Source organism: Patagioenas fasciata, chromosome 1, assembly GCF_037038585.1.
Source record: "Patagioenas fasciata isolate bPatFas1 chromosome 1, bPatFas1.hap1, whole genome shotgun sequence".
Classification (NCBI taxonomy): Eukaryota; Metazoa; Chordata; class Aves; order Columbiformes; family Columbidae; genus Patagioenas; species Patagioenas fasciata.
The window spans coordinates 24,798,300-24,850,219 of NC_092520.1; the positions used below are offsets into that span (position 1 = coordinate 24,798,300).

Consider the following 51,920-nt stretch of genomic DNA (forward strand, 5'->3'; position numbering starts at 1 on the left):
GCCCTGGGCTTTTTTCCTGACTTTTGTTTTTCTTTATTGTTTAACAATAATTAAACCACTGTATCCAGATGATTAAACAGTAACCAAACAGGTTTTCATTTTATTAAATACTATAGCCAGGCTGCAACACATGTGCGATTTTAGCTCATTTATCATGGTTTGCTGGAGTCAGGTGACAGGATCGAGCCCAAGGTGTTAATGTGAAGCTAGATTTTCTCAGCTACTGGAATAATAATAATAATAATAATAATAATAATAATAATAATAATAATAATAATAATAATAATAACAACTCTTGCCACATTTAAGAAGATTGTTTGCATTTAGTAAAATCTGTAGGACTGTAGCATAACTCTGCAAACAAAACTGAACTATACTTAGGCCACATTCATTTTTGCTCAGTCATGACGCATTTGGCATTTTTATGTAAAATGAACCCATAAATGGAAAAAAAATGTTATTCCTGAACTTCTGATACTCATCTAGAAACCAGTATGAAAACAGAGACTGCAAAACCCTACTATTTCCAGCCGAGTTTAAATGTGTTATGAAAATAAAGCATATTCAGTTACTCTTCACATAACATGTTCGTCTCAAAGTTTGGTCATACATTCAGCCATGAGCAAGTTGAAAATCTTTTCATGAAAACAGATTCTGCTGCAACAGGAAGAATGCAGTGGGTAAGTGTGCATGGGGAGCAGTTTCGAGGTTTTTGGGTTTTTTTTCTCACTAGAAGAACAAGTCTTTTAGCCAAAAACAGGAGTAAGAACAGCAGCCTCAGAAATTCATCGATAGGGTTTAAGTCATGGTTTACAGTTAATTAAAGAGACGAAGTATTAAATGAGATTCAAATTTTCACATTAAAATTATTCTGGAAAATGCACTCTTTCATTCTGTTTTAGACAAAAATTTTCTTGCTACAGGATCCAAGCTTCCTTTTGGGTTTTGTACAAATTGAGCACGGAGTTAGGAAAACAACCCTAATACTGTGCAAACTGACTCAAAAGTACTTCCCACACCAGTGTCCTTGCTCCTCTCCATGCTCAGCAATAAGCACATGGTGGACTCTCCCCCAAAAACCACCCGAGCCTCACCATACCACTCCCAAATGTGGCCATATGTTGTGAAGACATGAGGTAAGGGTCAGCTCCACCAACAAAAAAGGGTATTGTAGAATAATTGATTTGCCGCTGTTATAGGAGACAAGCAAAGGGCTCGTCCTGGGAGGGACCTGATGGCTCTTCATTCTCCGTTACATTATATGTCACAGGGTGCAATCTACACTGCCCTCAGTCTAGTGGGGGTCACATAATATTTGCCTTTGATCTCTGCAAGGTGTCTGATGTTCCTTGGAGACACCGGGTGGCAACCACACACAGAGCCCAGACCTGATAGCACCACCTTGTCTTCTCATGAAGCGTGGGGTTGGTAACATCCTTGCTTGCTTTTTAGGAGAAGTTGATCAAGGAAAAGCCTAAGTGGGTGTTGAATTAATTTCATTGTCATGACACAGTACAACATGCTTCTCCTGGGGAAGTACTGTTGGATCTCTCTGGCCTTGACAGCAATTAGTCTCACATGATGTTTCTTCACAATGTCTTGTTGGATGTACAGAACTATATCATTAGATAGGTCACTTTGTCTTTCTTCATTATAATCTCAGTTTTATTACTCTACCCACATTATGCACTTGGGTGTTTATTCAGCTTAAAGTCAGACACAAATGATTGATAGTGTATGGGTGCATCCTGTCCTTGATGGTGAGTGAAGGTGAAATGTAGCTAATGCCTGCTGAGGACCTGGCTCCAAAATATTTGGCACTAAGAAACACTCTGTACAAATTGGAGATGACACTGATTGACAAAGCCATGCAGTCACCAGTTCAGCCAGTAACCCTAAAGCTTCCATGCTTCATGCCTAGCCATTCCCTGCTTTATACAGGGGATGGGGGAAATTGTGCTAGGTCTCCCACAGAAAGGCATTTTGCCCTCTGCTGCAGGAATTAGGGGCTGTTCGCCTGAGGAAAGTGTTCGGTGAACAAGTTTAATCCCGTTGCCTTTCAAGTGACAAAAAGCAGGGCTGGACCCAATGTGACAGAATGTCCCTGTTAACTACTGTGTAGCATAACAAGCAGCCTGCTGTTGCAATAAAATACTTACAACTAATCATTTTGTTGAGTGAAACAGGTACTTTAGAGTACCTTTTATAATTAACAAGCCACGTTTCAGTTAATTTTGCACAATGTTACACAGTTTATTACCAGGTACTACAATGATACATAATAAATATCTACAAACAACTACCCATATTAAGCAGTAGCATTGTAAACAAAAGCAATTAAGCTCCTGGGAAACTTAGTACGATTTGTTTGCAAACAAATATAACCGTAGGAGTTTTGCCAAACCAAAGGTTGGTTTAGTGGGATGATAAAGCAATAAATCTGGCAATGTATGAACGTGTCATTGTGGAGCTACGGTGGTGGAGTAATGAGGATGGTCTAGCAGAGACTTTGACAAAGGCAGATTTTGTTGACCCATGGTGTTTAAAGATACTGGGAGGGTCAAACTGGTGATGAGTTAGATGACCTGTGTGCTGGCATTAGCATTAAATAATGGTTCGTGATCTAAGGTATTCTAAGTGGACTATGGCTACATGAACATACCTAGCAATTACCATTAAGTTGTCTAATTTGTAGAACAAAGACTAAAAGAAGATGCTTCAGGGGTTTGTGCTGAAGTGAAACCTCCAACACCTGCCATTCATCCTGTTCTCAACTAGCCAGAGGTTCTGGATATAAGGAACTGTTAGAGATTTGTTCTGATCTCACCAGAGAGCCAAGATATCACATTCTTAGTTCACTGACTTGATCAAAGGAGTTGAATTACTACACAACTGACTCAAATCTTAAAGGGGTCAGATCCCAAAACTCTGGAGTGATGGTTCAAAATGTGCATCTTCCCACTCTGTCAAAGTGGGGACTCTCAAGGGTACCCAGATGATCACCTACCAGGTCGACAAGTTGTCTCAGTCCCTGGGCAATGTTCCTTAGATGGCCAACCTAAGGAGGAGAGTCTTCGACTACAACCCACTGCTCTGAGGAAGATCCACTCCTAGGGGGCTTCTGGCTGGCTCCATTTATATCCTGGTTGAATCTGAGCTGTGGTAATTTATGGTAGGTATCCAGAAACTTCTCTCACCCAAGGTGTCTCACTGGTCAAAGGTCCTACCTGTCGACTAAGGGGTATATGCATGACCATAGTGTCCATGAGCCTAGAATTGGGGGGAGAGCACATCTGCCACACCTGCCCTTCATCACTGCCTGGCAGAACAAGCGTGGTGAGCAGGGGAGGAGGAAGCCTGATCTGGTGCACCTGAGTAAGCCTCTCTCTGTCAGCTCCTCCTAATACAAAGCCCAGTGCTTCCTGGGGAAGGACAGAGTGGGAAATTCACCTCTGAAGCACACAGACACCCTTTGTCTCTGGAGTCACGAGTACTGGCGCGGACAGTCCATACAAACCCCGTGGCAGGGGCACAAGGTGCTGTGGACAGTGGAGACACTGATGCCATGGGAGTCAAGCCAAGGAAGGGCCAGGGACATGCCCAAGCGCTGGGTCCCAGCGCTGCTCACTGTGAATGTGGCATTTTCTGTCTTTGAATGCAAAAGGATGGGGCTGGCTCTGCTGGTTATTCAGAAACTGGCAATTCCTATGTATTCATTACTTCTGTTGGTGCTCTGTGTTCAATTTTTGTAAATTGCTGAGCAGCTTTGCCAATCCGATGTGTGTCTTCAGCTCTCACTGGCTTAATTGCTCATCCTTTGGTAACTAATATCTACAACATGAATTAGCCATCTGCAAAGTGCTGCCCTGCTGTATTTGTGCCAAACCCCCACACCCTTTTTTGAGATCAGGAACTGAGGGGGGAAAGCAAGTCTGTGCCTACAATTTTCTTAAAACCCATTTCTTGGCCATTTATTTTCTAAAGCTGTGTCAATATTTGGCTTGTGTCCTCTGCAGGAATACTCCTAAGGTAAGCATTTATTTTTTTAATATAATGCAAAACCAGGTGAGAAATGAAGGTCTTTAGTGATGCTCAGTTTGAACGCTGATGAAGTTATTGTGAATTTTGATGGCGTTTTACTTTCCTCTTTTTGCCCTATATTATCCTGGCCTGCCTGCAGGGTAGCCGATGTTCCCCAGACAGTCTAGCTCTGGTTAGGGTGCCCCAGACAGGTTGTTCCATTTTTATGTTGCATCAGTTTCTTTGTGTTTGCCCTAAAACCAGAGGCAGCACAGACAAAGAGATGTGCAATAGGATGAAAAATTCCTGTTTTCCCTTTGCATGCTGAAGCCAGCAGATGGTGCTTACTGCCTTTGCATGCTTCTCAGAGAAACCCTGCACTATCTGCTAGTTTATTTATGGTATTTACCAGTGAACACTATAAGGCTCACAGCTACTTGTCACTTTTCAGAGAGCTGAAGGATTGGGCTCTGAAAGCAAAACACATCCCACAGTGTTGAGAGCTTTAAGATTTCAAACCCCTACGAGTTTGGTTGTTTTCATGGAATGTTTTCTCAAAATGCTGGTTTTTTGCCATCATAATCATTTGGGTTTTTTTTTGTTTAAAATCGGAGGGTGGGAGGAGGTGAGCAAGTTTTACCATCTCCTTGGACAGGTTTCAAAGTGAAGTTTGCAGAAGTGATCTGTACAAATCAGCTTATGCTTCTGTTATGAGTTTGGTGAGGCCCGGGGAGCCTATGCAACTTGGGATCATTTGCAGGGAGTACTGAGTAGCACGCGCTTCCAGGAGGGATGCTCTGAGACCACTTCAGACCAGAGGAAAAGGGTGGTGAGCTCTCAGAAAAGCACCTTCCCAGTCCATTCCCAGCAAAGGTAAGGCAGCACTATCCACCCTCACTGCCGAGGGAAGGAAGCCGTCAGGTTCCCACATGTGCTTGGAGAGACCTTTACACCTTGAATTTTTTCCCAGCTGTTCTCTGTCCCAGTGTGACTTACTTACAATGCATCTGCTGCAAGATTCACAGAAACTGAGTTACACAGGTTAAAAACAATAAAACCAAAAAATATATCAGCCCTCCACTGTCATTTGGTGATGGAAAGTTGAGCAGCAGTGTGCTGAGGATAAAAGGTTCAGCCACACATTTACACCATTAACTTCCATGCAAAGACTTTACCTTGTTCTTATTTATTTACTTATGTGTTTCCTTTCTATAGACACAAAACCAGAACAGAAACTTGTCCACAGGTTGCACCTTCCTGTGAGCACATCTTTTATTCAGTATTATTCTTTCTCTCACTCTTGGTACCTGAATTATTATGACTTCATCAAAGCAGTGATTTCTTCCTTCAGCCATGAGTCTACATATTTAGTAATAATCATCAATTTTGCTTATCTTTAAAATCAGTAGGAATTTCTTTCAAGACAATGTGTGTCTGACCAGCTCTTCCTGCTTCCAGCCCCACCACAGTGTCGGTGCTGCCTGCATTTTTAGGAGTATCCTGAGATTTGAACTCGTCCTTTGATGATGGATGTAGAAGCAGCATTTCCTTTTTGTGTTCTTTTTGTAGGTTTATTTTTGATGGATTTCCTGTTGTGCAAGCATGGCTAGGCTTTCTACATGGGAGAGCAATTTCTAAATCCACTGAGGCTGGTTAGAGAAGGCAGCAGCCTTGCACTGGGCTGATTTCCTGGCCAATCTTACCAGTTTCGGCATCTAAGCCAGAGGAGCGAGAGTTGCAAGGAACCTGTGCTGCTTGGTACTCTACTCCTGAAGACTGGACCTACATCCTCAGGTTTTCTCCAAACAACCTTGTTTCCTCCTATCTGCATATTTACACTGGAAATTTGGTAAAATCTGAGAAATATCAGTGTTTTCTTGAGACTGCCAACTAGTTCTTTTTACCTCACTGGAAATAATGTAAGATAAAAATCTCTGATGATTAATATCTGTATGATTGGATCATATGTGGGTAGTGTGAATCTAAATGATACAGGAGAAGAGTGTGTCTAGGTTTGAGCAAAAGAACCAGCGGGGTGGGTCTGGCTCAGTCTGAGCCCTTACTGGGCAATTAGTGTATCTCAGCTGCCTGGAGATGATAGCCAAGACATTAACACTTTGCATTATAGAGGTAATAACACAAAAGTAGACGTATGGAATAACTTTTTAATTTTCAGCTGTGTTGAGGAGTGCTGAGCACCGGTCCTTTGATCTGTCTATCAATGACTTACTAAAAAGATATCAAAACAAAAAACTAAGTGGTTACTGAGGTATTATCAAGCTACTTAATTTTGGGTTTAAGTGATGTGCAGTCTGACTAACTTTGGTCCTTAAATAACCAGTTTACAAGAAGAAGACTCACATATTCTGTTCACTTTCTGTCCTATTTCTGGGACCACAATACAAGCACAGGTCTTGTTGGTCAAGGCAGAAAGTGCTGAGCAACTCCATGGCCCACATTGGCAAAGCGCATGCAGTTGCTAAACAGCGAGCTCCATGGGAGTTGTGCAAGTGTGCTTCCTTTCTTTGATGGATTGAAGACATAGGAATGTCTCTCAAATCTACTTTGCTCCCAAAGAACTGAATTGCAGAGCTCCTATTGATTTCAGTGAGAGAAAAAAACCTCCTTCAAGGGTAAGTAAATAACTGTATTTCACTGATATAGAGATCAGCACTCACACAGCTTTGAGATGTGAAATGCTGAGCATCCCTGGCATCGCGGTGAGCGCTGTGCTGCTTTGCTCCAGTGTGCGTTGTCATCCAGCCCAGACCTTCCCCCATCCACACTACCTTCTTCTGCCCACAGGAGCAGAGTGAGAGGAGTCACGTCTTCTCCAGGTCACCTTGGGTTTCCATAGTGACTATTTGAATGTGATTGTCTTATCAATCAGAACCTCCTTTACTCCTGTAAGCAACTATAAAGCCTTTTGTGGTTTCTATAGCAACCATCTTTAAATGCATGTATTTGTTTTCTCTAGGCTTAACTGAATTGTTGAAATAGTGCAAATTAACTGCTGGTGCAATATTTCTTATGTTTTTTCCCTTAAGCTATCCTTTACTGTCATCCAGAACAACAGCTATGATGAGGCTACTGTCCTTTTGTTGAGTTACTTAAGAGATCCTCTTTGCTGCCCAACCACGTGAGCAATGCCTCTTAAAAATCGTTGCTTTCATGAGGAACACTGAAAACCTGAAACCTCTGGAGTTCAGTCTTTCCCTTTCAAATTCAGGCCCCTATGTCATGCTGTCCCCAGGCACTTAGAAGAAAAAATGGTGCTGTTTTATTACCCTAAATCACTTCTTGTAGTATGCATGAACAGCACCTTCCCTCTGCTAACCTCAGCACAAAGTACAGTTGTTACTTAACAGTAGCACTATGAGTTATTCAAATGTGTTTATCAGTGTAGTATGAAGAATGTGCACAAGGTTAATGGCTCATCTACATTGCAGACCCAATAAATGTCAAGAAGGTTATTTTTCTTTCAGCCTAAATGTGGTAGCTGCAGACATGGCTGATATCACACTGTCCATGGTTTCCTTGCACCAGACAGCAGGCAGACAGAGCTATCTAAATGAGCTGAGACTGGCACAACCACAACTACACTTTTACTTCATGATCTGACTATAAACACGCCATGCTTTTCAGTGCCACAAAGTTCATTTCTCCTAGGTAGTTCATAAGCGGACAATGTGCCTAATTCAGGTTTATAAAATCAGGAATAGGTAATTATTCTGCTTTGAAATGCCATGGCAGCATTTTCTGGGATCCTCTCGGTAGAAGTAGATAGCAGCCATATAATCAAAAGGCTGGAACACCTCTCCTATGAGGATAGGCTGAGAGAGTTGGGGTTCTTCAGCCTGGAGAAGAGAAGGCTCTGGGGAGACAGTATTGTGGCCTTTCAGTACCTAAAAGGAGCCTATAAGAAAGATGGGGACAGACTTTTTAGCAGTGTGTGTTGTGACAGGACAGGGGGTAATGGTTTTAAACTAAAAGAGGGGAGATTCAGGCTAGGCATGAAGAAGAAATTTTTTACAATGAGGGTGGTGAAACACTGGAACGGGTTTCCCAGAGAGGTGATAGATGGCCCATCCCTGAAGACATTCAAGGCCAGGCTGGATGGGGCTCTGAGCAACCTGATCTAGTTGAAGATGTCCCTGCTCATCGCAGGGGGTTGGATTAGATAAACTTTGAAGGTCCCTTCCAAACCAAACTATTCTGTGATTCTACGATTCTGTGCAACTTCCAGTCTGCATGGAAAGGTAGATGGACTGTTGAAAGCAAAGAAAGGACCTGAACTCCATTTGCGGTGCTGGTCTTTTCCTGCATTAGGAAAACAATCTTGGGTTTAGAGCAAGATGACAGAACTGTTTGCATTTCTCTTAACTTCTGCCTTTTCTTAGAAACCAGCACTTGTTCACTCCAATGTTTTCATTTGCTCCTTCTCGCTCAGAGCTGGCTCAGGTACTGGCACAAGGCATGTTTGTGGCTGTGCGATGGGACGAGCAGCACAGGCAGTGACACTGGCAAAGCTGCAGTCAGTCCACCTTGCTCCTTAGGAAAAGAGTTGCTTACAGACTGGAATTGGTTCAAGGAAAGGTGAGAAAATAGCCAGGGGGCTGGGGTTTCGGTCACCTACTAGGGAAGAACCAAAGAGCTTTGTGTCCATTAATGGAAAACTCAGTAACTGTCATTGAGGGTTAGGAAATCTTATGGGTATGAGAGAAGGAATACATTGAGATTATAAAAAGGACAGGAGTTGACTACTTCTACAATTAAAAAAGATGGAAATGTAGTGACTCAGGATCATCATGCTGAATTCACAAAAGGTGGTTGGTGCTGCAGGGGCTTGGACCCCCCAGCTGCCTGGCTGTGGGAGATTTCCATGTTTTTCCAGGGTGCCCCATTGGTGCTGCTCGTGCTGAGCTGTCGGTGCAGGGGGAGAAGGGGCAGGGGAAGCCTCGAGGGGCAGGAGAGGCCAGCTGGCCATGGGAACTCCTCAAGGAGAGCCGGGGGACACCAGGCAGTGTTCAGAGCCCACAAGGGAGCAAAAGTGTTTGCATTAAATAAGAAGCATTTTTTAAAATAAATGCTTGGCAGGAACACAACAGGAGGTTGGCTGGAGCTGTTCCTTATCCCTAAGCTCCCAATCTCAGTTTCTGTCCAAACAGGTGCCCCCCCCCACCAAAAGAGTAGGGCTTTTCTCTCTGTGCAGGGTGCTGCCACATCGCTGTACACTCCCAATGCTCTTTCAAACCTGCTTAGAAACCTGCCAGGCACTGCTCAGATGGGATGTCAGGAGCCCAGCTGACTTACAGTCTGCAGGGCAGATGACAGCAGACAAGGAGAGGGCACAGGGAAGCAACGAAGCAATATGAACTAGCAGGAAAAGTTGCTTTCTTCAAGCAAATGCTTGCAATACCTCTGCCTTCCTTTCAGTGAAGGGTTGCTGTTGCTGGCTTAACCTTCCTCAGAAAACTTGCACGATTTTGCTGTCCAAAAAACAAGTGTTAGTAGATTTGGGCACATTACAGTTGACTTCCCTTAATAAGAAACTCGCAGATGGATACTGCTTAACATTGAGCTGTTCTTATCTAAATTTCAGTTGATGCACAGGCAAGCTCAGAAGCCATACAGCACCAATCATTTACCTCTAGACATCCAAAGAAGATGCTAAAATATTTTCTGTGTCCACTGATAACATTGTTGAGGTCCATAGAGGCTACTGCTAAAATACTCCATATTTCTATAACATTCTGATTCTTTCTATGTATATTTGCTGAAATTGTCTGACTTCTGAATGTGTAACTCCTACATAATCTGTACAAAGTAAACAGCATTGAAAGAACATTTACAAATCTGAAGTCAAATACTCAGTAACTGGGAAATGCCAGAGTTGATGCTCTCTCTGTAGTTTTACCTTGTGTCCTTTCAGTGAAACACTCAGAAGCAGCAGGTCACTTCTTGCTGCACTTCCCACTTCCATTCCCAGGCAGGCTAAGCTTTTCTTCCTTTTCTTTTCCTCATGTATTTGGGATGCTGAGGGCCAGAGCTGCTGGTTTTTGGCTTGCCCGAGGACAGTCAGGGGTGAGCTCTCTGAAGGAGGGCATTTTGCATACTGGTTTCCTCCCAAAGCCTGTGGTGGGGCAGGTGTGAGGCCTGTGAGAGCACAGCTCGGTAAGGATTGCAGGAGTACCATAGTGGGGGCAAATAGGGAGCACATTGCTTGCAAGAACAAAAAGTCTTATTCTCCTTATCTCAGTTTTCAGAGCCACTGAAGCCCCGTGTCTTTCTTTCCCCTGCATGGCTGGTGCACCAGGGAAGTGATGCAGAGAAGCTCCACATGCTCCTGCATCCCCTGGGGCTCCCTCCCTCGGCAGCACGATGGGGTATGAGCTGTGCCTGTTTGCCACCCCACTCTACACAGTGTGTAGCTGCTCATCCCAGTCATCTTCTCAGTAGCTGCCCCCAGGAACAGGATTTTGTTAGCTATGCTGCTCCCTCTCTTACTCCCATGCCCACCACACTGTGTGGGTCCAGAGCCTGTGGTGGGTTTTCCCTTGGGTGAATGACTCAAATAGCAATAAGCACCAGCAGCTGTGCTGGATACTGCCCTAGCAGAGTCCCTCAGGGTTAATCTGGTGGAACAGCAATCAGGCTGACTGGTGCCAGGGTTTGGCGCTGCACTCACTGGGCTCTTGTGTCCTGCAGGGTGGCCTTGGTCGTTCACCCTGGAACCACTTGATTTCCAGCCCTGAAGGCATCTGAGCATCTCCCACACAAATATGAGCAGCTTCTGTAGGAGGCACTGTAGGTAATGACTAGATATTGGGTGAAAACGCGGCTGCCAGCACTACTGTCTCTATCACTCGTTTGAAGACGGTGGGATGTGCTCTGAGCACAGTCACAGGGCAGGTCCTGCAAGTGACGTGGTAGTTGTCCCCTCCCGTGACTCCCATCACCATGTAGGGTGACACAGCCTGGACCTGGGATGCTGTGTGTATGCCCAGCAGTGGCTGCTCAAACACAGGTGCTGGGCATCCAGATCCAAGTTCATTCAAAGGGACTCTGAACTGAAGCACACTCAATCTTGTCCTCTGGCCTCCACTGTAGTGCTAGTGAGATATCTCAGATCTTGGTAAAAGGGAGTAGAGGACATGCCTTTGCCTTATTATTCAACAGAAAAGAAAGCTGGGGCATGAAAGTGGGGACAAAGGGTGGGAATTGAAGTGGAAAGTTTGAGCTACTTTTCCGAGTTCAAACATCCTTTGTCTTTTTTTCTTTTCCTTTAAAGACAGCTGAAGCGTGGGATCTTGAAACACAAAAGCAGTTATTTGAGTTCACCAATGCTCACGGAGAGGCAGGAACCACCTGTTTGACTTCTAATAGCAATGGAAGAAGCTGCATTTCTTTTTATGCTTGTTACCCTTCTGCAGGCATTATTGCTGGTGCATGCAGCAGAGAGCGCGGTGTTTGAACCCGGAGCCAGGCTGGTTACAGGATGCAGAGATGGGCACCTGAAGATATGGAGTTACAACAAGTGGTGTCTGCCTGCTCTGAAGAGGGGTAAGTGGTTCGCAAATTTCTGGAAGACTGGAAAATATTTAAAGGCCATAAATGAGAGTGGACTGGGCTTTTTTTTTTTTTTTTTTTTTTTTTAATTTTTATTTTTTCCCTGTAGAAGGAAAACATTATGAGATCTGCGACTGCTCCTATGTGGAGATGAACAGGAGCAAGTAAGGTCTCCCCCCGCATTGTGTGACCCTTGTTGCAGGGCCAGATGCATTGGGTGGGAGTTTATGCTGCAAGTAACCATGCTGTTCTGTGGGAAGTTCCTCCCCTGAGACGCTCCTCAGCGATTAGTCAGACTCATATGCTTCTGAAAGAAACGTGCTAACAGTTCTGGAGGGAAGAGAACAAAAATAAATCTGAGCAGATCTGCAGTGCAAGCAGATGGAGCTGCCCAGCCTGAGCAAGCAGAGTCGGGCTGTCCACGGCTGGGTCTGCACACCCGCAGAGTGTGTGCAAGTCAGATGGTGTTCTAAAAAAATAAGTTTTCTGTGCCATTGCTCTGCTACATCATAGACAACACACAGGTGCTGTTTGTTGTATAGTGTCACACGTTAGTCAGAGCCCATTGCACTAAGCATAGGACCGAGTACATTGACGAAATATTCTGTAGCTTCCATGAGGAAGAGTAATTCTAGAGTGGAAAATTATTACTATCCTATCCTTTTGGAGACAAGTGGGTAAATTTGCCCATGTTTGAATATTTGAACTAAACATGTGCAAATACCACATCTCTTTCTAATTTTGGAAAAGTATGTTGATAAATCAAAGAGTGCCCTGAATGTTCTTCAAGGTATATTGTGGCTATGGGGTGAGACAGCAGAATGAATGTGTGCTTTGCAAGTAACAAGACTGCATCTAAAATACATGATCTATTAACATAAAATAGTATGAAATTCTTTTAAATGAAACCTGAACTCAATGTTTACATCTTGGTAAAAAAGTAGAACAGCAAAAATCACTTTACCGTTACTAGAATCTGGTGTCTGGGCTTGTAACCAAAAATGTGCCCAAGATATACAAAGTCCTGGGGACCTTTTCACAGGGGAAGCCACTCACCCCCCTCCAGCCCCTTAGGGAAACACCCAATTTCTTGGCTGTGAGCTGACTTTGGGAGCCAGCAGTAATTTCACTGAGGTCAGATTGACTCACCAGCTGAAAGAACCAGGTGTGTCTGTACATCTTTGCAGAAGCACCACAATGTTTTATTGTTCTCTGAATGCAGTCTTGGATCATTCATTATAAAAAAAGAAATAAATAAAATTAAAAATATCTGTATAAAGCTGTGTTTGCCAGTGATCAGAGAAACATTCAGCTGTCTTTTTTGGAAAGCCAAATCAGGGTGGCAGTGGCAAAGGCTGGGTTTGAAATGCAGAGAGGAAGCTCTCTTGTTACTTCTGCTGACCTGAAGGGCCTGCTCTTTCCTTACAACATCCAGGATTCCCTTCAGAGTCCCACAAACCCCACGAAAGAGATTTTCATCATAAAATGATCACTTGTTGAAACCAAATGTATTGGCTTCAACAAACTGGGCAATGTTGGGATTGGGAGTGAATAGTAAAAGAGAAAGCTTGCAATTAGCTGCTGGCTGTTCTGGGACACTCCTCTGGCTTTCTCTCTCTTTAAAAGCAGTTATCCAAGCTGGGGGGAAAAGGTCAGAAATGTCTTTACCATGTGTGATGTGGATTTTCCATTTTCTGGTCAGCTCCTTTTGCCAGTGGAGCCACGTAACTTGCACAGTGAAGACATTCCCGTCCCATGAGCACAGAGTGTGTGTTGGGGGCCAAGGAAGACAAACCTCTTCTGGCAGTGGTCAAACCAGCCTCTCCCTTGCTGGTCTCTTCGGTCCAGGACTCAGCAGATGAGCTCCACCATGCTCAGAAACCTCAGCTCTTTGACAGGATGACATAGTAAGGAATACACCTCGGGTCTGTATTTCAAATACATTCTTTGATAAGAGCAGTAAGTTATGGCAGAGGGTAAGTCAGCATACACAACAGACAAATATGTGGTCTTGATTTAATTCAGGCAAACGAAATTTTCGTGTTAAGCTGTTAACTTAATCTTAGTATTGCATAGTCCTCAGTCACTAGTTTTCATAAGGTCTAGGAGGAGAAGAGACAGAAATAACCTAAAACTGGGGAGGGCTAGGCAGCTATAACTGCATGGTTGTGAACTGAGGTGAGAGGTGGAAGTCAGGTGCCACCAAGCTTGCAGCAAGGTCAGGCTCATGTGTATGGTCTGACCAAGCCCAAGAACCTGCTAAATGAAAGGAGAGGATGAACACTGTTTCTTTAACAGCTTTTCTCTGCTTCCATCCAGCCCCATAGCCACAAAAAGGTATCCTGTGTGATGGCCATCGTCCACTGGCTCTCCTCGCCTCAGCTGGTTACAGAGGTGACACTGTAGTTCGGATCACATCCTCCAGCTGCAACAACCACAAACTTCACATGCTGCTTCCCACCAACTGCACTGCAATTCTTAAATTCTTTTGAATTTAAGCAGGCTTAGAGTGAACATACATATTTTTTTTCCTTCTCTTTGCTTTCCCAACTGCAGCCGCAAGCGGTACCCACATGGTATTTCTTCTGGCTTGCGTGGCTGAGCGGGGATCTGGAGCAGCAACTCTCATTTCCAGAGGGCCTCAAGGTGGGAGTTAAAACCTCGATGTGGTGCATGTCCAAGCACATCACGGCTCTGTGGTGTAGGAGGTAGTTTTTAAATTTATTTTACAGTGATTTTTTTTTTTTAAGACTATGCTTGTGTTTTATTAATAAAACCATGAATTAGTTGTTTCCCAGTTTGCAGTTATAACTAATCTTCCCTCTCCCTCTACTTTTAATGTATAAGCATGTATATGGAGTTTATTGATTTTCAACATCTTAAAACACATCCCTTAAACTGGTGATGGCACAATATGCCTCTCTCCTGCGTACTAAAATCTGTGAGACCTCTGGCTCTGGCCTGACACAGTGACCCATCCTATGGGAGAACTCCAATTTCCCCTGATAACAGGACTTGCTCTAATCCCTTTTAACTGGTTTGGGGTGTTTTGGTTTTTGGTTTTGTTTTTTTCCTGAAATGTGGATATTTTATTGATCCCTCCCTTTCTTTATGTTAAAGTTTTGAATGAAAATGTTCATTTACTTAGAAGTCAAATACCCAGAGAATACTTGAGGTGAATAATAAAAATGACAAAGGCAGAACGTCACAGAGCACTAGTAAATGAACACCTCGTAGGCATGATGATCAGTGGAGGAAGGTGCGGGATCACTGCTTCTAACTCAAGTTTCATTCCCTGTGTGTTCCTCTCCCAATAAACTCACATTCCACCGTTACTGACAAATGGTTTTGCCACCACTTGTTTTTCTGCAGGTTACAGTCCCCACAAACATGGTGTATGTCCATTAGAATGGCCTATGCTATAGTATATTATCACAGACTGAAAGAGTAGCTAATCACACAACTGGCCTGGATGCCCATCTCTGTCTGGAGCACGGTGGCAGCTCCTCAGCACAGCTGTCACTGCCCACCAGCAGCTTCTCTGTGGGGCCCATGTGGATGGGTGTACATGCACAGACAGCAGCAAGGACAATGCTCTTGGGGAACCCAGAGCGGGAGCCACCAGAATGTACATGATATGGATTGTATGTGATATGGATTGTTTCCTACCTAGATAAACTGTTTGAGGGGTTGTATGTATGTATGTCTGAGCAAACATGATAAGCGAAAATAAGGATTTAAATGAGGAAAGTCCTGCCTGTGATTTCTAGTTATATTAAAAAACAAAACAATAAATCAAACAAATAAAAATCCCTTCTCCTCCCCCATGTTAATCTCTTTTCTCTTGTACATTCTTATAAATCTGTCCTTGGTATTGCAGTGCCTTGTTTTCAGCATGGCTAAGTTTGCCCCTGTGCTGCATTTCAAGCAAAACAATTTAATGGCCCATTGGCTACATGCTGACAAACCTACTTTGAAGTCAGTAGAAAGTAAGGACTGAGCAAAATCCCAGCAATGACTCTGGCAAACCATCCCGTGACACTCACATCCTTGCAGTTACTGGGAGCTGTTTACCCACACAGGTCTGTTTCACACTCCATGCGAAAACTGTTTTAACATTTTGTTGCATTAAAGCAGCATTACTGAGGCATTTAGTTTTCTTTTGTTGGGCTTTGTGTTTGGCCCTGCACAAAGCTTTTCCTCCTTGTAATGTAATTCGGTGACACATTCTTCTCTGTTGATCTGTATCCAAGTATTACCGTGATTCATACAGGATATTACAGATTTATTCTTTATTTTGCTGTATCATCAGTAAGCACACAGAAACACAGTTGTATTGTAAGTATGGTCTTATGTAGCTCAGCTCAGGCTATGGAAATATCCACAAAGTACACAGGTCTACAGCAGTTGCTTTTCAACAGCAATGTCATTAGGTTACTTAAAATAATTACTATCCCCACTGGCAACAAGGGAAACCTCAGCTCTTCCCTCTGCATGGTCCAGAAGTCACCAGCAGTGATCACTTCTCAAACCACGTGAAAGGCTGTTCACGGTCCCATTTCTACTTCAGCATCATTCGGATGTGTCTGACCCACCCTGGAGCCTCGGCCCCTCAACACAAGCAGCTGGGTCACAACATCAGCACTGGGCACAGTGCCACCACAGCTCCTCAGTCAGAGGCTGAGGTACCCTCAAGCCCCTTGGTGGTCTGATCTCTCAATTCCCTTTCTATATCTCTCTTTGGGGGATCCCTCTCCTCCCCATTCTCTGAAGCAGGATCCCAAGAGGAATGATCATCTGTATGTTGAAGTCAATCTTCAAAGCCACCTGCCATTGCTGACTGCAGAGTTAACAGGCAGCACAAGTCAGTGATGCTGTCACAGGTTTCCTGGCAGGTACCTGTGTGCTGACATGCTGTCCTGCCTCTGCTTTGAGAGATCAGAGGTGGTGGATGAGGACAGAGTCCTGCTGTACTCATCTAGAGCGGGCACAGCTTGTCTCTGTGGTCTGGCTGAAGAACACAGTTAAGCAACAGGAACAGATGAACACACAAATGGCACACAGCAGGTACACAGGGAAGAAACATCTGCAGGAAGCCAAGGTGGCCTTTCCTGATCACCCTACTGATGGAGCCAGGGGTGGGTGAGCCCCTAGGACATAGATTCAGGGACTGTGTTTAGACCTATACTCTTCCAACTTGCATCTTCTGTTATAGTCTGCATCTGTATTTTAAATCACTACAGGTTGCATTTAAGTGACAGGATGTGGTTTCTTCGTTCCACAGGGAATATCTTTAGGCTTTTTCTGTTTTCCCATATACATCCTACATTCCAAGGAGGAAGAGGATGGTCAAAGAATATTTAAAATTTGCTTCCTTCAGCTGGAAGAACAAGATGCCAGCTTTTAAGACACTTCAGAATCTAAAATTGCCAATGTCAAGAGGTTTGATTATACCTGTTATGCTTTCTTAAAAATTGAAAAAAAATCTGCCTAAATCCTGTTTCTTCTATGCAGTTCTGTCTCCTTCACCACTTTTGAAAGTCAACTGAAAATTATCTGAATTAACATCCATTAAAATCAATACCAGTTTAGGGTACCAATCAAAGTCCATGAAATAAATAACATCTGACTTTGGAAGATTACCTAATCACGTATCTATTTATTTTTGGAATATTTTTTCAAGAGCTGTGCTGTGGCTTAATCATGGGGAGATGTAAAATACAGAAATACACGTGTAGGACACCTACATTATCTGTACCTAAACAGCAGACAGCCTGGCAATGAGGTGCTCAGCTGTAAGAGAAAAGTTAAAACCTCCACTCAAATTTAGTAACTCACCTGGCAATCCCGTACCCACATCTACAGAGTTAAGAGAACCAGCAGCCCAAATTCACACCATAAAGAGCAAGGAACGAAAGATCAGTCACAGCATTGCTTCAAGTCTCTACTTCCTTTATAGCTCATTTAAAACAGTGACACTTTTTTCTGTCTGAGCTTTGTTACATGTGTGTTTGATCCTGCTTTCTGCTCCTCCTCTCCCCAGAAGCTGACAAGACTTCCTGCCACCTTTACAGCTGGTATGGCCCTGAGCTTAGAGGCGAGTCCTCCTTGTGCACCTCTTCACAGTTACCTTCCTTCCAACCAGGCTGAACATCAGGAGGTTTCCACCTCAGCCTCCTGGAAACACCCGTACGAAATACTGACAGAGCTGCAAAGCCTGCCCATTCCCCTAATGCTCAGAGGGGATCTTCTATCCTGCAGGTCCTCAGCTCACACCAGCACCTCAAAGCTTGAGGAAAACCTGTGCCTGAACAGCAGCAGCTTTTGTCTGTGCAATGGGCAACAGGTCTCCAGTGCCTGCACTTGGCCCCCTCCAGTGAAACAGGCGATGGAAACAAGGTGGGTTGCACCGAGGACATGGCTTTGCATTTCCTACAACAGGCTAAGGAACAAGAGTTTGAAATTCACCATGAGATGTATTAGACTATCATCTCATAAATGAAAACTTCATTACACATGCAGCAAGTGCATTTGGTATTCCAGAGAGATTATCTTATTTAGGCTCCATCATTTTAATCACATACATTCACAAAGTAAAACCTATTGCAAAAATGGGAAATGCAGTGAATAATAAAATGAACATTTCACTGAGGAGCAAGACACCTAACCAAGTGCTAAAATGCATAATTCGAACTTGAACAGTGGTCAGTCTATGCACTGTTTTTCCATCAAAACATTCTACATCAAACCTTTACAAGAGAGGTTACACAATAGATAAAAGTAAATTTAAGATTTTTACCTTTTAAAGTTATTTTGTCATTTTCCTTTCGTGGTTCTAAGCTCTTACTGGCTTAAAATACTTCATAAATTGATTTTTAAAATTATTCTCAGACTATGCATAATTTCACAATTTTTAGTTCAACTAAATCTTTCGAAAAGGTAATGGCAAGGTAAAATACAACAGTTCTAGTAACTAATGTATTTTATGCAAGTTTGAATCATCTTAGATTCAGAATTACAGAAAGACTGAATTTCAGGCAATTTGATGTGTGTTGTGAGCTTATAAACTCTATTTCACAAGCCTGTTATGCTGGTAAGATAATGGCACTTAAAGAGTATGGAACTAAGGTTCCAACATAAGGCAGTCTGAGTAAGTGCTTTTTGACCATTTTCCAGTCGCATCCTTAAGCATTTTTAGTGGGGATTTGACCTCCTTGTATACATCACACAGATTTCTGGATAGAAATAAATGTTTGTACTTGACACTTTCCTAGGATCTTTGAAAGGAGTCCAAAGAATATCAGAACACACCTTGGGAAAACCATAACTCAAAACAAAAATACATGGAAGACTGATGTAAGTTCTCCCTATTAGTAATGCCACTGAAGCAAAACAGTTGTAAAGACTTAAAGTTTGAAACTTGGAGAAGTGCACTCTAAGTAGATGTAAAGACTTAACACACACTATCCAGAAGAATTTCAAAAGCTTGTTTTAGAGGAATCAAGTTCTCTTCTTTCAGGAGAGGAAAAAAAATACAAGCCTTTGTGCAGTATTTAGTCAGTAACACAGTAAGGCCACTGCACCCCCACACCAGTAACATTACATGGTCCAGCAATCCATGCCTGGCACTGCTGAGTGTTGTTCTTCTGGTAGTCGCAGCATGAAGGAAACTGCCATCCTGAACATCCTCACCTCCCTACGATTGATGCCAAGATCAAAGTGGAAACACATGATTTTCACACGTGTCTGGTAAAAGGGAAATTAGAAAGCAAGAGATTCATTAAACTGGGGGGAGGGAAGAGGAGGAGAAGTTGAATCACCAATCTGTAGGTTTGTGCTTTCATTTCCCTGTACCCTAGCTTAAAGCACAAGCACTGTAGGAATTTAAGTAAGACATTTAATAGTAAGGAAATTAATCACCACACCATTAGCTGCTATGAAATAGTTAATGTTCTAGAAATATGAATTTTAAAAGATTGTCTGCTTTCAGTGCCGATTTCTTTTATTAGAGGAAAATTAGAGCAGTACCTTCTGTAGAGGTAACTGAACAATCCATCACTCCAGGGCCAGCAAAGCTTCTTTTTGGAGATCTAGGACTAGATGTTCAGACAGAACCCTACTTTAAATGCCTCTACAAAGTTTTACTCCAATCAGGCTAAGCTTCCTGCTATGGCATCCAACTGATCTTGCAATATAAGCTCCTATCTTTTATGGTGCTAGAACCAGAATTTCCATTTCAGCAATACTCTAAGCAAGCAATAGTCTGTCACAGAAACTTAACCCTTGGTGCTACCACTCTACCAGGACCAACACAGAGTACTCTTCCAAACCCCAAACACAGCTTTGAAGACTGGTCTGAATTCCTCTTCTATAGGTCTAGGAAAAGGATGGGGCACAATCAAAGTATTCTTTGTGTTGCCTACTGTATACAACTGTCTAATGTACCAGAGGTAAAGAACACACAGCTCAAAGCAGCCAATAACAAGGATCTCCATTTTGACAATCCAGTTTATTACAGTCAATGCAGAAAGTTGAACACTACTGTAGGAAACTGCACACACTGCAGTATTGTTCATGCCCCTGGCTGTAAGACTTATGGTGCTACTAAAAGCACCAGCTAGAAGAAACACACTTGCCAGGAGTAGGATTAGTTGGCCCTGGAAAGCACCAGTCTTCTCTCACACATATACTTCCTCTTCGGTAGCTCTAGTGGGACTAATTTCTCTTTTCTCCTTTTGGTTTTGTTGTTGCAGACAGAATACTGCAGAGTCACACCAACTCCTAGATTAAAACAACCAACTCCGCATTTAGCGACAACGATCTTACATATCTGGTATCACAACTTCATATACAGGGTCTATATGCTTCCAAGAAAAATCCTTCCCTCAGTATTTCAGGTGCCAATTCCCTACTGTAATTTGGTGTGTAAAGCAGAGGATATAAACACTCTTTCAGCATCCTTCAAGTACCTTAAAATAAGCTTCAACATACTACAGAGATTTGAGAGAAATTCTTAATTTTTAAAACTTCACCGTGGTCTAAGCAGAGATATGTGCTCAGCAGAATAGGCTGAAGTCCCAGTTTTACCATTCAGTTTAAGCAGTAACAAGAGGCTGCAAAGCCTGGCCTAAGCATTCAATCATGTTTAAACATCTTATTCTGAAATGCAGATTTGTCTCTAAGATACAGGGTTCTGTGCGCTATAAGTTTTGTCTTAAGCCTTAACATCTATGACGTTTCCAGGTTCTTTCAGGCATGTACAGCCCTTGGGGTAAAGGAAAGAAAGAGGCATAAACTTGTTAAGCTGCTCGGTTACTTCCAACTCACTGCAGAACCGTTCTAAGTGTGCAAGTTTTAAGCCTTTTTACAACTCTTCGCACAGGAACACAAAGCAACAGCCTGTCACAAACCATGAAAAAGGCAACACCAGAAATATTGAAAACAGCTACACCCAACAAGTCAGGAGATATCAGTAAAGTGAACTTTATTTTAAAGCTCATTAAAAAGCTTCACAATAACACTAACAGAATTAGCATTTCCTTCATTTTATGTACCCCACATGAAAAATGTATTGTTTAGCAAGAGATGAAACATAAGTGTTTCTGCATGCTACTAACACATTTCACCATCTTATTATCTGATAAGCACTTTGGACTGCAATAATCAAAAACCTTAGAAGGGTTTCTTCTGGAAAGTCCTTATGAATGGGACAGACACTGGCTTTTTATTGACATACCCAATTAGATGTCCAGACAAAAGAAAACTACCTTGGCATCTACAAATGCCTACGAAGGTTTTGATTACAATCTTTTGAAGGAGCAGTATATTTCAGATCAAAGCCTTCTTCTCATCTTTAGTGATGCAAAAGGTTAACATACTGCACAGAAGCTTAGTATGAACTCACAATTCCACAGGAATCTGAAAGTTACCAAGGCAATTTTCCTTTTAGGATAGTCAAGACCAACACTATTACTATTCTTCCTCCTGTAACACAACATATCCCAGACAAGTTTTAAGAAAAAAATATAAATAGCTTCCAAAACAATGCATTCCCACCCTCCGTCACATACGACACAAAAATATCTTCTGTCATGGGATGAAATAACTTGCTGCAAATGCAGTGGTTTAGTCCAAGTCCATGCTAATGGTGTTTTGATCACTTGGATGACACTCGCCATTTTGTTGAGGCATTTCAGAACTTTTGTCATCTTCTCCCATGTCTTCAGTTTTATAATCAGCCCTTTCATGTAGTGGGTTTTCCTCCTTAGGAGAGTCAACTTTTGGTTTTGGTTGTGTCACAACAGGCTCACAGACATTGATTAACTCCTAAAAGAAAGGGAAAAGATGTGGTCAGAATATATACATTACAGACCTATCAGCTTCATTAGTGTGAAGAGTCCCATGCCCAAAAGACAGTTTGAAACTTGCTTCTGTATTTGTTTCCCCAGTCCAGACTGACGAGTACTTACCGTACCCTGAAAGAGATTAACTGGTCTAGTTTCTGAAGTTCTGTGGCAAAGTTCTTCAACTCAATATTTTGGATCTCGCATAGGTGTTTTTCAAGACTATTCTGTGCCTACCAGTAACACTGAAAAACAACCCAAATTTTTAAGGTGACTGAAAGACAAAATGTCAATAAGCTCCACAGAATTACATATACTATCGTACAGCTCCTCTGCTTTCTACTGAATCTCCTTCTGTCCATGCTTCCTAACCACCCTTCAAGAACACTGAAGCAGCAAGATGAAACTGGAGGAGAGAGAAATGGACAGCTACCAGTCTAGCTTTAGCACCAGCCTCTAAAATTAGTTTATTATGGTGCTTACCTGTAGCTTTGCCTTAATTTCACTTGAATGCACAGCTGGATCTTGATCTAAGCTCTTCTTAGCCTGTGCACTCACAGCATTATTCATCCACTCTACCACTTCACCAACACACTTCTCTACTTTCATCATTTCCATTTCATCGATGTGGATGTATTTCTCATCCTGTCCAAATACAAACATTTTCTATTAGTTAATTATGTAAAGTTTACTGTCAAGTTATGTCAACAAGAGTATCCTGATTATTTACAGCTTACAATCTTTACTGACTTTCAAAATAAACAGAAGTTGGCAACAAGCCAGATCTGTTATAGCAAGAGACAAGAAACATGTCAAACTAAAGCTTCCTTTGCCCAATAATCAAACAAGAAACTTAGTTCACAGAGGAAACAGAGGCTTCACAAACAGGTCATGCAATATAATATAACATTATTAACACGGTTGATTAAAAACCCATCCCCTTCTTTCTGGAGGGTCTTACATGGGCCCAAAGTAGTTTAGACAGTGCCACGCCACATACACAGAAATGGGAAGGATCAGTTGTTAAACTATAGGAGCATCCCCTATAGTGCCGCAGTTACGCAATTAACTGATATCAGGAGAAGGATCTACCCAGCAACACAACCTATGATTTTAGTTAAGAATTCTAAATATGGATTCACATCTCAGATGTACTATTTTCAATTATGCTAGTTATTCCAAGACTCTCTAATAATACTGAAGGACAATGATAAATTTATAATCTATAGCTGTGAGGACATACTTGTTTTTGATGCAAGTTTCAATCTCAAACTGAACTAGCTTTAGTGTTGTGAGCTGATCTATGAAAACTCATTAAGTTGAAACCCAAGGATTAAATTTGCAGAAGGCAGAGATGCATATCAAAGTAATCTTCAAATATCAATGGCAAAAAACCCCACAAACAACAAAAACCAAAACAAAAACCACAATCAAGCAACAACCCCCCCCAACCAAAAAAGAAAAACACCACAAACACTGATACAGAATAAAAAAAACCTAGACGTTTATCCTGAGTAGCTTTTACACTAATGCTTCTCACCATGGCACACCTCCCGTTCCCAAAGAACTGGAAGAGCAGCACACTTAAGAAATGTCAGATTACTGTTTAAAAGACAACAGTCTAACCATCCTTCTTTATTAGAATGTACTTTTTGGCCTGAAAACCCCTAGAAGTATCAAGTATCAGAAGATATAACACACTAGGCAATACTGAGCACTGGGAAACATTTGTGGTGTTAAATTTGTGACCTATATAACATGCAGCTCATCTGAAAGTGAATTTGAGGCCTCTGACAGCCGGTGAGCCTCAGTGAAACACTATGTGGTAAAGGAAAGGAAAGGTACTTTGAGGCCACTTACTTTATTCCTGAATTCCCCAGCTATTGTACCATAATACTGGAGCCTGTGTCCCAGTTCTTCTAACAGCTTTGGTCGTTCTTCTGCTTCTTGATAGCGCATTTGAATTGGAGTACCTAGTTTCTAGAAAAAGCAATTCCTATGTGTTATGTGATTCATTAACATGGTTTTGTGTTATTTGGAAATTTTGAAATTTGAGCATACTAACAAACCTACCTTTAAATCCTCCAATTTGTCTACATACACTTGCTTAGCTTCATCCTCACCCTCTTCATACAGCCAGCCTTCTGTCTCTGTCAGGAGCGCAGAGAATCCTTGCAGATCCTATGTATAGGTATAATTCAACATGTCAAACATCAAAATATGCACCAATTGACTGTGTTTGTCTTGCAGTAACAGGACATTGCTAAATACCATTAATTCTTACCTTCCTAAATAAAAATTACATATTACATAGCTTTTGCCTAATCAAGTCAATAAAACCACACCAGCTTCTGAACCTGGAAACACACACATCTACAACATCACCCCTTATAGTCTTTTGTTGTTGAATAGGCTAATGCCTGGGGTGCAGCAACACAGCTTCTCCTATTTACCAACTCTATTTGAAATAAAAACTTTACTCCATTTACCAAAAAAATTATTTTCAGGGATACAAACTATTTGCTAAGCCTGAACCTAACTCTAGATCAGTCCAAGCCATCATTCAAATAAGTTACAATTCTCAGCTATTTCCAGGATGGCTGCAAGAAAACTTGACAAAGGAATACAGAATATTTGATATCAGTATTTTCAGAGAAGTTCCAGAAACCATTACCTACCTTTTCACAAACAAACTTTTCATATGGTCCTGATAACTTGTCTCTGAACTCATACACATATTCCTCCACTGCATTCTTTGCATCATTTCTTTCTTTCTCCAGTTTGTCCTGCATAATCATCTTTCCCTGCATAACCACAGAAAATATTTTAATTAAAAAATACTTATGTTCAAACACATTCTTCAAAGCACAGCTCCTGTAAAACACAGTCCACATTCCAGAGTTACAGTCAAAGATCAGAAAATGCCTTTAAAACCAAACAAATGGTTAATAACTGCAATTAAGAAAGTAGCCTAAACCACACTCTAACTTACCTCTGTTTCAATATACATATTGAGGAGATCTCTTCCTAACTGCCAAACCAAGTTAGCTTCAATAGGGAGTTCCACATTCTTCACTTTTATCTTGGGTTTTTTAGCTTCTGGGGGCTGATCGCTTTTCTTCTCATTTGTCTAAGTTGGAGAGAAGAAAAATAAGATTATTTTCCTGACCTCCTTCTGATGAAGTAGAACTACAATGAAAGAAACTTCCACAGGAGGAACAAGCAAAGATTTTCTGTGTCTTTTTCAGATTCTTCAAAATACACTTGTGAGGCACTTTCCCTTCAGGGATTCCACTTCCTATCCTAGTGTGCTTACAGTCTATTTCATGGACAACAATTACTGAGCTACAGGAAGGACTTTTCTCAGATATATGGTGTATTTGCAGGTTTTCCAGAAGTGCCCATCTGTAGCTTAGCACTTCACTGATGATGCTGACAATGTCAAGATCTTAACCCAAAACATTTTTCACCTTATACAGATGAAAGACTAAACTACTAGCAGTATCATGCAGGCATATATCTATCTGAAAAACATATTTTTCCTCTTAGGTTTATGAATTCCTGATCCCAGCTTCTCTCAGCAGGCCTAATAATCTTGGCCTCTAACAGCTCTTGAACAAAAGAAAATGTTTGCAACACAAGCAAATTAGCTGTACAATACAGCATAAAGACAGGGAAGCGGTAGAGAGAGACTTCTTGCAGAAATTCTGTTGCAGACTCTTTACAGAAATCATCATGAGATATACATGTTATTTTTCACAATAGAAAAGGTATCAAAGTGAAAAAGGTTCCGAGCACCAAGTTCCTTACTTTTTCCTGGAATATGTTACCATTTTAAATGTCACTATTATAGAGCATAACATTTTCAACAGAGTTAAAGGGTCACTCACTTTCTTGACATCTGGGATTTTGTTTTCTTCAGAGGGAGGTTCTGATGAAGGGGGAGACTGTGACGTTTGCTGACCATCAGTTTGTACCTGGGACTGTGTTCCAGCCTCACTGTTCTCTTGCTGGATATTTTTCTGAAATGAAAGCCCAGGCACAAAGGATGTAGAAGGCATGTGCACTTGTATTTAATAAAAGTTATAGGGCACTTCACTTCTGACGCACGTACTGTACAAAGTGCCCTACAAGGCATTCTGTGCACACGCAGAAACACACATGCTTTAACTAATGGAGATACACGCTAGGTGCAAGTTCAAAAGGATTTAGTAAAAATGCTACCAGTGCCAGGCTTGCAGCATAATACTCGTGTGTGTGCGCACTACCACTTTCTCTTACAAAAAGTGGCTCTTAATCTGAGTCATAGCTTTTAAGCTTTTTCCCCCCCCTCAGAAAACTATGAAAACATCAAGTCCACCATAACAATGCTGCACTATTTCCCAGTGATCTGCTCCCGTTCAATGATAGGGACTCCCCTTCCAGCTTTCCATTCCACAAAAAGTTTATAAATTTTACTAATGCAACAGACTACACACAAATCCTTTTCACAAAGAGCACAGATGACTAATAATCCAAACCAAGTTTTCCTATTTGGACCACTCGGATAACAATGGCAGCTGCACACAACCCCACCCTCACACAACCCACCTGCTGCCATTTGGAATTTTTCCCAACAATTGATTTTGAAGTCCACACACTTCCACAATAGTACTAATTTTCTCCTGTTCTTATAAAGACATTTCCTGACAGCTACACACATCTTGAAATTAACCTAATTTTGCTTCCTTAGAAGCAGCTATTTTTCTTCCAGAATATGTAACAGCAGAACACACTTTCATCAGTAAGGACATCCACACACAAGAAAAGTCAACTTACATCACTTGAGTTTTCAATAGGCCTCTGGTCCTGAGATTCCACTTCAGTCTCAACACTGACATCTTCACTCTCGTCACTTTTAACTGGTTCTACCATGGACGCAGTGGACACACTGAAAATGCCATGAGTATTGACACGGACTTTCACTTTGACTTTAGACTTCTCTCCATCTTTCTGGGCTGCCACATTCTGGATAACATACCTACCTAAACACAAAAGAATCAATATTCACACAGTGGAATTAAATAGATAATATTTCAGAACCAGGAAAACACCTCCCTCTTTCATAGGGGATACATTTTTTAAATATATGATGAAGCTTCCATGCTAATCTCATGGTGCCCAAAGTGAATGCTACAAAAAACGAAGAGCATGCTGCTTTTCAGCCAACTTTCCCTTACAAAAGGGGAGAACACTTATTCTCATCATCTTGGGTAGGTTCACCTGCCACTAGTAATATACAGCAAATGCAAGAAGTTCACTCCCCCTTACTTGTGCTGCTATTAGTGAGGTGAAAGAAAACCACACAAATATTTGTACTAATGCCAATGTTAGGTGGTATATCTTAATACAAGTTATTGCCCAACACAAAGTGTTTCTTGAAGTGTTCTTTTCAGCTTCTAATATCTATGTAAGTCTGCCACTGCCTTTTACTCTAGGGCAGAACATAATTGTTTTGTATTAATAAGTCCTATAACACTCGAAACAAGCTTTGTGAAACTGAGAAACAGAAGGACAACTAGTTAATATTATATGAAGAATCAGATCTCCTTGACAGTAAGAGCAGACATATTTTTCCTGCCTACTACATGGTTATATGTATATCACCAAAACAATGACGTATATCACCAAAACAATGACCTAGAGATTACTATGCTCATATAGCTACAAAGTACAAGTGCACTGATTTCATCACAGGCTGGATGTACACCTGCTCACACACACCATTCCCTCCTCAGTAGATCTAAACCACAGGCTTTTACCTGCTTACTTTACATGCTACAGAATGCAATCCCCCTCGCTTCTAAATCCACTAATACTGGAGTTGGGACCTATCCTTCCTTTTTCTAGTCTTACCAGAACCATTGCCTCACCTATTAGGACTTTTAACAATTCTGTCCTGAGCAAAGAGTTAATTGGTGAGCTGATAACAGTGTCATTTTCAGTTCAATTCTTACCAGTTTGCAGAACAGCATTTAAACACCTTCTTGTTTGCTAACACCATATAAATTGAACAGTCACAGATTGCACTATCAGTCTTTATGGTAAGAGTTAACCTGAAAGGCAGTTTACTCTTTCTGTATCTACAAAATATTGCACTGGTTTCTAAGACACATAGTATTTAAACTTTGTGACTCTATGTAAGAACCACAATTTGCTTTGAAGTAGAGAAAATAACCGATGTTTTCATTTAGAATAATAGGTTTTGGTAATTTTGTAGTGCATTAGGTACTAGCTGAAATACTGGTAAATCAGCAGAGGTGATTTTGCCCCATATATTCTCCCACTCATTTTAAGAATATTTATAAAGCTCATCTTTAACACTACAGTTCTGGTGATAGTGTATTTTAAGTGCATTGTTAACCAACAGGAGAGGTGTGTGGTCTAGTACTTAAACAAGATTTGTAATTTCTTTACCACTCTGAGAAAAAAAAAAAGAAAGTTGAGCTTTCTAACAAAACCAAACAATTACTTCACAACTAATAGCTTTGCGTGTAATATTAAGATAAACATACACCAGCTAATTATATGCTCAGAACTAAGAACAATTATTTAATTGGCCCATCTTTACCATCACAATCTTCTTCTAACTAACCACACTGTAAGCTCTTTTCAAGTGTCAACACTGTCAGTGTTGTAACTTGTCGAAGAGTTGCTTTTAAGTGTTACCTAGCAAATTTAAATCAATAGCGTAGTCCTGTAGCTGCCACTATTTCAGGTTGCCTTGATTGAAACTTATCCAGCACCATGTCAAATCCAGAAAGTACAGGAAAAAACAGCTAGTCACTCAAGGTGTGTTTCTATGCAGGAGATGTTTTTCAAGTATTACTAGCTTGCTTTAGTGATAAGCAGAAAAAATATTTTAAAAGCTAAATAGTGATCTTTTGCAGTGATAGCCCTTATTCTAGTCCTGGGTATTCAGCTATAGTTTCCCCTTATTTCTTCTTCATCGGACAGAAGCAACTTTAGAAGCTAGAAAAAGAAAATATCCAAATTCAGTCACCTATGTAACGGGAGAATTCAAAACCCAGCCCTCCAGACACAAAACACTAAATATGCGATATAACCATACCGTAACACAGTTACAGAACTGATTTAAGACCAAACAATGTGAGACAACACCATTTCTAGGACTACTACTTACCAATTTTTGACTCAGGATATGGGACTCCATTTGGATCAGAATAAAAAGCTTCTAACTCAAATGGACCTTTCCTATAGAATGTAAGAACCTTGGAGAAAGGTGCTGGGTGATTTCTACTGAACACCTCATGAACCCTATAATTAAGAGAAAAAAATACCACTTTTAGTAGAGTATTTGAGCTGAAAAACTTTGATCGAAGATCAGAACTCTTCCAAGAAACATAATGTTTTGACACCTTTACCCTTCTGAGCAATTCCAAGAAGGATACTTCACTACTGTACTGTATGGAAAAAAATGTTACTGTTGTGTACTGGGAAATTGTCCTATTCCACAAACAAATAAGTTTAGATGTAGGTGGCAATTCAGTGACAGACTATAAGCAGACCTCCAAAATTTGTTTCCTGCAAAGACATCACTCTGAGTTTAGAATAGCATAATTTAAATCATAATTTGCACCCTTCATCCATTAGTCTCAAAAGGCTAATTATAGCCATCAACTCCTTCCTCATTTACTTTCTGTGGCTTAGTTGAAAACCCTGACACCAAATTATTATTCATTTTTTGATATGACAGAAAGACAACCAGCTTTATTTTGTGTTCTTCCTCTAGGGTCTGTCTGCTATTATGCCAGCCTGACTCTAATTTCCAAGTGAGTTCTGCCTCCTAATAACTGAAGGATCTCATCTGAAAATCTAAATGGGAGAAAATAAGAATGCCACCCACCCAGAATGTGAACCAATAGGTTTCTCTCAGAAGGGTTTGACAGAACAATTAGGTTCTGCATCTCCACAGAACACAGTCAAAAAAGACAAGGCTGAATTACAAAGAATGAGAAAGGTATGAACAGGTCCATGAACTCCAAACTTCCCAAAAAGTTAACTCAGACCTCTCTACATCCTGGACAGCAACTGCACTTCCCACAGGCATAGCAACATCTAATAGCCAGAGGTCCAAATCTTAAGACACTGTAACTGCAATAAATTTTTCTTGAAAATTTTAAGTTAAATCCTTGTTTCTGTTTTCAGACAAATATCATCCATGCAAGCTAACAATATTTACATAGTGCATAATGCTCCTACAAGAATCCAGAGAGGTGTTAGGAACATCTTGAGTAAAAAGAATCCAGCAAGGAAAGTGGGATTAGGATCCAGTAGCTGTTCTAGTTCATTTTGTATCCCAAAACCTGACAACCAGGCAAAGACAATGCAAGGCAAGATATTGGTTGGTAGCTCATTCAGTCACTTTTTTAAAATCTTTTTTTAACATATGAGGAGTCATGGTTAAAATTTCAACGTGTGCCTCTACACAATCTCCACTGTCAACTCTCTCTGGTACATGGCCTATGGGTTTTCTGCACCAGAATGTCAACTCCCTAACTTAAATGGAACAAAGAACATCATCCTTGAATTATGAAGGCAAATATAGTTTCATTGAACTGTAGTGAGATACCTACCCTTCAGTGTCCTCTGCTTCTGTGTTCCACAGCAGAGATATTGCAAAAGGTGTAGCATCTGTCACAGAGAACTCTCTCACTTTAAAAGCCGGAGAAAGAATTGCACACTAAACAAAACCAGACACACAAAGTTGGTTAACTGCTCCACTCTACCCACACAGAACAGCTAAACATCTTCAAACAAGAAAAAGAACTGTGTTTGCTTTGGTAAATTGCTTGATTTCAGTGGAATATGATATGAACAAAGAAATCTCATGCAGAAGTGTTTATACCCTTCGGGTTAGCAGGACTTTTGGCCTTTTTCTTACCATAGCTTATAAAAAAGGGTAACAGTCTAAATGAATACCAGGACTGTAAATAATTGGAGTTCTGTGTTACTTGGTCATAAAAGAAGTGGTGTTTATCTCACAGATCCTGCTTCTTTCCCTGGAGACAACTGATTGCTAATGATAGAAAGCAATTAGTGAGATGAGGTCAACAAGCAAGCCAAAGAAGAGGGGGTGAAATAAGACAATAAGGAGAAAAGAAAGAAGGCAGTGGTTTACTTGTAAAATATAGCTCACTAGTTGGAAACTGTAAAAATGGGGGAAGATGCTAAAGAACTATGTTTCACACTGATGGAAAGTTGGATATCAGAAAACGCAAACCTGCAGTGTTTCGGGCTTTTCACAGGCAGCTTCTCATACACTTGGTTGACTAAAAATCTCTCTTCCCTCAGCTTCACAGGAACTTACATTTTTCTCATAAAAGATACCTAGATCTTGTTCTTCAGAAGATAAGAGTGGACTGCTTACATAATACACACAGCATAAGTACTTTTGAGTAAAGTACTGCACTGCAGAGGAGCACTCTGGACTTTTTAAACAGTGTAAGTCCATAAAAAGACCCAGTAAACACATGTTCCCTTATGTGCTTTAAAATTCACCACTTCTGCCATTTCTCATAACTGCTTGGCTAATTCTTCAAAAAAGTGCTCTCAAGGAACATTTTAAATTTAACAAGTGTTGCCAGTACCATACCTGCAGAGCACAGCCTCTAGCTATGGCTTCATCCGCATTCAGTGTTGTACTGACATCTTTGCCAAAGAATTTAGCAATCCTCTCTTTAACAGCAGGAATGCGGGTTGCTCCTCCTACAATCTCTACAGCAGTGACATCTTCCACTTTCAGTTGTGTCTGTTCCATTAATGAAAGCAGAGGCACTTCTATCCTTTGTAGCAAGTCAGCACACAGTTCTTCAAATTGTGACCTAAGGAAATAAATAAATTAACCAATGAAGGCCTGTCCCACCCCTAAGATTTCTTGGTATTCTTGTTTCCAAACTGATGCTTGACCAGGTCTGTTAACTACATTGCAAAGACACTTAAAGCTAAACCCGTGTGAACAGGCTGAAGTGACAACCATACACAAGGCAGAAGATGAACAGCTGCTTACAGATTTTCCTACACTGCTATCAATGTAGTTTTGTAAGATAAAGGTGGTGTTTGAGCAAGTGCTACATATGTGCCTCTCAGCAGAGGTTACACATACGAATTTAGAAAACACTGATACTTCCTTTACAATGAAATACTCTTACCTAAATACTGGAGGAAAGAAAAAAATAACCAAATACATACCACTCTCTTGGCAGTAGTTACAGGACTAACAGTGACTACAAATTAAGTTTGTGGTTGTGCATGTGTGCGAGAAACACACACACAGAACTTCATTTACACTCATGGCATAATCAAGTCATCCCATAAGCACCATTTCTGTCCTCTTATTTCTCTGCCAACATCCACAGTTACAATAAGAACAGAAAAAAGGAACGAAGCTTCAATTGTTGCTATCTTGAGAGCAGTATGAGATTTAGGTTACCTAAAACATGCAGGAGGCCTAAATATGCAGCCAACCGCCCTGGGTCTGGTTTGTACACATCAACCCATGGTTTTAAGAATGTGTCATTCTCCAGGAAGAATCCAAGCTTCTTATGCATGATTATTACACTGAAACATTGCTCAGTTAGCTGAATATTACATTTCACAGCCTTAGTTATTCTAGCATTATAAAAATGTCATAGCTACTCAGCACTTGTGCTTAATTTTAGCACAGAAAGTTTCTTTCAAACATGGAAAGAAATACTTGTTTTAAGAAATACGACCACCAGAGCAACTGCCTGTCTTGCATAGAACTCACCTGTTCATTTTTCCAGATACATCAGTATCATTCATGAAACACTCAATATTTAGGGGAATGTCTGTGCTATTTGAACTCATTAGTTTCTTCAGTTTCTCACATTCCTGATACAGACGAAGAAGAGCTCGAACTTTCGTTTTTGGATCCAGTTTGTACTTTGCTTTTATTTCTGCACAAAAGTAATCTACTAGCTTTCCATCAAAGTTTCTTCCACCTAGGAAAGGGTCAAATGCTGTGCCAAGTACCTGGTTTGAAAGAACACAATTAGTCTTACCCTCAGTAAAAATCAAATGGAATAGCAGTCTTCCCATATCAGCAAGCCTTTGCTTCAAAAAGCCTGGGGACAACTTGGCCTATCTTAATGCACAGGTTTAAGTACTTTAATTAACCATATCAGCCAAGAATTGCTCTTCATTTTTAACAGTGGAAGCAAGACTAAATAACTAGGTGACAATCCTAAACATTCAAAATTTTAATACACACACATTTAGATACAATATTTTAAATTATAGCAGTTGTATATCTTACATCGGTGGACTGCAAGGAATTTACACAACCTCTATTTGAAACCATCCTAATGAAATGAAGGACACTGAAAAAAATCTTCACCTTTGACTTGTTGCCTCTTCCCATGCATTGAATAATTTCAGAATTTTCAAAACAAGGAAAGCTTACAGGCTATTTCACCATAATGTCTCAGAAGCCTTTTCACTTAATCTTACTACCTTAAGTTTACTCTTGTTGAATGCACAGGCTGATACTTGAAATGCAGAATGTCCCATATCAACAAACACAACTATCCGTGGCTTCTCTTCAGGAGCTGGAAGGTCTTGTTTATAAATTCCATAATTCAGAGCCACTGTAAAAAAAGTATCAGATATTATCAATGCAGTCTCTAGGAAGTCTCCAACTGCATGCCATCACATCCCTGTGAATATTAAGCTACAGGATCAAGAGCAGCAAAACAAATCCAGACATATACCTATCACAGAATCAACTGGGTTGGAAAAGACCTCAGAGATCATCAAGTCCAACTTCAGTCTTACCTACATGGTCCAACTTCAGTCTTACCTACATGGAATATATGTTGCAGGATTTGAAGGGCAAATCATCCGTCCTTAGTCACGTATATGCTCTTTAAGTGTGCAAGCACGCAAAACTAAGAAGCAACAACCCTGTTTGGGGTTTCCTACTTTGTTCTGTTTATTAACAACTCTTTTTTTCTTTGCATAGTAATCAATAACACAGAGCACCTTTACAACAAAACCTAAATGTAGTTTCATATTTTCAAGGGTAACTCCAAGACACAAAGGCTGTGTCCGATAATTGTATAAATGGTCTGCAGAGGTTGCAAAAGGGAATAATCCCAGTCTATAGAGAGTATCAGGAGGGGACAGTTTATGAAGTGCATCAAAAGTGTAAAACAGAAGCCAGTGTGGCACGTAAACACAGGATAATGAAGTCAAAGTACAGAACACGGTTTTGCAGCAGCAGCCGTTCTGGATGGATAGCAGTGTCAAAGGTAGCAGGAGGCTGATGCAGTAATTGAAGATAAATAAAACCCTAGAGATTCCTGGCTACATGGTTGTGTAGGGAAGGCTGAAATTTTGGCACAAGATAGAATGTGCAAGAACGCACATTTGCATATGATTAAAAAACCCAAAATGAAGATAACAGCCAGGCTACTAGACAGATTGTCAGGAAAGAGCACTAGAGAAGATGGTAAGGAAGGCTGGGAATACATGCTCTGAAGAGAAATGTTTTACAGTCACACCGACATTGTCTCACTTGAGGAGCAAGGGACATCAGCTCCCTCTCTCACATCAAAAGCAGTAGCTCCAGACCATCTGGAACAAGGACAGTCAAGTTTCCCACTGATCAGAGAGTTGAGATTTATGGATTCCGGTGTCTAATAAAGTTCACCTGCAGCTGGTGCACTCATTCTCATCTGCATGGATTCTTTGGGGTCTATAAAAACCCAATACCAACACTCAATCCCTCCCACAAGCAGTCATTGAGAGGTGGTAGTTTAAAATAGAAAATCTGTTTCACAAAACGTATGTTATATCCTCAAGATCTAGATTTTATTTAAATTGTGTATTAGAGTGTTCTTTCACATAACATTTGTATTTTTGAGCAGACTGAATACGCTGCCCTTGTTTCCAAGCTAAAAATAAATTTATGAATAAATCTTGATAAATTGCAGCAGAATTTGCCTCTCGTTAAAAAAATAAAACTATTTTTCTTTTCTGCTCCACTGTATCTCAGGACCCCTTCCTAAAGATATAAAAGTTTCTTACGTTGAAAATATTAGAAAAACTTGGATACTACCCATTCACCTTGCAAGGTAATGAAAAGAAAACTTGAAACACTGTGCGCTACACAGTAATGAAAGGCTACTGGTGCTGCTAAGGGGATGAAAGAGCTTTCTGCTTTTCTGAGGACTGTTCATTTCAATGGCAAAGCTTCTAAAGATCCTTGCTAAAAAGTCCTGAAAAGCTCTCAGGGCTGTTGCATGGTCAAAGACTGGGCTGATGTGTTCTGCCAAATAAACCAAAAGGAAGTGACAATGCTTTTAGTTGCCTTATATCACATCACCCCACCATGAGAGGTCATCTCTGAATTGTCCTAAAGTTAACTCTTCCCTACTTATGTAACTAATGTGGGCAGTGGGAGCAGAAAAGTAACTGTCCTCTGGTACAGATCTCTACTTCCAGCTTCCTATGCCTTCCCCTAGGAAACCAACACTAGTTATTATGCTACTTAAAACCATAAAACAAAGGTTCTATCAGCAAATGAAACAGAAAAATGGAGGAAGACAGGGTAAGAATGCTTGTTTCAAGAAAGACCAGATAAATTCTTGGTTCTGTTGATGTGTTTTTAGAGTTCTGAACAGATTAGCAAACAGGATTGCCTTTTTTGTGTCTGTATTTCAAAACTACAATTATACTGACAAAAGCCTTGGAAATCAATAAGTGTTGACACTTAATCAAAGACCTTCATTTAAGAGCGCCTGAAGCCCACAACTATGCATCATAAGGTTTCTTCCTTATGGAAAAACTTTACTTCCTCTGGACAGTAAACTAAATGAGCAAGTAGTCCAGGCATATGTGGCAACTCCTAAGTACTCAGGTAGATAACTATCACCAAAGCTTCATCTCGTCTACCCTTTCACACAAAAGACGTTAAAATGAAAGACTGTAAATCAAGAGAAGAGCAACAAGTTTTCAGATGTTGAAGTCTCATGTCTGATTTTTCAAGTCAGCCCTGTTTCTTAGAGTAACTAAATGCACTATCACGCCTTTCATTTGCAGAAACTGCTATTTTACCCCACTTACCTGCTGTCATGTCATTCATTAACCTAAGACAATTTAATCCAACAATCTGAGCTGCATCCAGAACAGACCTCCTTTCAGCATCTGTGAAAAAAGATGGAACCTGAAGAAAACAGGCAAGAATTGGAAGTTATTTTCAGAAAATGTGACATCACGCTGTTTATTTGAAAGCATTCATTTTAAAATTACATCTATTTCTCCTCTTTGAGGAATACACTTGCTCACCACAAGTCTTTTAATATGCAGCTACTGTACTGAATACGGACTTCATATATTCTACTGAATCAAGCTGAGATGGAATTAAATGCGCAGCTAGTTTACATGAGGACACCCTAGAAACAAGTGAGATTATTTGTATACAAATGCTAGCAATATTAATTACTAGTGCAAAATACAAAACTGGGTATTACAGAGACAGACATGGAATAACCTTTAGTCAGAACTTGTGGATGTATTCCTGTCCAAGAAAGTAAACGGGGGGAAAAGTAACATAATATTACAGGTGTGAGAGATATAAAGAAATAAGCGATAATAAATAAAGAGAATGTTTTGGCCAAAATTACTTTTGGCAAGAAGTGGTAAGAGATTCTGAAGGAATATTTTGTTGAAAATTTGCTACAGATCTCTAGCACTGGTGTTAGACGATGACCTCTGACCCTCAGGGACAAAACCTATACCATTAGAAGACACTAACTTTCCAGGTATCAACTGAAGAACAAACTTTAATAATAACAGAACTAAATTTTCCTAGATGCAACATGAGACAGAATTGTTCCAAGAGTCATTGAGAACACAGAGGGAGACATTATTTTATACTCAGGCTTTGCAATGGAATGACTGTCCTTCATCTGAGGTCATTTTCTGTGCAGTCACAAGTTGGAAAAAAAAATTAACCAAGAGGATGAACATAAGAAACAAAGATTTTCAGCTGCCAGAGGGCAAACTTTGATAAACAAAGGTGTCTTTAATGATTAATTACTGTGCTTAGTCATAGAAACAAGCCGCAGCAGAAGGGTACATTCCTGGATCCCAGAAATACTCTGGGTCTGAAAGTTCAGATATCACCAAGAAAACAAGTTCATAAAGTGGGTCAGGGTCTGGAATACGGAAGCAGCCCTGGGATTTCTTTAAGTCAAAAGCTCTAAAGCTAGTTAAGATTAATCCCTTTACAAGCGCTTTTGCCATGTTCTTTTTCACTCTACATGAATAGAAACAAAATGCCCTCAATAACTGAAGTTAAAAGACATCATGTTCCTGTGCACTACAATTACTTACAGAAATAACACAGTCTGTTACTGGCTTTTTCAGGTTACTTTCTGCAGTCTCCTTTAATTTAGTCAATAACATTGCTGAAATCTGTTCCACACTGAAGATATGCTCCTCATCCATGTACATGACCTGGATAGAAGAAACAGGTAGAATAATTCCATTCTTTCAAATGGAGGAAAAATTACTTCAAATGTTTTCTGATACACTGCTAACTAATACTCTGTCAATCATGACATGCTTAATTATTTCATTATGGTATTTCACTTTACAATTTAATTTCCCAGTTGAGGGCCTACAGAAGGAATAATTCCATTTTCACAGCCTTAAAACATAAAGAACCATATGAACACTATAGAGGAAGGAAATGGCTAGAAAGTGATTTAAAAAGTGACACAAGTCTAAAATGTGACTAAAGCTAGACATGCTCACACAGCATTATGGAAAAAAAAAAAGAAAAAAACACCCATAAATTTCCCAACTGCTGCCAATTGCAAAGAAGTCCAGAATGACTTGCAGACTATTTGCTGACATTTTTATGCTTCTGCTCAAATACATGAAGACTCTCTGAAAGGAAGAACTGTGCAATAACTGTTCACCTATGCACATAAAACAACTGCAAAGTTAAGATGAAGCTCAGCAAACAGTTTATTTGTTGCTCCCCTACCAAGAAATGTTACTTACTGAATCAATTCTCAAAACTTTTAAGCAACAGTTAAATAGGGAAAAAATACTAATTTGCTCTCCAAACTGTCTGAGAACAAAGAAGAAATACCAAGTAGCACTGTTCTCCAAATACTAGACTTTCTCATATAGTAAAAGACCCCGCAAAAGAAAACTTTAATTTCTGTCTGAATTTATCCATTAACCTCATAAGTCACAAACAGCATAAGAAAATGCATCCCCTCTTTTGTAAAGCTTGACTACTTTTCCAGACAGAATTCTTTCTAGTGTACTATCTCTTCTGTAACCTATTCATTACCTAGGCCTGATCTATACTGAAGTTTTGAGGCATTAGTTCAAGGTTCAAGAGAACAAACTAAACCAAGCTAGAGTCTTCATTAGTGAAGCAGCACAATCTTTTATGCCAGCAAGGCTTCATTATCAGTATTTTCATATACTGCTGCAAATGAATACAATGTTATTAACTGCAGCTATTCTATGAAAAGCTGACATTGTATCAGAAAATTCCTTGATATGTAAGGAAGAGTCAGCCTGCAATGTGGCTCAAAATAAGTTTGTACGTCTGTAGCAAGTAACGGATAAACACATCATTCATTTATAGCAATTATTCTAAAGAAGAGTTGCTACTACTTTATAAGGAATTTGTAATCACATAATTAGACTGCTGCAATGCATTCCACACGAGTGACAGAAAGGTTAATGCTTTGAAGGAAAACCATATGACCTCATAATTATCTTAGCAGCTTTTCTGCAGCAATGTTTGAGCTGGATGTGCAATTTGCCAACAGGGAAGCTCACATTTCAGCAATTACTCACAAATGAACCTTAATTTGATAGTTAACATCTACTATTTAAAGATGAAGCTGTGTATTCATAGAAGGGCTCTTATTTAACAGAAAAGTTAATGGAAACCTTTAAAATAATCAAATGAAACCCATATTTTCATGATGAGGTGCTGAAATGTAAACTTTCAAATTTAGCTATGAAGCCCTAAAAGAAACACTGCAAATTTACCTTTACTCCAACTCCACCGTTCTTCATAGGAACCAAATCATAGCTCAACCTTTCTTTTTCCTTCTGAACAAAAGGATCATTAAATGCACGGCCATGGAATCTCTTGAAGTTAGATACCGTGTTGTGGGCATGAGTAATTTGCTGTAAAGAAATACAGGATAATTAGAAATCCACTCTTAATCAACCTGCAATGTTCAGTGCTGCTCTGTATGCCCCCAAGCATCAGTCAAGTTCTAAAACAACTCCTCACTCCTCACATCTGTTTCTGTAACACCTTTGTATTACCTTGTTACTGCAGAAGACTGTATGAGTCAGAGACACAGATATTTACAGACCACTATATATTAAGCATTATAAGGATTATACAAGTATCTCTAAAGCCTTGAAGCAAACAGGTGAGTAATAACAGGATCTGTAGGGCCTACTACTATACACACCTAATTTAGGCAGAAGTCAAACAATAAAAGACAGGAGCCAGCTTCACAAGTAGCTGCAATGCTTGCGAACTGGCACTTCAATCCCAGCCAGCTCACCTCCAGCTGTTCACTTCAAACCCCATTACATTACCTGCAAACAACTGGTTTTGCAGTTATTAAGTTTCAAGCTGACAAGTCTCCCCATACATTTCAAGACCCAGCATTTTTTTTCCCCAAACTACTTTTAAACGATGTAATTTCCCTGTTCATGCTTACCTAGCAGCCACTCAAACTCTGGCACTAGATCAAAGAAGGGTACAGTCCATAGACAACAGCAGGAAACATGAGGCTCTTTTTTTGCTAACAATGTCAGCCTAAAGTACACGCTAAACTACAGTGCAAGCTCCCCACAGAACCAACTGACCTAGAGAAAGCATTTTTTTATAAGAAATCCAATGCAGAATGAAAATTATACAACTAGACTGGCCTAGAAGAGATACTGAAAGCATCTTGAAGTAGAATTAATCCTATTCTCTTGGAGAGAAACCATAGAAGTGTTTTGTTCTCTCCAGAACAGATTTAAACAGGCACCAACAGATTGCATAATATAATAACTCAGATGACAAGCATACTGAGGAAGATTTCTAGCATTCACTACCCTCAACGGAAAGCACCAGTTTCTCATTGCATGCAAAATTTTCCATAATGGAACTGAAGAATGTGAGCTACATCTTATCTCAGAAAACTATGCAACTATGACAGTTCTCCAACAGAAAAGATCCCTGACAAAGCAGCAGGCTATACCCATACTATTAAGCAGTAACTTTCAGAAAGCTGTGTGCATGGAGAGAAAGATGTCACACCCAAGTTCCCTACTAGCAATCATCCTTGGTTTATTCTAATTGCCAAACAGCGCTCAGTATGAGTTAGTTCAGGTCAAAAATCATGCCAGGAACAATTCCAGTACTTTAATGCAATAGAGTATTTAGGTTCCTGTGTCCAGCTTCAGAGTATTTGAAGGCTACGTAATTCACAGCTCTAATGTAGAACAACATAGAAGCAAAAATTATTACCATACAGTGGGCAGAGAAGGACACTCTGATAGCTTTTACAGCCTAATTTAGAATTAACCTAAGAGCCTTTCCTAAGAAAACAATCTTAAGATATTTTTAGAGTAATTGTATGCCATTAGGCCTGTAGCATGTTTTAATATCTTCCTGCTTAGTCACAATCAAGAAAGCTGAAATTTATGGTCTGTTAATTAACATACTGCTCTCATCTCCAATGCTGTAAGACCTACCTAAAGGAAACAAATTCTCTGTAAATCTGCTCCAACAGCAGCTCCTCAAGTGTTAAAGAGATGAGCTCTCTCACACACACAATCACATTGTTGAAGTTACTATAGGATGATTTGGGAGGAGGAAGAGGGGTTTGTTTGTTTTTAAAATAATAAACTTATTCAAATGAAAGTTCTACTCCTTGATTTAAGCAGCTACCACACCCTAGGACACTGAAAAATATAACTCTAGTTGTCCATGTCAAGAAATTGCTTCATTTACAAAAGCAACATGATTCACATCTCAGGTGGTCAGCCAAACTGGACCACTGGCAGCAAGCAATACTGAAACACATTTGAGAGTACACAGGATTCAGGTCACTTGCTGTTTGCAGTATCAATGCATTTCTGCACACTGATGAATCACACTACTTTCCAACTTGCAATAATGGAAGCAGTCAAATAAACAAAAGCAACACTGAAACCAAACATAAGAAAAAACCCACAAAAATACATATTTACTTAATCACTCCGCCTGTATCTGTATCCACCTTAATCACTTAACCTGTATCTGAAAGCATGTATGTGCTTATGAACATGTAATCTAACATATTTTCTCGGCTGTCCAAAATTAAGAGCTATGACAGTGGCATAAAAGTCTCCTTTAGTGCTCTCTCCATGGAAACCCTTTGCAGCCCTTTTACTACATGGAGGCCCCATGCCCAGTCTCCTCTGGCAGCAGTTATATAACAAGCCACAATACATTACCATACCTGAGGATTTATTTAACTGTTACATCTAGTTATTCTAAGATTTGTCAGAATTAAGCTCTCCTTTTAAATTGAAAAATACTACTTTAAGGAAGAAAACATCCTATCTTTCAGAGCACCTCTATTAAAAAACCCCAACAAACTAAGAACTTACACCTTCAAAAACACAGGCATACAACTTTTCAGTGAAACCAAAGGTACTGAGCTACCTAAATAGCTTTAAAAATTTGAGCCAATACTCTCCCTTTGCACCTCATTTTAAGAAACTACACACAGCATTTAAAATGCTTTCCTTCAAGTGTAAGGAAAATCCTACATACAAGCACTATGAAGAAAATCCCCCGATGACCTTAACTTGTCAGAAAAGGAACATGTTCAACTGGAAAACATTAACATTAATGAAAGAGAGCAGTAGCATTCTAACAAAACCACAACATACTGCATTTCTCTGAAGGAAGCATAGCAGAATAGTGCAGCATTTCTAAAATAAAAGGTGTAACACGGAAAATTAAGTTTTTTGGATTTAACTATAGCTATTTTCACACTCACTGGTATCTGAGCAGTTTGCACTGGCCAATTCACAAATGCCAGGAAACGACCTACCTGGTTTTTAGCCGAGACACCAATAGCTCTGTTTTTTGACCCGAACGAAACCACCGATCTGAAAGAACAACAGACTAATTAACTCAGTGCTACAAAGAACCGTGACTGAGGACTGTCACAGATACATTTTCTGCAACTGCGAGTAAAACACCAAAGGCTTTCTGTTGAAGTGCCGTTCTTCCAACTCGCTGTAAAACATTACAATAAGACTCTTACCCATTTTAACGTTTTGGCTCGAATCCAGAACTTTTCACAATGGTTCATCCAAACAGTTAAACACGATGATCACAATTAAGATCTCACATCCAGACTACATCCTACCCGTCCGTGTTCGGCTGCTCGTAACTTTACAACGAACTCCTGCTTTGAGCCCAAGGCTTTCTGTATCTGACTACAGACTACTGCTCCGGGGCAGTTCTAAGAGCCCACCCGAGCACAAAGGCGCGGAGGGGTGTCCCATTTAAGCCAGGCTGCCCCGTCGGGGATTCACCAGGCAGCCGCCGGCCTTCCCAGCCAGACGCGCAGCCGAGAAACTCCTACCGCTGGCCGGCCACACGTGCAGGTCGGTGCCGCCGGACACGCTCCGGCCCCGGCTCGGGGGATCCACAGAGCGGAGCGCCAACCGGCGCAGCCTCTCCGCCGCCAAGCGTCTGACCGAGCCCGCCCCACAGCCTCTCGGGGGCCCGTCAGAAGGCGGCGAGTGCCGGGGACCGCGCAGCCGACACCCCCTTCACCCACCCGCTTCCAGCGCCTTCCAGCCCGGACCCTCCGCCGGCCGTTAACCAGGACCCGTCGCACCCCCCACACTCCTCACTCACGGCGTGCACCGGTCGCTGAACTCGTTTGCGACGGTCTCGATGCCGCCGGCCCGCGCCACGGCGATGTAGCAGCTCTGGAAGCCCAAGTCAAAGCCCACCACGGCCATGGCCCCACCGCCTGGGGGAGACCCCTACCCTGCCCCGGCTCGCTCCCGGCGCTACGGCCACCGACCCCGGTGCTGCGCGCGGCGGCCCCGTACGCAGGCGGGAGGGAGGAGAGAAAAGCCGGCGCCGCCGCTTTAAATATGACAATGAGACGAAGTTTCCAGAAACTGCGGCAACCACTCACCGGCTCCACGTGCGGCTTCCGCTTCCGCCTTCGGCGGCGTTCTCGAACAATTCCTGCCAATCAGCGGCGCCGAGGCCCGGTGACGTAAGCCGTTCTCATGGCGACCAGGGACGCCGCCGCCTCCGCCAAGGGAAGAGGCGGGGGCGGGATGCGCCGGCCGGTGTCAGAGCCGGCGGGGCAGGGGCGGGGCCGCACGGGGAAGGTGGCGGGGGCGGGAAGCTCGCGTAGGGGGTGTCTCGCGCTCGCTTGCTTGTGGCGGTTAAACGTCTTCTCGGTGCGGCGGGGAGCGAGTTCTGGCGCTGCTTCCTCCGCACGTCCCCCTGCTCCCGTCGCCTTCCTTTCCCGGCTCTTTCGCTCGCAGCCTACCCTGTTCTTCTCCGTTTGTCGCTGCTGCGGTGGCCATAGGGCTTTCTCTCCGCCGGAGAGCGGAGGCTGTGCGGATCGCTCTGCTGTTGCTCTCTGACGAGACGGGGGCTGGGGAGGTGACTGAGTGCCGGAGCGCTGCTGAAGCGCTACAAATGGCGGTACGCGCCTGTGGCGGCTGTTGTGCTGGCAGCGGGACCAAGCCAGCCTGAGGCTGGCTAGGGGTGGCGGGGGAAGGGCTCCAGGCGTGGAGGCCGGGGCTCTAGCTCTGCTCTGCAGCTTGTGTTTTGTTGAACCTACATATGTGAGAAAATGGAAGATAAGCAGCTATGTGTGACAACAACCTTATTCTAATACACTGGGAACCTCTTCGTTAAGTGGACTGTCAACATTGTTACAGGTATCTCCCCACCGTGCTGTTGGGGTGCTCTTAGGGTTAGCAAAAAGTAACGGAACAGGTTAAATATATTAGTACTACGGATCACTTGCTCTCCCTAAAGATGACTTTTCTCTCTGTGTCCAGTGCCACAATCCACTATAAAATAAATGTCCCATTTCCTCCTGTCTAGCTGTTTGTTCAGTACCTGATCCCCTTCTACAGGCGGGCTTTAACCTCCTGCAGTCCATGTGCACGGATGGCAGTACGTAGATATCGATTTTGGTTGTCAGTGGTTCATCTGTTAGATGCTCCCCTTCTGGTCCTGGCTGCTATGAAGGGCAGGGAAAGCCAGCATTCAGACTCCTGAGCATCCCTGTGTGGAAGGGGCAAAATGTCAGGATTTTGACCATACTCCCTTTCTAGATACTGTGCTCTAGCAATGTATCTCCGCTAAAGCTTTGTTTCAGAGTTAAGTAGATTCAGCTCCGTGTTGGATCTTTACTCCTAATGAGTATATTGAGGGAGGAATTGCTTGCCTCTTTCAGAGGAGCTATGTAGCTGAAAAATCCATTGAGACTGTTACTAGCTGAGGATGTAACTTCTAACTTCAGAATAAGCTGACAGGTTGGCCAAACACTAAGGTGTATGTTGATGAGGTTTCCTGTTCCTACTTGTGGTGGTAAATACTCCTGATAATGCACTTCCAATTTAAAATGAGGAGGTAGACTTCTTTAAAGTATTTAGGTGCTTAAATATCTTGCTTTTTCTTGGGTGTTACTGAAATGCTCAAAATACCTCTGCTGTCTTCATGAGTGTCCAAGGTCTTTGCATCCTGGATAATACTCTGGAAGGTAAAAATCCAGTCCCTTTGTTACCCGTTCATTTGTACATCAGCCGTCACCTTATCCAACAAGATGCTGAGTGCCTAGTATTTTCAGTGATTGTTTCGAAAGCCCTGCTGTGGCAAATGATAAACATACAGAATACACACTAGTTTAAGTGTCACCGTAGATGATAAAAGTAGATACCCAACATTCCTTTTGCTTTTTCTCCTTTGTTGCAAATTGTTTATCCTTGAATAGAAACAAGAAAAATTTGACTGTTTGCCCAGATTTGCAGCTGGTCTTTAAAGGGAGAAAAATGTTAAGCTCAGAATTGGAAGTTACTTTGGCACCATCTGTCTGGTAGTGCCAACAGTACAGTGTTGTGCAGTGCAGTGGTTGAGCTACGGCTTCTGTGAAGTAGGATCCCAGTACAGGAGTAAAATTTTTCTTACTTGGCCTAGAAAAGAAGCTTGTATTGATAGTGACTTGCTCTCTGTGAGGTGAATTCCCACTGTGGAACTGTAAATGGTGTTGAGGGCGGGGGAGGAGTAGAGGGGAGATAAGAACTGCTGAGGTTAGTAATAGTGGTAAGGTGATTGCTCAAGATGTCCCGAAGGCTGGGCTTGGGGCAGCTGAAACCGTGGTGAGGGTCATTCTGAAAGAGGAGCCAGGGCTGTGTGTTACCAGCTGGACACCCTGTGGCTGTAGACACAGCCCATGTACAAGTGTTTTGTGGAGAAACAAGTTTGACCATTACAATGTGAATAACAACCCTGTTTTTCCCCACTGATGAAAGCCAACAAATACAAGATTAAAGGGCTTACAAGAAATTATTACGATGTTGATTGGCTAAGGTTAACACACCGGTGGGGCCTTGCAGCAAGAAGTTTTGCATCTATCTGGCTAGACTGCTGCTCTGGATAGAGCCAGCAGTGTTGGAATCATTAAAACTGTGATTAAACGAAGGTTGTAGAGATGAGATGATACACTTTATTTAGCAAGTCAAGGAAAAACAAACAAACAACTCTTGGTTCTTTCTTCCCATGATACGGAGACTCTGGGTGTTGCTCCTTTCTGAACTAGAGATAGTATGGGTTACATAGGGGCAGTTAACTGTCTCGTATGGGGGGGTGGGGAAACTGTAACTGAGTGTAAACTGCTGGGGTTCACTTGTGCTGGAAAGTTGGTGAGTTTAGGAACTGAGAATAAATGGGGTGCTGCCATTCCCCTTGATAGTTGTATCAGCCTTTGCTGGGTGGCCATGTGGAAAGACATGCTGGCCTGATAAGAAATTTCAGTTAATGTTCTCCTTGGTACCTGCCAAGTAGTCTGGGACCTTAATGCTGCTGGTAAGGGAAGAGGAAGGTTCTGCTGTTCCTGCTTTCTCATTCTTCAGTGGGATATTGGATTCTTCAACCTCTGGTTTTGCAATACACCAACTATTGCAGCTTGTTACCACAATATAATGATTGACCCATATTTTTCAACTTTTTAAGATCGCCTTGCAGTTAGGATGGGTGTTGCTCGGTCTACCCAAATATTCTATCTATTTACCTGTTTAGCTTATGGTAAATAAGGACATGGTTTTGTGACCAAAAATAAAAGTATCTGTTGTGGATTTTCCTTTCATTTCTCAGCATGCATGGGGAGTTCAGCTGTGTAGGTGCTCTTATTGTCTGTGACAGTAAAGGGCTTCTTTAAACATGTCCACATTCTGACTTAGAGAAAAGAGCAGTCTGGCTTTCATCAGTGCAAGCAATGCTTTAAAATGGTAGCTGCTCAGGCCTTTAAAGAATTATTTTAATGATTGGTACTGGATGTTCTATGTTGTGGCCTCTACCAGAGCATTAAGAAGGGTGTTAAGAAACTGAATTTGACAGTTACCTCATCTGCTAAACCAATCCTAATGTTGGTACATTGTCATGGGGTATGGAGGTAGAATGACATTAGTGTCTATCCAGGGAATATTACCATTATAAAACATGACCTAAGTGAACTAAGGAGGACTGGCAAATGTCCCTGTGGAATGCCAGACATCACAGAACATAACAGAGGAATCAAGCACTTAGTATTTCTGCTGTGTTGCCAGAGGCCCAAGCAGAGATGTACAGGAGCTCTGCTGGGACAGTGGAGGCAGCATTATTTGTACATAATCTTCATATTTTATTTAAAACAGAAAACATCAAAGTCCACCTGGCATAGGCAGGCAACATCTAGATGTTGCATTACAAGTAAATACGTGTCTCTCTCATTTTTCTGGGGACTTTAAATATGTTTTCACTTTCCATTTGTGGGTTGAGCTGCGTTCCAGCCCATGCTGATGTTCTAATCTCTTTGGAGGTTGCCTATCCAGCTTTACTGCAGTTGGTCCTTGTGAAAGTGCATGATGGACATGCTGGTCAGTCTGAGTTTCTGCACTGTTTCTGTCTCTCATCATTTGAGAAGGCCTTTAATGCAAACCTAATGAGATCAGGGTTCATTTGTTCTTGGGTTCCAGGACGAGTGTTAAAGGGTAAAGGGCATTTGAGATCATTGCTTATTCCAAATGAAGACTGACGTTCCTATCAAATCATGTCTCTCTGGAAATATGAATTAATTCACTAAATAGCTCCGGTAGTCTCACCCTTGCTGTGTGGTGGTGTACTGCAGCTCTTTATTTTATACATTGTTTTTCATACCATTATGTTACCACAATATTTACTTTCATGTATATAAACAATTTGTAAATCAAATGAAAAAGAGGATAATAATACAGAAAATAATAAGAAATGCCAAATGTTTATTCAACTATATGGTGCAATGGGTAACACATTATGCTTGTAAAATAGCTAAATATTTTCATTTGACCTTTTTTTGTCTTCTGTATAGAAAGTGTTAATGATGATGTTCTACAGTATTCTCTCTGTTAATACCTCTATCCGCATACTTATCCTGGAGAAACAAAGAATGAGGAGGATATGCCACCAACACAGCAGTGTAAGCAGTCTGAAGCATAGCAACCAAGGGGCACTGCTTTCTGAAGGTTTGACAACTGAGCTGTATTGTTCAGAGCATCCCTACTGTGGGGAATATCCACTTTAAACAAAATGCATGGCTTCTTGGGTAAGGCAAATAAACATCACTTGATAGTGTTTTGTTTTTTTTTTTTTTTTTGCATGCTTCCTGATAAAAGCCTCAACACTTGGCAAATGTTAATGTGATTCTTCATGGCTCTGCCTGCATTTCAGCATGCTTTAACACACTGCATAGCACGGATCTGGATCCCAGCGTAACCAAAGGGGTGATGCTTTATCTTCCTGACACTCTGAATATAACTCTTAACCCAAAAGTAACTTTTCAATCCTAATACAAGTATGTCCGTATTCTGTGGTTTACTTTTTTTAAAAATTTTTTTTTTAGTTTTCACACTTGTGAATAGATCTGTTTGCTTATAAAACATGAATCAAGATGGAGTAGGCTTGGCTTTTGAGGTTAACATGAATTCCTCAGAAATTGTAATTGTGAATGGTTGCTTTGATTTCTGTTAAACTACCACTACTGTCTGATATTGATTAAGCATTCTTTGGATTTAGAAAAACACAAAACTATGACTGAATCTAAATAACGCAGAGGTGAAGAAGATAAAAGTTTCAGTACCAAGGTTATTGTAATCTTCTTAGTTCCATTCACTTAGATGTAGAGGTATTTTCATCCTTTCACTTAAACAACTGGATTGTCCTACTGGAAAATGTGAAGATTTTAGGAAGAGGAACACTTAAATTTTATTTACTTTGTATTTAATAAACTTAGTACAGCAAGGTAAGTGTAGCATAAATGCTTTAAGATACAAAATTATGGAGTTTGGGAACAAATGAATAATGCTAAACCTTAAATGTTCATTAATCACAAAGACTTTAACTTGAGTGATTATGTGTTTATAAGTGTTTATAATTCTCTCGTAACCTTTTTTTCCCTGTTGCTTAGACACAACAAGTGTTTTGAATGAGAATATCAGACAATAGGATTATGGCACAAAACAAATTTAACGTAGGTGACTAGCTGCACATCACTAATTGGAAAGAGTGAAGAGTTGAACAGTTTTTAAGTAAATATAGAATTAGATTGCATAAACTCTACATAAGTTCAATTAATAAAATAAATGCACTCGTAAAAGCAAAAAGATTGCAAAATAGGAGACAGTCTGGATTTAAAAAAAATACAAACCATCTGGCAATATGCTGCCAAATCATTATGTATCATTTATATGACTTGCTGCTAATTAGATGTACACGGATTATGCAGACTCCTTGTGCTTTCAATGTTGGTAGAATGTTTTAAAACTGACACTTGCAATATTAGTATGACATATAGTTGTTACGAATTTCTGACAGTAATCCAAGCCATTTTTTTCTCTAGAAAATATCAAAAACACTTCAAGGACTGTTCAAATTCTAACTTGTGTAAAAAAAAAAAAAAAAAAAAAAAAAAAAAATCAGTATCCTCTGTACAGACACCAATAAATTAATTTCTTTCTCTTTCCTACTGACTTACTGAAAATACACTGACTGAGCAATTAGGCCTGAACAGTACAAAAAGGTAACTAACTAACTAATTAACTATATGTATATATAAACATTATAGCTTATAGTAAGCTTGCTTCGAAAGAGCATGTAATACATCTTTTAAATGTGTGTGTGCGTGGTGTTTTGCTTATGTATATACAAGTCCAGCACTTAAGTATTTTTTTCTAAAAAGAGATATAGGTGTGTTTTTTCTCTGCTTGTGTTGCCATAAAGTCAACAGTTGCCACAAATGGAATACTATAAAAGTTATACTTTGAGTGTTTATAGTGTGTCTATATCTATACTTAGTATAAATTAACTATTAGAAATGTATGACTGTCTTATATATTCTGCTACAGAACTCTATTAATAAAATGTATTTTGAGAATTTAAAACTTTAAACTGTCTTCATGTGGAAGCTGCAAAAAGCTTTTGGGTAGAATATCAAATATTGAAAGTTAAAAATTGACAGGGTGAGTAATTACTCTAACAGATCAAATTGCTCCCTTCTCAAGAAATGTCTCAAAGGTACATACAAAACTATGGTAATGGTTCTTTCGAAGGAAAAGAAATTGAATATGCTTGACTAAGAAATACTATGTGTATTCTGGAAATTAAGGGCCTATGAAGGGAGCTTTGGAGCTTTTTTATGTATTAGATGACCATAAGATTCAGTTATGAGTATGGTAAAAATAAGGCAGCACAAACCCACGGTTGTATAAAGGACTAACAAGTGGGAAGAAAGAAGTAATACTTGAAAAACTAGCAGAACTTTGAACTACATGGATGTAAATGACAATACAACACTACTTTTAATGATGTGGATGCTTGTGTAAACATAAATGTTACTATCTGTGTGTAGCTTATTGTATTGATAGATTATTTGGAAGAGCTGAAAATAGTTCAAAGAGCAGCAGCATGTTTTATAGTGTAGAAAGCATGTTCTGCAAAGTGGTATAAATAATCAATTTTTTCAATTTACTTATAGACTTAAAATTACTTGTACAAGAAAGAGGCATATGCTTATCAGAGCATTTTTTTAATTTTAGACATAGTCCCACAATGTTCCTCTAATCAGAGGCTGAAATAAAGGTTCAAACCAAAAATGAGGTACATATATTTAACAGTGATTGTCATTAATGATCTCCTGGTAAACATTTCCAATATGATAACACTTGTTTGAATTCTTTGTAGTTATGGATGGTTGCCTTTCTAAAAAGTTACCGTCCTTTGAATATTGTCTAGATTCAAGGCTTTGTGAATGAGAACTGGATTGTCATACAGGGAGACTTGATTTTAGTAGTGTCATAGTAAAGTCCATGCACTGCTTGGAATATGCTGAAGACTGATCCCTATGAGAGGGCCCAAAAAGTGAGAAACTAAAATAATGTGCACCTTATAGGAAAATGCTTGTAAATGTGTTTTGACAGCTTGTCTGAATTTACCCAACTTATGCTAATATCCATTTTACAGAGAATTCAAGCTGAAACTAAAGAAATATGAAATATTTCCCTGTTTTGAAATGTACCACATCTGTTAATCTTATGTCTGAGCCAAGCCTTGGCATACAGGTATGTTTACTAATAGGCATTACATACTGTTTGTTGGTTTTTTTTCTTTGCTTGGTCTTGTATAACTTGTAGACATTGGGTGGCACCATTGCCTCACGTAAGCCACCACATAGATGCCTTCTAGCTTAAGTTTTACAGTGTTGGCTCAGCTCCTTTTTTTCCTTTAGCATAACTATATAAGGCAAGTCAAAAAGCAGAACTAGTAGCTGGCTCTTGTTTTTATTTTTTTCCTTTCTTTTTTAGCTTGATTTCAAGTAATCATCTTGCTTTAAATGGCAATGGATTTTTGACTAAGAACTGGTGTTGCTTAGTTTAAGGAACTGTTGTTTGATTTCAAGTGCTGATTTACATATAGATCTTCTGTGAAACTCTTGACTGAAATAGAAAGACACTCTTTGCTGCCAGTCTGCTTTCTCGTGCCCCAACTGGCCTGTAGTGAATCTGTGCACTAATGTAAAAAACAGGAATCACACCTGTGTGTTTTATTGTGTTAAATAAAACTTCAATTTTAAATGATTTTTTTAATTAAGAGCTGATTTGCATCAGTGACGTGGCTGCCATACTGGATACCATTATATGTTTCTGTAAATGCAAAATACCCTCTAAGTTTATTTTTAAGATGTGTTTAGATCTTTGTAATTGGATCTGGATCTCCTTGCTGGTGTGTACAAAGTTTGTTCCCAATCAGGAGACGTTTGAGTACCACTTTAAAATTTAATGTATTACTGTTATAAAAACATATGATAGATATCTCTTTTAGCTACTGCTAAAATTTTTTGTAGGTTTCATTAAATTTAGTGTACTTTTTCTATTCTTCTCTCTACCATCTCAGGATAATAGACTGATCTAGGGTAGGAAAGATTTTTTGAAGTCATCTGGTCCAATGTCCAGCTTTAAGCAGGGCAACCTCTGAAGTTGCTCAAGTTGCTGTCCATGAAGTTCTGACTGTCTCCAGGGATGGAGATTCTTCAGCCTCTTAGAGCAAACTTGTCTCAGTATCTAATCTGTGACTTTTTTTGTTATATTCAT

At 40.6% G+C, this 51,920-nt stretch overlaps 1 protein-coding gene and 1 long non-coding RNA gene across 3 annotated transcripts; one reads left to right on the forward strand and one right to left on the reverse strand.

Moving 5' to 3' along the window:
* Nucleotides 1-3,912: 3,912 nt before the first annotated feature.
* Nucleotides 3,913-15,338, forward strand: LOC139826971 (uncharacterized). The gene is made up of 4 exons (XR_011737137.1): nt 3,913-4,029; nt 11,454-11,583; nt 13,292-13,496; nt 13,909-15,338. It is a non-coding gene; the product is annotated as an uncharacterized lncRNA (long non-coding RNA).
* Nucleotides 15,339-21,056: 5,718 nt separating this feature from the next.
* On the reverse strand, nt 21,057-43,182 carry HSPH1 (heat shock protein family H (Hsp110) member 1). Of its 2 annotated transcripts, XM_065830024.2 has the most exons (18): nt 42,925-43,181; nt 42,107-42,164; nt 39,042-39,182; nt 37,353-37,475; nt 36,081-36,180; nt 33,468-33,601; nt 32,743-32,987; nt 31,588-31,816; nt 30,569-30,675; nt 29,116-29,249; nt 26,751-26,956; nt 25,823-25,954; nt 24,925-25,062; nt 24,611-24,736; nt 24,006-24,113; nt 23,793-23,912; nt 22,416-22,577; nt 21,057-21,915 (listed from the first exon to the last, which is right to left on the reverse strand). In XM_065830024.2, the coding sequence occupies exons 1-18, from the start codon at nt 43,029-43,031 to the stop codon at nt 21,715-21,717; spliced, it is 2,571 nt and encodes an 856-aa protein (XP_065686096.2). In that variant the 5' UTR covers nt 43,032-43,181; the 3' UTR covers nt 21,057-21,714. The 2 variants fall into 2 exon arrangements, with proteins under 2 accessions (XP_065686096.2, XP_071660761.1); XM_071804660.1 differs by lacking the exon at nt 25,823-25,954 and having other exon boundaries at nt 42,925-43,182.
* Nucleotides 43,183-51,920: the final 8,738 nt, after the last annotated feature.

Bases quoted from the DNA above. Each gene is read 5' to 3' on its own strand.
- HSPH1 (XM_065830024.2), bottom strand. From the start codon at position 43,031: ATGGCCGTGGTGGGCTTTGACTTGGGCTTCCAGAGCTGCTACATCGCC. The intron at 33,602-36,080 runs GTAAGTGGGGTA...CTTTTTTTACAG, and splicing joins AATGAATGACATGACAGCAG to TGGCTCTGAATTATGGAATT. The intron at 21,916-22,415 runs GTAAGCACCATA...CCTTTCTTTTAG, and splicing joins AAATTAAGGCAAAGCTACAG to GAGTTAATCAATGTCTGTGA.